Below are 72,089 nucleotides of genomic sequence, written 5' to 3'. Positions count from 1 at the left end.
GCCCCCGCCCACGCTCCCCAGTTGGAGTGTGGGAGGGGGGCAAGCCCCAGATCTCGCTCCCCAGCGGGAGCTCAAGGGCCGGATTTAATCAGCTTGCGGGCCAGATGTTTGCCCACCCCTGTTCTAGAGAGTATCTCAATTCCCTCTACAATAAAAAAACATTTCTGATCTGATGGATGAACAGGTCAAACTCTGAAGGGATCATCTCTGGGATTCTTCCCAACTCCATTTTCATAGATGCCAGCCTGATCTGAGTGACTGGGAAGTGTGTGCATGTACATAAAATTAAGCATTTAAAAAGTGTTTATGGTTCATTTAGCATTCCAGTTTTTCCTTCGTAAATATCCAGTGAAGGTTTCCCCTGAACTAATTTCTTTTTGTTATCTCATAGAGTTTTAATGATGTTTTGTTTGTGCAACCCGTGCTGTTTTGTCTGAATAGAAACAAACAGGATTATCACTCTAAAATTGTATTTAACAGGATAAAACAAATTATTTGCATGGGGAAAGTCATATTACTATACATATGTTTGTTTTGTTTTAGCAGCTTTGCAAACTGAAATTATTATCCTGATTTAGTATGTTGGTCAGTCTGTGGAACTCTTTTGCCAGAGGATGGTGTGAAGGCCAAGACTATCACAGGTTTCAAAAAAGAACTAGATAAGTTCATGAAGGATAGGTCCATCAATGGCTGTTAGCCAGGGTGGGCAGGGATGGTGTCTCTAACCTCCGTTTGCCAGAAGCTGGGAATGGGTGATAGGGGATTGATCACTTGATGATTATCTGTACTGTTCATTCCCTCTGGGGTACCTGTCATTAGCCACTGTCGGAAGACAGGATACTGGGCTAGGTGGACCTTTGGTCTGACCCAGTATGGCCGCTCTAGTGTTATGTTTTACATATTTTGAAAACGTTGAATTAAGAGCAGAAGTTTATATATTTTTTTAACATTACATACATAGCATCTCGAAGGCACTTAAAACTGTAGCTTGATGTCTTGCTAAGTTTGGTCTCACAGACAAGCTGTGCAGTATTGTGTTCCAAAAAGGGTCTACTTTGTGAAATGGAAAAGGAATGGGGAAGGAAAGTGATTAGAAGATTTGGGGCAATACTGTCCTTTTTAATGATCTGTGAAAAGTCTGTGCATTACAGTTCATTCAGAAGGCCCATAAAGAGGTCTTCAGTTTAGTTTTTTATTTAAGAATTGGTATGCCAATCAATTGTCTACTGTACTGTATATGGAACACTGGCAGGGTGACAGGCAAATGTGTCTGGTTTAACTTTAACTTTTCCCCCCTTATCACATTACATTATTGTGTGTTCATCCTGTGTCTATTTGCTGTTTTCCTCCTCTGAGTAGCTACTGGGCCTCATATATAAAACACAGACAAACAAAAAAACTTCAAGCACTTTAGTATTTTTTTTTTTTAATGTAGTAACTTAGGAAATCTCTGCCTGAATTCATGGTGGTTTCTCTTTGCATTGGCAAATTAGGGTTCAGTATCGAAGTTGAACAAGACCCTTCATTGCAATGAAATGAAGTCTGCTGATCCAATTTGTGTTTCTTGGTCTGCCTTGCTTATGACTGGGTTACATTACTGAGTCATAAATATCCAAAGCAATACACAAGACACATCTGCTGTTAACTACCTTGATGCTAAAGTGGGTAGTGTTTTTTGGTCCTAGAAGAATCAGCAAGAATAAACTACTGAGGACAATAATTATTTGTGATTGTCTTCAGTTCAGAAATGCTGAAATAATTCAATCTTGTGCTACATATTGTAATGAAGATATTTGAATTTCACATTCTGTATGGTAATGCTGAAGTACTGCTCATGGTGCTTTGCAAACATTCAAGTCCCTGAAGTGAAGATCTGGCAAGAACCTTACCATCTGACTACATTTTGAATATATTACCCTGTTAATGTGAGCATATATACAAAACTGCTTACAAAATAAATGTTGTAAGAATGTATAATTCTACCCATAAAACTAGTCATAATTCCTTTGCGCCCCCCCCCTTTTTAAAGTGCCTTTAAGCCATATTGTCTAAAACTTAAATGCTGGGTAATGAATAGAGCCTTATGAACCACTGTATAGAGAAGCATTATACAGAAGTAAAAGGGCTCACCAGGCTACCCTTTTTTCAACACAGATCATTGGCACCAAGCAACAAATTATATAGCACAGTTAAGCTAGTATGCTGTAATGAAACCTATTGCTATGCCATACTACTGCTTCAATAATTGTATACAAAACTCATTTTACAGTATCATGGAAACATTTAAAAAAATTATCTGGTGTCATTTGGCTTTCACGGCTATTTTGTTTGCAACAGTTTTTCTCATTAATTGGTTGCATAATCGTAGGTAACTTCTCCAGTTTGAAGAGTTCCTGAGATAAAAGCCAGTTGGTTGTGTTAAGATTGTCCAGCTATGATGGAGGTGATGCTGATTGGCACAAGGAATATTTTGAAAATCTGGCAAATTCTATTTATTGTTCCCTCAGTTGAAGGCATTTGCTGGACTATTGAAAAAGTGTTTCTTAAGGCTTGCCTACCATACTAGTATAATTATATTGCTGTAGTTATACCAGTATAGCTCCCCATGTGGATGATCTTGTTTGGAATAACATTGATCTTTTTTTAGTTTAACTTAAACTGCTTCCAAAGCATCATAAGATTTAAAAAAAAAAAAAAAAAAGGCCAGTGTTATTCCAAATAACAATGTCCACATGGGAAGATACACCAATACAGTAGTCTGTAAATGTGCCAGTTGCCACTGTGTATAAATTCCAGCATCAACCACAGTGTATAGGAGACAAATAAAGATTGTTTCAGAGAGTATTTGTTTATTAAATAGCAACAAACAACACGCAGAAAATGCATTATTGAAAGGAACAGAACACTGAGAAGGGCACTCTCCTGATAGAGGCTCATAGCTGTGTGTAACTCCAGCTCTCATTTGCAAAGTGGTGGAGTGAATGGGGCACTGCAATGGGCCTGGAAGATGCAAGGAATGTGTGGGAGAAGTTTGGAGAAGACATGGCAAGCAGTTCTGCATGGGCTGCAGCAGGGGCAAGCATGCATGTGTTATGCCTGCAACGCGATTAGAGACTTCAGCATCTCCATTTGCTCCTCCATCACTTTTATCATCCACTCCTGTTCCTCACGCCTATCTATTTTTAAATGTTCATTAAGTGTCTTTCTCTATGCTCTGTGCTCTTGCAGCGTTAGAGGATTGGAGCAACTCCTAAAACATGTTCTCCTTGCTCCTCCTCAGTAGCTTCCTTATCTGGTGGAGGTGTTGCACATTTAGGGGGATCCCCTGAAGGCCACATCTGCAGAAGCACAGGAAACAATAAACAGATGCATGATTGTTAGTGCACTAACATCATCAAATAATAATAGTAAAATACACCTCTTTCTCACTGTCCCTTGGCAAGCACACAGCTCGGTGAACACCCTAAACATGGTAAATTGGGGTGAAGGATGGTGTTCAGGATGGGGTAAAGGCTCTTGGTGATTTTTTTTAAGGGGATCACTGCGAGCGAATAGGGACAATATTGTAAATTCCACCACCGTTTTCCAGAGGCAGGATTCATTGAAGCAGATATCTCACTCCTGAGGGTATGCAAGGGTGCATCTCCTGCATGCATGCAGCTTCAGACCTGCTCCCTATGCTGCTCACCTGTGTGCTGCTTTGGTTCCTGCACAAATGATTGCCAGTTGGCATGGGAAAGTTTCCTACAACGGGGGAAGGAACAAAGCAGCTCTGCCAAGGAACCTTCAGCAGAGGATTGAATTCCTCTAGGAAGGCTTCCTAGAGATCTCTCTGAAGGATTCCCATGAAATCTCTATTTGCATTAACACACTGTTCAGCAGGGCCCCCACTGCATAGCTACACAGGGGAATGTGATGCAGATGCAAATACAGCTAGTCTTTCTATGTTTCTATCCCTCAATCCGCCTCTGGCATATAACAAAGCAAAGGACAGCTCTACCTCATGTAACCGAGCAGTATCGACTCAAAATGAGCACTTCCCAGAGCACCCTTCTCCTGCGTCGTATGCACCAGAGACTGAGTTTTGGGACTGGCTGAAACCCTCTGGGGTGGAGAAAGGGTCCTGGCTCGTCATGGTACAGATGACCCTGTTGCCTGTCCCACCTCATCGTCCAGCTCCACTACCTTGTCCACTAATTCATCCTCGGTGTTGAGTCTGCTGGCTCCAGCCTGCACCCCTCTCCCCCCACCCCCAGGAGTATCCATGGGGCTTGTGGAGGTGGGGTTGCCACCAAGGATGGTGTCCAGCTCCTTATATAGAAGTGGCAGGTCTTTGCTGCAGCACCTTGCCTTCTGGTACGCTTGCCTCAGCTCCTTTATCTTCGCACGGCATTGCTGCATGTCTTGTTCTGAGCCCTTATCCAACATGCCAGAAGTGATCTCACCATAGGTATCGAAGTTCCTTTGGCTGGAGTGGAGCTGGCACTGCACAGCCTCCTCTCTCCACAGACCCAGCAGATCCAACAACTTTGGTGCACTCCAAGCAGGGGTCCTTAAAATTGCCAAATCAGTATGACAGACCCCCTCTTCTACTGCGCCTACCTCCAAGAAGGTGGAAAAGAAGTACTACATCCCTGCAAAGGGATTTGAATACCTGTACACTCACACTCCAGCAGAATCCTTGGCCGTGTCTGCCATCAATGAAAGGGACAGGCAGGGCCAGCCGAGTGGCACACCAAAAAATAGACACCAAGAGGCTGGACTTGTTTGGCAGGAAAATTTATTTGACATCCAGCCTGCAATTTTGGGTGTCTAACCATCAGGTCCTACTAGGCAGGTACAACTTCAACCTGTAGGACTCCATCAGCAAGTTCAAGGAGGCCATTCCACAGAACCGAGCCCAAGAATTCGCCACCTTAATAGAGGAAGGCAGAGCGGTAGCGAGAGGTGCCCTCCAGATGGCCTGGGATGTTACGGACTCGGCAGCCAGGGTAGTCGCCTCTGCGCTGGTCATGGGATGCAGCTCCTGGCTGTCCCCAGCGATGCAAACCAGTCTGCAAGACCTCCCATTTGAGGGAACAGGGCTCTTCCCTGAGCTTACTGATGCATGGCTCCACGGCCTTAAAGAGTCCCGTGCCACCTTCCTTTCCTTGGGCCTGCACACTCCTCAGCAGGGTAGGAAGCTGTTCCATTCCTCCACCTCCTCAGCTGAGTTCCTGGGGAGTCCCAGGAACTCAGCTGAGGAGGTGGAGGAATGGAACAGCTTCCTACCCTGGAAAAAGGGCAAAAACAGCTTCCTACCCTGGAAAAAGGACAAAGACAAGGGGTTTAAGCGGCAGTGCCCTTTGTCTTCCTGTTCCTCTGCCCATCTGGTTCTTCCAGAAGCCAAGGAAGCCAGAAGCAGGCATTTTGAGAGTGTGCCCTAGAATGGCACCCTGTTCACTTCTCAGGATCCACCCTCCTACTCTTTCCTCAACTGCCTGTGCTCCTTCCGGTCGCCCTGGTCGTGGCTGACCTCAGACTGTTGGGTGCTTGACATAGTATCTTCGGGCTACACCTTGGCCGACCCTCCCACCCAACTCCCTTCCCTGTCCCTCTTTAGGGACCCTTCTCACAAGCAACTCCTCTTTCAAGAGGTCGAGAACCTTCTGCACCTGAGGGCAATGGAGGAGGTCCCTTGGGACGTGAAAGGGAAAGAGTTCTACTCCCGCTACTTCCTAATCTCAAAAGCAAAGGGAGGCCTCAGACCCATTCTGGACCTGCACCACCTCAACAAGTCTCTCAAGGAGTTGAAATTTTGCATGGTCTCCCTGGCCTCCATTATCCTCTCCCTGGATCCAGGATACTGGTACAGCGCCCTCGACTTTAAGGACACATATTTCCATTTTCCTTGGGCACAGGCGTTTCCTCTGTTTTACGTTGGACCACCATCATTTTCAGTTCTCGGTGCTGCCCTTCGGTCTCTCGTCAGCTGTGAGAGTGTTCGCAAGGTGCATCGCGCCAGTGGCTGCTTACCTGAGGCACCGAGGTGTACAAATTTATCCATACCTCGACAATTGGTTAATAAAAGGCTGATCCCGGAATCGGGTATGGTTTGCTCCATCTGCCACAACCTGGGGCTGGTAATAAAACGAGAAAAAGTCAACCTTAGCTCCAGCGCAGCACATAGAGTTCATTGGAGCAGCCCTTGACTCTACTCAGGTCAGGGCCTTCCTCCCCGAGACCCAGTTCCGAGCCATGCCGGACCTTCTCTTGTGCGTGCAAGCCCACCCTCTCACCACTGCTCTCACTTGCCTGCGGTTCATGGACCACATGGCAGCCTGTACTTACATGGTCCGGCACGCACAACTCCACCTCAGGCCGCTACAAGCGTGGCTGGCGTAAGTCTACATCCCAAAGAGAGACAGCATGAGCTGTGTAGTCAAGATCCTGGACGACGTCCTCGTGTCACTTGCCTGGTGGAAAAATCCTGCGTTGGTGTTGAAGGGAGTTCTATTCGCGGCTCCACTCCCGTTGGTTGGCCTCGTTTCCGATGCTTCGGACCTGGGGTGGGGAGCCCACCTGGGCGATCTCAGCACGCAAGGTCATTAGTTGAGTGTCTATTTGCTCCCTACGCATCAGGGAGCTCAGAGTGGTTTGCCTGGCCTGCCACGCCTTCCTTTCTCACATAAAAAGCAGGGTGATCCAGGTCTTGACAGACAATACAGTGGCGATTGTTCTATATGAACAAACAAGGCGGAGCCAGATCGTCTGCCCTTTACCAAGAAGCCCTCCGGCTATGGGACTTCTGCGTACAACACGACATCCATCTCATAACTGCACACCTTCCCAGGGCCAGCAATTCTTTGGCAGATTGCCTCCGCAGGACCTTCTTGACTCACCACTAGTGGTCCCTCTATCTGGAGGTGGTCAGCATCATCTTCCAAAGGTGGGGGACTCCCCAGGTGGACCTGTTCGTGGTCCAGGCAGAAAAGGAAGTGCCACATTTTCTGTTCCATTCAGGGGCTCGACAGAGGCTCCCTGTCGGATGCTTTCCTACTCCAGTGGTCGGGGGCTCTGATGTATGCCTTCCCTCTAGTTCTGTTGATCCACAGCATCCTCATGAAGATCAAGCAGGACAAGGACGAAGGTGATCCTCATAGCGCCGGCCTGCCTGCACCAACAATGGTTCGGCACACTGCTGGACCTCTCGGTGGCTGCTCCATTTCAGCTACCGCTCCGGACGGACCTGCTGTCCCAAAACCACGGCAGTCTGCTGCACCCGAACCTGGCAACGCTGCACCTTATGGCTTGGCAGCTGCTGCATGGTTGCACGCGAAGGAGCAGGAGTGCTTGGTCGACGTCCAACAGATTCTGTTGGGCAGGAGAAAGCCCTCCAAGGGCAGGTTGGTTTTCACCCAAGAGATGACTAACAGGTTTCTCAAGGGCCTCAAGCACCTCTACCAGCACATCAGGGACCCTGTCCCTCCGTGGGACCTGAATCTTGTGTTGTCCCGACTCACAGGATCCCCTTCGAGCCTCTGGCTTTCTGCTCCCTTCTCCTCCTTTCCTGGAAGATCATGTTCTTGGCTGCAATAACTTCAGCTTGCAGGGTCTCTGAGATTAGGGTGCTTACCTCAGAACCGCCCTATACAGTCTTGTACAAGGACAAGGTCGAGCTGCAGCCACACCCGGCCTTCCTGCCCAAGATGGTCTCAGTTTCATATGGGCCAAGACACACATTTACCTGTCTTTTTTCTAAAGCTGTGTAAGTCGCAGGAGGAGCATCAGCTGCATTCCCTAGACATCAGAAGGGCGCTAGCCTTCTACATGGAAAGGACAAAGCCATTCCGTAAGTCAATGCAATTGTTCATCGCGGTGGCTGACCGGTATATCTCCATATATTATAACCTTTCATCCTATCTCATAGAGCTGGAAGGGACCCTGAAAGGTCATTGAGTCTAGCCCCCTGCCTTCACTAGCAGGACCAAGTACTGATTTTTGCCCCAGATCCCTAAGTGGCCCCCTCAAGGATTGAACTCACAACCCTGGGTTTAGCAGGCCAATGCTCAAACCACTGAGCTATCCCTCAGTGGTTGTCCAGTGTCTGCTCAAATAATTTTCTTCTTGGATCACTGCCTACATTCGCTGCTGCTAAGATCAGGCAGAGGTGCCACCTCAGGCAATCGTAACCGCCCATTGAACCAGGGCGCAAGCCTCTTCAGAAGCTTTCTTAGCCCAAGTGCTGATCCAGGACATCTGTAGGGCAGCCACCTGGTCCATCTGTCCATATGTTCATGTCCTATTATGCGCTTATCCAGCAGGCCCGGGATGATGCTGGCTGTAGCAGAGCAGTGTTACGAGCCAGAAGACTGTTAACTCTGAGCCCACCTCAGAGGATACTGTTTGAGGCCTTGGCTACACTGGCAATTCACAGCGCTGCACTTGCTGCGCTCAGGGGTGTGAAAAAACACCCCCCCTGAGCGCAGCGAGTGCAGCGCTGTAAAGCGCCAGTGTAATCAGCGCCTGCAGCGCTGCACGCTCCCTCGCAGCGCTGCAAGCTATTCCCCTCGGAGAGGTGGAGTACTTGCAGCGCTGCGAGAGAGCTCTCGCAGCGCTGGCGGCGCGACTACACTCGCGCTTCACAGCGCTATGAATCCGCGAGTGTAGCCAAGGCCTGAGTCACCTAGAATGGAATCAACATGAGCAAGCATTCGAAGAAAAAACGGCTATCTACCTTTTCATAACTCTTGTTCTTTGAGATATGTTGTTCATGTCCATTCCATTACCCGCCCTCTTGCCCCTCTGTCAGAGTTGCTAGCAAGAAGGAACTGAGAGGGCGCAGGGCCGGCAGCACCTAACATACCGACGCATGAGCGCGGCACTGAAGGGGGCACCAAAGCCGACCCTACGGATACTGCTAAGGCAAAAATCTGACAACAGTTTAATTTTCTCCCTCTCCACCATAACGCTGTTTGTTGTTTGGATGAGAAGAACAAACTGTGAAGATAAAGTTGTATGCTGAGCAGGCATTGTCTTTGTTTCCTTTTAATGTATTCATGGAGTCAATTGACTGTTTTAAATCTGTCGATGTTGTTGTTATAGCAAGGTGTCACCAGTAAATCTGATTAATCAAACTGCACAAACTACAGAGTTTAAACGAAATTAATTTAGTCTGAACTTTGCTGATATTAAATTGGGTAATTGAAATAATTACATTCTTTTAAGTTTACCTTCATTATATACCATTATATGAACAATTGGGCAAATTCATCCCTGATGTAGCTTGACTGACTTCAGTGTAGTTATATCAAGGATTTATTTGGCTCATGACAGAAACCTGGATTTCAGGCAACTTGTATTTTCTCCCAAAAAAAAACAAAATGAAGAAAAAAAAAAAAAGTATGAAAAAAGATGTGCTATGGAAGATATCTGAAACATCTCTGGTATGTCTCCCACACCAATTTTCACATTTCTGTTGAGAGATCTAGCTTTGAATGTCTCTAGTAACACTATGATGTACATGTTGACAGTGAAGGGGAGATTGATTTAGTATTTGCCTATGAAATACTTATTTGAGATTGAGTCACATTTGTACAGTGAGTATTTCAATCTTATCATGCTAGAATTAGTTTCCACTGCGTACAGTATGGGCACAATAAGAATGGTCTAAATTTTTGCCCTATTATCAGATAGAGGCAAGGTTAGTTTATCTGTCATTGGAAACCGAACCATTCTTACCCATACTTGTCAATTTATCAAGAAGATGAGGGTGATGTATAGCATAGCATCCAAAGAGGGTGGTTATGGGGAGGAGGCCTTCAGTCTTCACTCTTCTCCCAGTATCCTCTTTTCCCACCACTTTGTTCTTATGCTGGTTTCTGTAGCGAGCAAGAAAGAAACTATAGGAGAAAGGAGAACAATATGGCAAAGATTTGCTTCATTCACAGACTTGCGCCTGCGGGAGGAGGCAGCACTGCCACCTTAGAATTTTGTGTATTACTTCTGCTGCAGGAAATATTAATGCCATCGGAGAGTCAGCAAGCCCCAATTCAAGTTGGTAAAGACAGCTGGAGTATCTGCAATTTGGGATGCAAGAACAATAGTCAGGACTTTTTGTAGGTCTGTGAAAAAAGAAAGTGGCCAGACCCTGTCCTCCTTGGACAGAAGACTTAATTTGGAGCATGGATGTATTCAGGTCATCCTTTAAAAAAAATAAAAAATAAAAATAAAAAAAAAATTCCAAAACACTTTAAAATGGAGGATGAGTAAAGTGTGAATGGTAAGTGAGTGGAAGACTGAACTTGCCTGAGGAGGTTGTGAAGGCTAGGACTATAACAGGGTTTAAAAGAGAACTAGATAAATTCATGGAGCTTAAGTCCATTAATGGCTAATAGGCAGGATGTAAGGAATGGTGACACTAGCCTCTGTTTGTCAGAGGGTGGAGATGGATGGCAGGAGAGAGATCACTTGATCATTACCTGTTAGGTTCACTCCCTCTGGGACACCTGGCATTGGTCACTGTCGGCAGACAGGATACTGGGCTGGATGGACCTTTGGTCTGACCATGGCCATTCTTAACTTGTTGGCATTTTCTACAAAATATGAGTTGACAGATCTACTCAATCTGTTCTTGAAGAATAATAAAACTGGTTTGTTCCAAAGTTCTGTTGCAGTGGAGTATCAGATGTCTGTTCCTGTCACTGAACTGGCTTAGCACTCTGCTGTCATTTTTGTATTTCTTCACTAGCATACTTGGACATTTTTCTTCTAGCTGAGATTACCAGTAACTGGCTTTCTTGAGAACTAACACCTTTGCCAGTCTCTTACTCTGTATGAATGATTAATAATCCCCATCACCAGCTAACTTGATTTGAAGTTCCCCTTAACATTTAATGTAGATATAGTCAAATCATATTAGCTAACTCTAATTTTAAATAGCACTTTTTCTGGTCATGTAGAGAGACCTTACATGGCAATTTTAAATGCAAAATTAAATCAAAACATCTAACTTTTAATCTATTGTCTGCATCTGCTGAGCTCCAGCAAGAGTGAAATAAGGAACTCTACCTTTCTATCTTCCTTGTTGCTTAGACAATGGTGTGTTTTGAGGTCCATATAAAAAGATAGGCTTTGTGTGTTCCGTGAATATGCTCTTTTAGTTGAACGCATTTTTTACAAAAAAGTGTTCATCATACCTTGTGGTGATTCTTCTTTCCGTGAACACCATTTTTCTTCTCTCCTCTTCTTTGCCTGTTTCTCTCTTCTTGTATTTGTCCTTAATGTCTCTTGGCTCTCATCTAACATTTTCCCTGCATTCACCATCATATTCAGCAAGAAATGAAACCAGTTTTTGTAATGCCACTTCACCATGCCTCCTAACTGCATTCAAGACCATTATCCATGTCCTTCATATTGCAGTCAAAAAAGATTCGCCCCTCCACTCCCATAATAGCGTTATGGGGGGGGGGGGGAGTTGTCTATTGTTTTCATTCATATTGAGATGTCACAGATGTGTATGCTCTTCTGAATTCTTTTCTCTCTTCAAGCTATTATGGCCATTGCTCCTTTGATTCCCTTCTCAGACAAGCTGCAGTAGGCTACACAAAAAGGAATTAGGTCACAAATAACTTAAGTGTATTCTACTTGAGCTAGAGGAGGAAAGCTGGCTGATTTTTTTTTTTTAATTCATTAAATGTATTAAAAATATGGCAAAATAAATGGAAACAAATATATTTGTTCTATACAAATTATGATAGGCTTGACTCTACAACAATAGCAATATAAATTTTTAGTCTGTAGAAGCAGAAGTGTGCAGTTGATAAAGTGATAGGTATAGCTTTAATACTTTAACTAAACCTGTAGAGTAAAAGTTGGCTGGTTGTTTTTCTATCTACCTGCGCCAGTAATATACCACCAATGTATCAAGAATGCCTCATAAAGTTTGAGTTTAAAAAAAAAAAAATCCTTTTATTTTCAGTAGTTTTTCTCATTTTAAGATAGGTAAATATTGAAATATTGTGTTTACTATATAAAATAGATCTGAAAACACTTTAATGATACAGAATATTACGACAATATTTCTCATTCTCTGTTTTATCTAAGATGCATCTCTAGGTGTTTTGGTATCCTGTACATAAAGTGTACACACAAGACATGTCCTCATGCTACCTCTTTAAAGAGCAAGAAGGTTTAGAAAGTTTAGACTGCACTTTAAACATACAGGTATTTATGGCAGGAACATTTATTTTGGCACTGTATCTTCTTCAAGATGGATATTTTTCAAGAGAAAATTTCAGATAACACAGGAACTAGTGGAAATTCAGAGAAATATATCAATTGACTACTACGTAATTACATTTTTGTAGTAAGGTGAAAAAATAAATAGTCACACATGCATGTGTATGTGTGAGTAGAAAAAGTACTCTTGTATTCTGAAACATTTTCTATTAAAAAAAACAACCCTTTAATATCAAATATCAACAGTTTCTTAATTACACACACATTGGACAGGCCATTTAAGTGTAGAAAGATCAGACATCTACAAAAACTGGAAGCTATTTTGTGTGCCCTCCCTTAGCAGCCCTGAACTGTATCATACATACCCTTTTATGGATGTCTACTGGGTTTTCCAGTTAAAGCTAATGTGGCATGTAAAATATACTTGAGGGTCACACACTTCGTTGCTTATGTAGGCTCAGCTCTGTGTGCTATCCAACTTTTTAAGTGCAAATGGCTTTTCAGTTTTTTTCCAAAAAGAACATGTATAGTGAGATTCTGTGGATGGATTTTAACCTGTAGCAATTTTACAGGACATAGCCATTAAACCTAAATTGTCATCTAAGATGCTCCTTTTCGTCATTATTTCAGTTTAATTTTTTTTATATTTTGTTTTGGTTGGTAATTGAATCTAGGATCATACATAGTCCCCTTAAATGTTTGAGCCCGTTGAAATTAACAACTTTTAATCACGTGAGACCCTGCGATTTAGGAATAGTCACAGCTCAAGACAAAATCAAAAGAAATTGCCTACTAGAGCAAGCTACATATCCTGTCTTCCGGCACCTGGTAGTTTGTGGTATGGGTACTATATTTTCTAAAGGCCTGTGTATTTATGAAATAATACACAAACTACTGCAGGCATCTCTTCCAGTGATTTATGCCCTGGCCACTTGTTCATACACTTTGCTGGTCATTGTGCGAAAAGTGCTATTGACTAGTCCTCTTCCTGCGCACAGATTTGTTTTCACCATACAGCTTAGCTTCTAGTCCTTCTACTGTGTTAGTCTCCTTTAGCAGCACCTGTGTTGTTGTTTTGCAGGTACTTGTGCAGGATGACTCTCTAGAGACTGCAATTTTTCAAGGTTAAGATCAGAAACTATTTTGTTACTTATGTAAGCCAAACTGTACACCCAGTGAGAGAGAGAGCAGACTATTAAGCTGCTGCCTGCAATATGTGTAGACAGTAACATTCCTATGCCTGCAGCACCAAATGGGTGTGCCTGATTCTCCTCTCACACCAGTGGAAACTAGGTTTTACAATTTTCAATAGAGTCAATAGGATTCTGTCCATTGATGCCTAGAATAGTCCCTGAAATTTTGGAATTGATCAAATATGATGCTCAAAAGTTATCACATTACAGAAAGACAGACAGAGAAATGCCATCGGGTTGAGTATGAGACTTGCTTTGCTCAGGCAGTTAGGGTGAAATTGGTTTCTCCAGACATCAGCAACAATAACAAAATTTAAATCCTTAAGATAAATTTACAGAATCCCCACCAGAGAATTATATATGGTGGAAGTAAGAATACTGTGCACTTCTCCTGTGCATTTCATTTGAGAATATGAAAGAGCTTTACCAATATTAGTGTCAGAACACCATGGAATAGTATTGGTTACTTTTATACATAGGGAAATGAGACACACAGGATAGGTGATTTGAGTATTCTGTACAAACACAGCTCTTTGCTGGAGTTTGCCACCGTTTCCAGCTGATAACACTATATATCAGGGGTTGGCAACCTATGGCATGCAAGCTGATTTTCAGTGGCGCTCACACTGCCCGGGTCCTGGCCACCGATCGGGGGGGCTCTGCGTTTTGTTTTAATTTTAAATGACGCTTCTTAAACATTTAAAAAACCTTATTTACTTTACATACAACAATAGTTTAATTAAATATTATAGACTTATAGAAAGAGACCTTCTAAAAACGTTAACATGTATTACTGGCACGTGAAACCTTAAATTAGAATGAATAAATGAAGACTCGGCACACCACTTGTGAAAGGTTGCTGACCCCTGCTATATATGTTTATAATGTGATTATTCAAGCACTAGGGAGGGGAGGAGGAAGTGATGAGTCTGATGTCCTGGTTGCATGGGATGATTGAGCTGTTGCAAGAGATATGTGCCTTCATCAGTTAGATCTCAGCTTTTGAGAACTGATGGCAAAAGTAGAATGGAGAGACAAAGCTGTGACCAAGGTATATGGGTCACTGTTGTAAAAAGGCTAGGTTTCCTATATGTTGATTGAAAGAGACTCACTTTTTTTAAAATAGTGGGTATATCAGGTGCCGGCTTTCTCTGGACCCTGGGGGTGCTCAACCCCCTGCTCCACCCCCTGCTCCACCCCCACCTGACCCCTTCCCTCAAGGTCCCACCCCTGCTCCACCCCTTCCAGCCCAGTTCCGCCCCCTCCCCTGAGTTTGCTCCATCTGCACTCCTCTCCCTCCCCCCCAGCACCTCCTGCATGCCGCGGAATGGCTGATTGCGGCAGGTGGGAGGGAGGCACTGGGAGGGTGGGGAAGGAGTTGATGGGGGGGGGGCACCAGTAGATGGGAGCCAGTGGGGAGAGGGGAGCAGGTGGCTGCCGATGAGTGCTAAGCACCCACTAATTTTTTTTCCCATGGGTGCTCCAGGCACAGAGTCGGTGCCTATGGTGGGTATGCTATTCCTGGGGGAATTCTACACCAAAAAATTAAAAATTCTGCACACAATACTTTGAAATTCTGCATATTTTATTTGTCAGAATAATACAAATATGAAAAAGATTCAGGAAATGTTTTTTGACAAATAGATTCCTTGCTAAGCATATTAATACAGAACTTTGAGTAATTCATTTAAACTACAATAAAGAAACATATTTCCTGCACCCCCCGGAAGTAGTGTGAAGGTTTGGGGGAGTTAAGGGTAAGGGAGGAGCTGAGGGAGGGGGCAGTAATTCTGGGATGGAGCCTCGGAGTGAGCTTGGAGGGTTGTTGGGTGTGAGTTGGAGAAGTATGGAATAAGGTTTTTTTGTGTGGGGGAGGGGAGAGACTTTGTTAGGGAGTTGGGGAGCCTCCCCCAACCAGACCCTTAGCCTCTCCCATTTAGTCAGGGACATCTGCCACTGTTCCAAGTGTCCCTACACCCCTCCACTCCCCTGGCCCCATGTGCCCCTGCACCCCCCACTCAGCCTCCCCTTCCTTGTGTCCCCAGGTGGCCCTGCACCCAAACTCAGCCACCCCTCCTTGCCCTATCCCCATGTGGCCCTGTCCCCATGTCACCATGCACCCCCATTTCCATTCAGCCCCTGCCCCAGTCTGTCCCTCCACTAGCCCTTCTGAATCCCAGTCTGTGACCCCCATGTGCCCACTCTGTCCTCCCTCCCCCCCCTTCCACCCTATATCTTGTGCCTCTTTACCTGGCCCCATGGGAGAGGTGCTGTGAGGAACATAGCTCTCCCTTTCCCTGTCCACGGCAGGCTGAGACAGTTGCCCTCTCTTCTGGTGCCACAGTAGCCCCTGTGGGTGGGTGAAAGGTGTAACCTCTGTGCCTTCCTGGCAGAATGTATTTTATGTATTTGGGGGTGGGGGAGAAATCTGTGGGGGATGTGAATTCTGCATGTGCGCAGTGGCGCAGAATTCCCCCAGGAGTAGTATCCCTGAGATATAGATTTTTAATTACAAAACATTTCTGCCTTTTCAGCCTGACATTTGTAACGGTTTCTGTTTTTAATAAAACAACCAACCAAACTGTTGCTTAAATGCCAATCTCCATATCTTGAAGTGTGGGGGAGCTTCAGGCTGGAAAGGGACATATTGGTAGTTCCTAGTATCGGGCAGCTGGTGCCCATTGCTTTGTGCATCCTGCAAGTGGCTGGCACCTATGCATCCTCATGAGGAATGGCTGTCCCATCTCCCCACCACAGCAGTTGGCTAATGATCTCTTGCCCCTACCTGAGCCTGGTATCTCCTCCGGAGACCCATGGTGGCTGGATGGTAGGACTGGGCTAGGCTTGGAAGTCCTATTTGCTCCCTAGCGGCTGGCTCAATCTTCTGTGCCATGGCAGTAAATCCAGTCCCTCCTCTGGGTCCTGCTTTTGTCTGTCTACATAGCTGGCTCCCACTTCTTGCCTCTGAGAGCAGTCGGGGCAGAAACATAGATTTGCATCCCCCAAATATTTCCATTGCAAGGGCACTAGCCCTCTCCCACACCCCCCCCACCCATCCATTCCATTGCCCCTAATTGTACATAAATTCTGAGATTTAATTGATACAAAGCTTAAACTAAAGTTAAAAGATTTATTTGATATTATGTTTTTGAACATCCTGACTTTTGGTGACATTACATGCAGAAAATGGAATGCCTATCATTTGAACATATATTTCTTGCAATGTTTTTTCTGAAAGCTATTTTTGGACAAGTTTAAAAGCTAGCTTGAAAATTTGTTGCCTATTTAACACAGATCACGTGTGTAGAGTAAGTTTCATTTTGAGCATAGCAGTCAGTTTTCCCCCAAGACCTCTGTTGCAGGTTGGTTGGTTGGTTTGTTCTAAAACGGGTGCTAAATGCAGCTCTTGGGGGGAGGGGTGTTTTTTGTTTTTTTAATCACTGATTCTAAACATGTGGGTGACATGCTTTTTAAAACATTTCTTAAATTTTGCCTGTTTTATAATCCTTACCAAAATGGAAAACTTAGAATGAGATCAGTTCAAAATCTAAACACGTATTTATATAATGCTGTAGTCTGCATTTAATGAGTCCATTTGGCATCTTCAACTGATTCAATTATAACAATGCAGTAGGACTGGAAGGAGTTAATGCTAATTATAATGCTGGTAATGCTGAACCTGCCATTCTCAGGAGATCTGAGAAGCAATCTATCAGGGTATGTTGGATCCTAGCTTCCTTAGGTCCCTCGAGACATTTGGCGGAGTGGAATTGCAGAGCAAAAATATACATTCTGATATCTTCAGAGTTTCAGGAAGGGGAATGGACTTGCTGATGACTGGGCAGGGATCACGTGTATTTAGTGAGACAAACTGATGAGTTTAGTTGATTATATTTCCTGTTTTCACCATGAACTTGAGTGCTCTCAGTTTTTATAAGTGTTAGATGGTATGTTGCTGCCTCCAAGAAGAAAGTGATAATGGTTGCTGCTGAAAACTGGCAGACTGAGCTCTAACTGTACTGAAACTGTATATTTGGAAGATTGCCTCCTCCCTTTTAAGGGAAAAATATTTCCCTAGCTGATTGGTTGAAAGGTAAGAGCTCTCATATCTGTATCAGCTTGCATGTAGAAAAATGTCTCTGTCAAGAACAATGTCTTACTGGAACTAATGGATTGTATGAGAAGATAATGAAAATATGGTAATCACTTAATTTGCATCAGCTTTCATTAATGGAGCAGTATTAAGGTTTTTGTGTTTATTGTATGCCTATTCTGATATTAAACATATTTTGTCAGGAATGTACAAATGAATAAAATTACATTGTTTTAAATATATAGTTATCAAAATTTCAGGAATAAGAACAAAGCATCTGCTGTGCATAATGACAGTAATCTTCATTGTTTGTCTTCCCCTAAACTTCAATTTTAGAAGATTTGGGAACTTTCTGCTTTAGTAAAAGGAAAAAAATGAAAACTTGTGAAGACTGAATTATTAAAATTAATCCCCAGGTATATCTTTAATGTTTTTAATTCAAACTTTAAAATGTTCCATCATTTGGCATACATTTGCATACTAATGTAAATGGTGTCTTTATCCACATTAAAGTTATGAAAAGAAATGGTAGATGATTCTGTTGGGTTTTTTTTTTTTTAAACAATTCAGTTGGCTATTTGAAAGCAAGAACAAATTATTAATATCAGTATCAAATATTAAAGTAAAACTTGTACAACTGAGGGTGGGGGATCTAGAATCCACTTTTACCATTTATTCTTTTCCCTCAAAAATCCCCATCAGGCCCATATGTGCAATTTGGACAAAGACTGTTGTCTCGGCAGAGCTTCCAACCTTTTGTCAGCTCAGGATCCCAACTCTAATTCCCATGTGGGAGTGAAATGCAAGTAAACATTTAGAATGTAAATCACAGATTAATCATATATTTCTAGAAAATAAGTGTTTCAAAGCTCTTATATATTCTTTATGTCCAGAATTGTCAAATCTGAAAATTATATATTAAAACTTTTTTTTTCTTACATGGAATAACATTTTTAACACAAGTCATTTCTATTACAATAACTACATACAGGATAATTTGTTTTTAAGTAAATAAGCAATCATGTAAATGTAATTTCTGTCTTGTTTTGACCACCCTGGTCTAACGGGACTTATGCTGTAGTAAATACTGTTGTCATGTCTTCTGTGTCAGTCTACAACAGTGTTAATGACGTACTAGTGACATAATCGTATAATACGGTCCAATTTTGTCTATAATGTCCAAGTACTTACTTTGGACATCTAGTTGGGTAGCATGAAAGCCAATAGATTCCACTGTAGTAGGAAGAAATGTCAGTGCATTGAAACTTATGATGGTGGTAAAAGAAAAATGACTTCCTTTTAAAAGTTTGCTTTTTTTTTTTTTTTTAAAATACAAAGGTAACATGGTTAAACTTTACCTCAGCTCTTTTAATGAGACTTCATTCATTTTGAAGCTTGATATAATTTACTGTGTCCTTTAACTTAAAATTATAATCATCCCTCATATAAGTTGACATTCCACTGTGGTGCCATGTATCCTATCTAGTATGTGTTAATATTCTTTATCACCCTTCAGATGCAGCTAAAGTGATGGTCACTTAATTTGTGTGACTGGTCCTTAGAGCTAGTAATCTGAACTAGGACTTGTTCTGTGTAATGTGACAGTGACTACAGCATACATTGTGAAAGACATCAAATCACTGCAAAGGCTAGGGCTGTGGTCATGGTTGGCATGAAGATGGATGTCTTAAAAATTCCAAAGGTATAAAATGAACCTTCTTATGAACCGAGTTGGGTATGTCTAGTTAAATAAAAACAGAGCTAGAAGTAATTAAAAGTAATAAACATTTAACTAATGAAACAAAACACAAGTCATATGGCAGTATTTTCAGGTTTTGAATTTAAATCTGTACCAGCATAAATAATTGTTTTTGTGCTCTGGCATACTAATTGTTACGTTCTTCTGAATTTTATATCCATATTGCAGCTAGGATTAATGACATGAAGTTATACTTTCGGGCTTGTGTGCATCCCTATTATGAGTTGTACTAAGTTATGTGATTTAGTAATATTTATTATGTTGAGTGTATTATGTAGATGTGTACTACTGAGCCTGTATTCTTTCTTGCTACACTGGCTTATGAAGCAATGTGTGTCAAATGGTCAGAGAACATTGTATTTAAGTGTATTTATAGTAAAAAAAAGTGACTGTAAAAATGACATCTTGTTTCATCTTTAAGCTACGTTAGTGACTTTTGTATAGCATGTGCTCAGTTTACAAACCAGAATGTGCAAGTTTTGAGTCATATTGTGGTTGGGACTGCACTGAGGAAGCTTACACTGCCTGTAGTTACGATGTTGTATCAAAGTTAATTCAACAATAATCATCACTATTTCTCAGTGTGAGATGAAGGGAGGTGCTCCTTCTGTAGACTCTTATTAGACACTGATGTAGTAGTATCTGAGCAGGAGGCCTGACATGCTGCAGTCTATTACTGTCTTTTCTGAGGTTAGATGCTGGTGTTGAACTATCTGGACTGATATAAAAGGATGTTGGTGAGCAGTGGTTTCTTACCAGTTAATTTGGTTTATCAAGTCCCTTTATACTGGCCTAGACAGCACATTCTGTATTTTGGTGTTTAAAGTAGGAAAGTTTTATTGAAAAATGGGTATTTTTTAAAAAGAATTATTCATTTCACTGTCCAGGAAGCCTAACGCTTGAATGCTCAAAAAGAGTTAGGTGTCGAAGTCCAAGTTTTGGAACCACTGTGATGCATAAAACTCCCACTTAAGCCTGTCGGCACCTAAACTTACTTGGCTCCCAAGATTTTGCAGTAAAAGTTCCCTGGGCACCTAAGTTTCTGCCTCTGAGCATGCACATTCCTTCCTTCTTCTAAGCACCTGGGTACCTAAGCCCCAGAGTGATTCACAAAGCAGAGGAAGCTGCCTAAAGTTGTGTGTGAGACTGATCTGGTAGGCATGCTCAGAGGCTGCCTACTGGATCGAGCCTCACAGGTAAGTTCACACAAAACAGCTGGGGGTGGGGTGGGGATGGAAGAGGACTTCCCTCATAACTTTTAGCTCAGTGTTTTGGATACTCGGGATCTGGGTGGTCCCCCCTCCACTGAAGGGATCTGAATTGGGATTTGTCACCTGTTAGGTGAATGTTCTAACCATTGGACTGTGGGATATTCTGTTGTGGGGCTCCCTCAGTCTCTCTATTGTCAAAGCTGTTGCACTCTGGATAAATAATTATTCATTGAAGCAGGGTGACTGGATCCTGGGTCTCCCACCTCCCAGGTGAGCGCTCTAACCACCAGGTTAGAGTCATTCTCATGCACACGTATGCACAGACACACACTGTGGAAAGAGAGAAAGAAGCTTCCAGAAATAGGGCACACAAATGACACATTAGGGGAAGGGGAGAAATATTCAAAACATTGTAATGCATACAGTTTTTTAATACTGTCCTGTCATTTTAATATATGCAAAGTGAACAAGAAGCGAGTTAATTGTCATATCTGAAAAATAGCAGCCTCATGTGCATAGTGTTTACTAAACATTGCTGGGAAATTGGTAAATGGAGCCTGACAAGACCAGTACAAAATCCATTGTCTCCCTAAGACGGGATGCGTCATAATAGAATAAGAATGTGTGTTGGGTTAGGAGTATTTAACATGTTGCAACAAGGAGTACATTGCTGGAGTTCAAGATTCTAAAACCTCTGTGCACATTATTTTTAGTGACAGCCCCGTTTCAGTGAATTGTATTACCAGGCTTCTCCTCCCCCTATATATTTTGAAAGAGTCTTGTAGGGTGACCAGATAGCAAATGTGAAAAATCGGGACGGGGTGGGGTGGGGTGGGGGGTGCCTATATAAGAAAAAGTCCCAAATATCGGGACTGTCCCTATAAAATCAGGACATCTGGTCACCCTAGAGTCTTATGTTAAAGAATTACTTTATTGACTGATGTGCAAGAAAATTAGGATAATGCTGTGTAGGTACAACTGGCAAAATGTATTGTTTCTCCCCTTGAGACGCAAGGACAGATGAATTAGTCTCAAACGATATATTGCGCCTTTCTGGTACAAAACAGTTTGTTATATTGCACCAAAGTGCTCTATTAAAGCCCATAGTAATTACCTATTTTCTGTTACCTATTTGCATAGCTTTGACATAGTATACTGTCATATCCACAAAGCTATAGTTAAGGCTTCAGTGGTAGTTTCACTGTATGCTCCCTTTCCCCCCCCCCCCCCCCCCAGGGATTTAGAACTAAGCTGTTCTAATTTACATTGGTCTAAAGATTAGCACTTATCTTGTATTTTATTGTCTTCTTAAATGCCTTATTAGCTATCTTTAAAGCAAGAAATGAAAAGGGTTTTATGCATTTTTGCCGATCAATATAATTACAAAAAAAATCGGTAGCTAATTTGGATTTAACATACATGGGTTCATTTGCTATGAATTTTTTTTTAAATTTCAAAAACAATCCATTTCTAGTCGCATTTCGTATAGCTGCTGTCTGTGCCATGAGCAATACTGTAGCTGATTAATAGGCTTACCTGTTCTATTAAAACTGTATCTAAGTTGGTAACCTCTCAATTTTTATCTCATCCCTAAGACTGATGTGGCTGAAGTTTATCCTTCAGCTGCTACCACCATTTCTGCTCCAGATTCATGACCAACTTTCTTCTTCCACGACTATATATTGCTGTAGTCGTGACCATTTCCCCATTTCTTTGAAATTGGCTACTCACTTCCCACATATGTTGAATATGATGATTACATCACACCTGTCAGGTGATGTGATCCTGGAGGTAACTTTTACATTAATCATTTGGTTTCATTTTATTTATCTGAGCTCACATAAGTACTCCAGCAAGGTTGTCTTCTGTTGTTTATGAATTCTGAGACCAGGCTTTATATTATGTCATCCTCATTTAACCATTCCATCTTTAGCTCTCAAGAAAGTTTCTTTTCTTTAGCATTTTAAAAAAGTTTCTTATCTTATGACTGAAAACTGACTGTGGTCTTACATTTGATAATTGAGATATATAAACTGAGGTTTATAGGTAATGGATAGGACTTGTTACTGTAGGGTATAAATTCATTATTTCTGTAGCTAAAGAAGGGTAATCTACTGAATATAAGTATGTCAAGAAGTGTAATTAAATGAAAGCATACATAAAGATCTTCCTATATAAGTTGAATACCAGACTGTGTAAACAGTCTTGCTTTACTGTTGAACACAGATACTTTGTAGACAGGAAATGGAAGGAGGCTTATATGATGAAAGTGCTACTGGTGTTGTCAGACTTGGCAGAGACATTGATTGTAGAGACTCAGGTACCAAGTTTTGAGAACTGGGGTTGTGCTGGGATTGAGTTCTCTGTTCTGCCTTGTGACCAGGCCAGGTGCCTCCTGTGTGCCTCTTTCAGTAGCTTACGGTCACGCTCAGTGCTTAATTTGTAATGAAAGAGGTGCCGGGACTCAAGCATTTATTTTTTTTAAATTAATAATGGTTGCAGCAAGCCCTGAGGTGCTGGGACTATGAACTGCAAAGCCTAGAGGTGCCAGGGCTCAGTCCTGGCAAGCTCTGGCACAAATTAAGCACTGGTCACGCTACCAGCAATCAACCTCAGTTTCTCTTTTTGGAGTATTCAAATAAAACTTCACCAAGGCTTTTTTTGGGTCAAAAATACACCTCCTTGCAGGCTAGGTTTATTAATATAAAATAAACTGCAAATAAAACTCAAAATCCCCAAACCAATCTGTTCCTAAGTCCACACAACACAACGTTTCTCTTCTTCCTCCCAGACTTCCAGCTTGGGGAGCTTTGCAATCCCTCCCTTGCATGGTCAGGATCTCTCCCAGGCATAGGCGCTGACTCCACAGGTTCTCTGCGGCTGCAGCACCCACAGGGAAAAAATGATGGGTGCAGAGCTCCCACCGGCAGCCCCCTATCAGCGCCCCTTCACCCCCCCCAGCACCTCCCTCCTGCCAGCGGGCCTTGCAGATCAGCACCTCCCCGCACCTCCCACCTGCCGCGATCAGCTGTTTTGCAGCGAGTGGGAGGCTGAGGAGGTAGGGAGCAGAATTGGACAGGAAGAGGCGGGGCAGGGGTGGGGCCTTGGAGGAAGGGGTGGAGTGGGGGCAGGGCCTGGGGCAGAGCCGGGGGTTGAGCACCCCCCGGCACTTTGGAAAGTCAGTGCCTGTGCTCCCAGGCCTCTCTGCTTGGAGAACTTTCCTCACTTTCGCAGACCCTTCCACAGCTTACTGAGCTTCCCCTGTCCCCACTCCCTTTCTCTTCACTGTGGTCTCCTGCTGCTCTTTATAGGACAATAATCCTGATCTCTCCCATTTGTGGCTCATTCTGTAACCAGGGGCGAGCCACCCTGTTACATGTGGTAATTAGCTTAGTTTTATAGTGCCTGTAATAAAGCACAATAATACACTAGATGATCATCAAGTTTGAAATAAACTTGCAACTTTTCAGATGGTGCACAATGCAATGGCCTTGCTCTGATCAGAAGAGGAAGCTTCTGGTTTTAGGATAGGAATAATGGAATTACACCTTGCAAGATGTGACAGTGTAGGTTTTCAATAGCATGAGAATAGCCAGGTTTTAGTGAAAGGAAAGGTATGTGTTTCAGTGAAAAGTCTGAAATGATGAAGTCAATATTTAATAGCTTTATTACATCAGCTAAAAATATTTCACATAAACATAGAGTAATACTGACCTGAGTTATGTGCTCGCTCCCTTTTGATGTGGTAATATTTTACCATATTCAGTTTGATTATATATTGGTTTCGTTTATCAACCAAAATTTCCATTTCTGTTTGTTTTTTACATTACTCTAGCTCTTATCCATGGAGTAGGACTTACAGTGCCTTAGTTAACATTAGTAAAGACCATTCCAAGTTGTCATTCCAGGAAGGTGGTCCTGTAAGATTTATGGTCAGAGCAAATTAATGAAAATACTAATCTAGATAGTCTTTTTAGCCTGGAAAGACCTTCCTGTAGGATTTATCAAAAACTGTAGTTATTCTGCACCACTAGACTTCTTTCAGAAACTATATTCCATCTTCCCTTTTAGACTGGTCATGTGTTTACATTCTAGTGCGTAGTATACTTGGGCAGAATTGGAAGGCACAGACTCCTGCTACAGCCAAACGAGTCACTTACCCTCAGGCACACCGCCAAAGTTGCTGTGCCCAAAAACTTTTATATATAGGGGTTCTTTTTTTTATTGTTTTCTGTGATGCAGTGGATTTGATGTTCCATAGAGTGCACCCTCTGCCTACAAACAGGATTTATAAACCTGTTTCCCCACCAAAAAATGACAATGATTTTATCAAAATATATTTCTTTATTGTACCTAGACTTGCAACACAGTAGCGCGGAAGTCCGCTTCAGGGTCGGCTCCAGGCACCAGCTTACCAAGCAGGTGCTTGGGGCGGCCACTTCGGAGAGGGGCGGCACGTCTAGCTGTTCGGCGGCAATTCGGCGGACGGTCCCTCACTCCTGCTCGGAGGGAAGGACCTCCCGCCGAATTGCTGCTGCAGATCACGATTGCGATCACGGCTTTTGTTTTTGTTTTGTTTTGTTTGGCTGCTTGGGGCGGCCAAAACCCTGGAGCCGGCCCTGGTCAGCGTAAACCAATCTTTGGGCTATGGGACTGTTTTCTCTTTCAGCCCATCTATCAACCACGTATTTCTTCCTAGTTATCAGTTATGACAGACAGGATGGGGCATAGTCACAGAAATAGATAGCTCATAGATGACTGTGTATTAAATTCTTTTAAACTATAATTAGTGAATGAAGCATAAATGTTGCTAAATCTGTATATTCTGTCTTGAATGGCCCATATCACTAATGTTGTGAATATGCTGAAAATGGGAATGGTAGGTAGACAATGACTGAAAATTGGTTAATCTATACACAGTTTACTCTTAAACTTTTAACTTGTTTTGTGATAGCTGGGCCTGTTGCCTGAACACCATTTATGAACAAAAGTCACCAAAGCTTCAAATTTAATCTAAAATGATCTAGAATTAATTGTAAGCAATTTAAGTGTCAGTTTTCAAACTTTTTCATAGTGTGGACCACTACTTGTTCAGTTTTTCCATTTTCAATCTCATAACAGCTGTATGGTAATTGCAACAGTTGCTTAAATGGAAAATTAATATGTGCAAAGCATTTAACACTTTAGCTGTCTTAATGTGACTGAGCAGTTGAGCATTTCAAAACTATTCATTTTTTTAGAACATTTTTTGAGATCTCAAATCTCTTCCATAAGATGATGACTTCTTTTGTAAGTGACTCTGTCCACCCTGTCCAGTCCGTGTCAGTGGTTCAGATGTTTAGCGGGATTTCTTTTGGTGATTAGGCAAACTGTAACAGTACTTGCATGGATTTGCCTGCAAGAACATCAGTTATTGCAGGATTTTGGTTTTCCAAACTGATTTGAGATTGATGACTATGGTGACTTCACAATCAGTTAACAAAATCAAAATTTGACTTTATTTTACAGATTAATATTAAAATTTCTAAATATTGTTAATGATGTATTGACAACCCTATTTGGTCATCTGTAGGTAAATTGCACTTTTCATTTTCTTCATACGGTCTCTCCAGAACTTCTATAAGTGGTCTCTGTAGCCCTTTTTGGGGGTAATAATCATGCCATTGAAGATTGAATATAGTCAAGTAATGAGGCTGATTTGAGTTTTTACTGAGATGCCCATCTGAAGGGCTTCATTTTCTGTAATGTTCAAATGTAATTAAGGGTTTTTGATGGAGCATCTTGCTTAGCAGTATTATGAATTTTTTTTCCACTTTTTTTTTGGTCTTCATTCTAGTTTATGTGATTAGTGGAGGTTGATTTAGCATAAAACACTATTACAAAGGTGTTTAATTAGGAGATAATTTACTCCTAATGCTTATTCTTATGTGACCACATTGTCAATCACCCCTCTAATTGGTAAGTCTGTTCATATGAATAAAGCTATAGTCAGTATTGTCAAAGACGTGGTTAAAACAGCAGACGACTTCATACACACCCAGTTGATCTGAAAGGCTTCAGTTTAATTTCTTAAGAAATGATCTGCTTGGATAAAGCTCTTCACCTGACTACTAGTGATTATCTACTAAGTAGTCTGAGTAGAAGTATCAATTTTGAAACTCTTGATTTTGGATAGGACAATAGTGTGTACTTTTACATGTGAATGCCTCATAAATATTTCCCAAGAGCAATTTATTTTTCTAATTAGCTTGAACAGCCTCTGCTTTACATAGTGCTTCAAGCAGTTTTCAATAAATCAATTCAATCATGCAGCTGTTGTTTGAAACTTTTCCTTAAGTTACTGTAATTCTAAATAGAGACCCAGAAATGCTCACTAATTAGTACACTTAATCATACCTTGTACAATATGCACCACAAAATGGATTATTTATTCTCAGAACTTCACAGGAAAACTAGGCAGTAGGAACTTGACAATGTACACTTTTTCCTTCTGCTTTGAAAATAGTTTGCTGTTCTTGCATGATGCACAAGGCAGTGTGCTCATGTACAGGGAAGATGTGTCTGTACGCTCAGTTTTTACTTGCTGGTCATAACGTTACAAAAATTCTCATTTTGACCTGGAACTTTCCATGCTTAGTCTTGGATGTGTGTTTTGAAGAAGGAATAAAACTAAAAAACCGGCTGTAGCAATTATCTTTTCTGAATGAAGAAAAAGAAAATGTTTCAACTTTAAAAGGAATTTAATAGTTCTTTTGTACACTGATAATTCAAAAGGATGAACTTTTAAAATTACAAACTTCACAAGTGGCTAGATCTTCCTATGTACAAGAATTGAATACACTTTTAAAATGATGTAGTTGTAAACAGTTGTAACATCACTTTGTTATTTTGTGTCTCTAGTAAGTGGTAGGGTCGAAAACCTATGGAGCTATGAAGAGACTATCCCAGATGGCTTCTTTCTTTTCCTTTTAAAAAAATAAAACATAACTTATCTTAATGTACTATTAGAGATGCAACATAAACTTTGGAATTGCAAAATTAAATGTTCCAATTACAATGTGATCTTGTCCAACAATTACAGTAAAGAATAGCAACAGCTGTGAAGCAGGTTTCAAACTGGAAATCTCCAGATTAGAATAAGTAAAAGGTTTTTTAAAATTTTAAACACTTCATGTTTAACTTTAATATTAACTATAAAATAAAAAAAGCAATATTTATGCATAGTTTTTTTCCCCCAGGAGGTGATTTACAATGACTACTGGTCCTGATGGTCCACTGAAAAGTCTTCTCTGCTTGAATGTGTGTTAAGGACAAGTAAGTGACTGCTTTCAAATCCTGGCTAAATACAGCTGAAAAATTATTCCTTCTTCCTCATTTAAAGCTATGAAATTCAAGTGTATCTACAAAGACCATAAAAATTGTACTCATAAAATTTAACCACTTGACTGCTGCCAGAAAGTATCCTCCAAGTGCAATTTCCTATAGAATCTTATCCAAATAAATAGAACATCTGTATCCATTGTTATCCAAAACTATGCAAATTGTTTTCTGTTATATGAATAATGTTTTGAGTCAGTGTCATTGGAAAACTATGGTGCTATTATTTACCCATACTTGTTTTCAAAGGAAGTGGGGAGCAAGGAATGGAATTTCTTAATGGACTTCCCAATGATTCTCACTAAATTAGATTATTAAATCAAAGTTGAAAGACATGACTTATGAGATTGTGGGGTTTTTTTTTAAACAAACTGAAATCTTACAATTTAGATCTTAATGGGCTAGTCTGAGTTATATCGTTTTTTAGAGAGGTGAATTGTTTTAATATTTGTATTGAAATAAAAATTTAAAAATAAACTGGTGTTCCTAGAGATTGGATGAAAAGTATCCATTTGATTCTTCGTAATTGGCCATAACTGGAACGGTGACAGCCTTGCTGTGCCTTCTTCACTCTGAATTTTTTAAATGTTAGAACAGTCTACTTACTATAACACTATATGCTACAAATCCATATTTCTAGTAAAGTGTTTATAGATGGATAAGAATTTTAAAATTAATATTAAAGTAACAATTTTGTGTGCATAAGTAACCACTTTCCTGCACAAGTTAAACCTTTATAACAAAGCCATTTGCAATTTTTTGGTTTGAAAATATGTTCCTCAGTAGTTATTGTCAGTTGCATGACTACAGAATAAATAAATAAAGCTGAAACTACCAAGCTCAACATTTTTATACTCCTGTTAGTTGAAAACTACCATGTTGTTTTAACCTTTTAATTTCTGTGCATATCATACTGCTTTTTTTGGGGGGGGGGGCAGGTTCTGTTAATTCTATTGTAAATGTACTATGCACAAAGTTAGGGAAAGTTATCTTGTATGTTTTAGTAATATATTTAATGAAACGTTTCTTAAATCTAACACATCATAAGCCAAAAGAATGTTCAAGCGTGGTGGTTCTTTGAAAAATGCCCCAATTAAGGCAATGGGGTTGCATAGATGCAGCTGAGGGAATAATTTTCCTTGTAGAATCCTGCTGGTTAGCACTACTGAAGCACGTGCCAGAAAGAAGCTATCACGTTTTAGCTCACAGGTTGAGTTTACAGGACTGGCTGGCAGTTGCAAAGTTTATTTTACTAGTAAACTGAGGACGTTTTGATTTGTATTCAGACACACACATTTGGAACTCACAATGCCATTTTTTCAGACGCACTTTTCAAAGTAATGCCTCACTTCATTTAAAAAAAAAAAAAAGAAATTTTATTGAAGTACCTGTAGTAATTGCACCATCATATTTGATGGATAAACATCGTTATTGCTGTGTTTTTAATTTGTGATTTTTGCATTAATAACTCACTGGATAATTGGTTCTGTTGCTAAGGTCTCTTGTAGCTTGAAGAATAGTGCAGGGTAGCTATTAAGAGTTTGCATGGTAGGTTCCTATACAGCAGAAAGCAGCCTCTGTGGGCTTGCTTGGTTAAGAAGCTGCAAAGCCTTCTTAGGTGTTACATGTTTTTCCAAGCCTCCTTAAGGGTAATGGTAATATTGGTAGGGAAAGGAAAAGTCGTACATAGGCGATGTTTCAGGCTCATGTCTGGAGAAATTGCCAGAAGCTTTATGGTAAGTGATAGATATGCTATGATAGGGAGGTGGGGAGCTCTGCTTAAACAAATTCTCTGCTGTTCTTTCTTCCTCCCCCCAATAAAACCCAAGCATTGTAGCTTAAGAAAAACATCCTCCTTTTTTAAAACTACCTGAATAGACATAGTGTTACATACTCTAATTCTTTCCTCTTTAGGTTTTTCAAATAACATATAAAGTCTGTATATTTTTCTATTTAATTAAATTACTAGTTTTCATTTATAGCAACATGGGTATATGCTACTTTTAAGTAATACTGAAATCAAATGATATTTCTATTATAAATTCTAAATTGCTAAATTCAATCCTGTTCCCGTATCAACTTCTAAACTGCATCACACTGAAATTTAAAATTTTGTATCCAGGCTATGTTCAGCAATTTAAAACATTTTAAACAGTTTTGGTAGCTTGTTTAAATTAAGAAATGTGCACTGTGCTTCTGACATGTTTGTTGTGCCCACACCCTTCCTGAGCTATTCTCAACCCTTTATCTTATTTTAAGCGCTTCCTCTCTCTTTCCATAGCAGCTTCTCGCACTGCAGCAGTATGCTTCTGCCTTGGAATGCAGTTGCTGGGAGAACAGCACCAAACCTAGTGTGTATATGTGCCACCTGCTCAACGACACTTGATTCTTTCATAGCTATGTGGATTATGGACCTAGGACCTTATGAGTGCGAGTGTTGAGTGTGACCTTCAGATAACTTTAATTCTAGATTTTTGCATGATTATACTGTTTATATAAATCACTTTTTAAAAACTGAAGCTTCTTGTTTATTCAGATGAGCCGAACTAACTTCCTAACATGTTTTTTTTAATCTGCAGTTTAGCTGAAGTAAATACTACTCAGGCAGGTACTTGATGATATTCTGCCATCTAGTGGCAATTGGACAACTCATAATTTGTTTTTCTTGGGCTCATATGAGTTGTCACTGTTTTAAATTTATTCTATTTTATAAATGTACCATAAACAAACATCTGGTTGAAAAAGAATGAAGTTCCTCATGTTTGCTTTTCCACAGTCATCAAACATTGGGATTTCCCTCCACTAAAATAGGTAGCTATAAACTATTTTGAATCAGAATTTGGAGCATAAATGTTTCCTGGCTTATTGTCAGTGGAGTCTTTGGCCACATTTGTGTGTGTTAGACATCTTTTGAGAATAGTTTTATTTTGAGCTATACTATGTTTGTATTGATCTTTTTTTACTGCCCTTTAATTTTTTAAAATACTGCACTAATCTGCTATGTAGTTTTGAAGTAATTCCTTTCCAGTCAAAACGAATGCATCAATTGGTGGTGGTGTTTGTAAATATTAGTTTACTATAATATTTTATAAGTATGTTAAACAGCATGGTGGTGTTCATATTAACACATGGAGAGCTTGTGTGTAAACAGATGTGTGTGTGTTTTTATATATATATATATATATATATATATATATATATATATATATATATATATATATATATATATATATATATATATAAATAAAAACTTTACAGTAAGTTTACAGCAATCTAGAGCCTGCTCCTAGTTGGAGCCAGGTAGCTCTCTGTTCTGAGCAGCAATCCGAGATCTGCCTTGCTGTGTGAAGAATGACCTTTTGAACTCTCCATCCACAACCAACATCCTAACATAATAGCAACTGCTCCACACAATAATTTTGTTGTGTATCCCTATCCTCTCAATTTACCTAGCAAGAGCAAGAACAGATAGTGTTGTGGTTTCCCAGAAGCAAAAAGCAAAAGACAAGTCAGTCAAGGTTAGTACATCAGAAGCAATACACCTACTTTTTTTTTTTTGGTGGCCTCTTGTCCTGGAAGCATTTAGTGTAGTCTCATAAAGACTCAGTTCTTGGTTCCCATTCTATCTTTTCTCTTTCATCTCTTAAACATAAAGAAGAAATCCAGTTGCAAGAGAATAAGAAGTGTGGATGATGCCGGGGGTAGGGTATGGGGTGTGAAAAGGGAGAGGAAGGGCATCAAGGAGAAATCCCTAGCTGCAGGGACTTCACAGCTAGTCTCTCCCAGGTCTCTGTCCCCCTTCATTTCCAACAGTGTTGACTTTGCAGCCATGCCATAAACCTCCTTCAGGCCTGGAAACCTTTGTATCAGTGGCTTGCACTTGTGTGAAAACTGGACTGCTGGTGGATTGGCTCATCACAAATAGTGGTTTTTGGCAAGTGGAGTCTTCAGACCCAATTTTTTTCCAGGAGATTTGGCAGCATCTGGGCTGTGTCCCCCTCAGGAAGTGTCATTTGATTTTTTTTTTCTTTGATCTCCTTTATTCCTTTGCTCTGAAAGTGTCTCACTGGAAATGAAGTGGGGAAATTGATTTATATTCTGGCATTGATTGAGAGATCTTTACCTCCTTGGTGCTTTGAGATGGAGCCATAATGCTGACTGTAATGACTGTTTCTGGACAGGATGGGAAAAGGGAGAACTACAAGGGCATGTCTTCACTACCGAGGTAAGTCGACCTAAGTTACGCTACTCCAACTATGTGAATAATGTAGCTGGAGTCGACATAGCTTAGGTCGACCTACCCCAGTGTTTTCACTATGCTGCATGGATGGGAGATGCGCTCTGGTCGACAGGCCTTAATCTTCAGGGAGCTGGAGTACCAGGGTTGACCAGAGAGCGCTCTGCCATTGATTTAGTGGGTCAATTTCACATGGGGTGAAATCCTGATCCACTGAAGTCAATGCAAATTTTCATTCATGGTTCCTGTCTTTGAAGAACGTAGTCAAAACAAATAAGAATAAAGAACAAAATATGGGTTCTTAGGGTCTATAGTACTTGGAGCACACAGAAGTTTTAACTGTAGCAGGGCTCATGTTAGTGCTTTAAAAATAGTTGTGTAGATGGCACTGTGAAAGTTGTGGCTCACATTCTGAAGCCGGGGTGTGGGGGGATTCTGAGCCTGAGCTCCAGCCTGAGCTGTAAATTCAAAGCGCTGTCTATTTTTAGAGTGGTAGCACAAGCCTCACTAGCCTGACTCTGTCGCCCCAGGCTGGGAGGCTCACTTCCCTGGGCTGTGTAGACATATCCGTAGTGGTTTGTGTTTCTTATATGTGTGCTCTTTAACATTGCCATCCTTCTGCGTGTAAACCTTACCATTCTTCTGTGTGTATGTTGGTAGTAATGGAATTTCTTGTCATATCTTGTGCAGTGCAAATAGTGCCTATACAATGAGAATGTTTTGGCTAAATAATATGGTCATATGGGAGGAGGGCGGCGAGCCCCGGCCGGGGCTCCGCTCTCCCCCCGGCGGCCAGGGGGCAGGGCGGCAAGAGGGCGGCGAGCCCCGGCCGGGGCTCCGCTCTCCCCCCGGCGGCCAGGGGGCAGGGCGGCAAGAGGGCGGCGAGCCCCGGCCGGGGCTCCGCTCTCCCCCCGGCGGCCAGAGCGCAGGGGGCAGGGCGGCGAGCCCCGGCCGGGGCTCCGCTCTCCCCCGGCGGCCAGGGGGCAGGGCGGCGAGCCCCGGCCGGGGCTCCGCTCTCCCCCCGGCGGCCAGGGGGCAGGGCGGCGAGAGGGCGGCGAGCGCCGGGGGGGGGAGGGCGCCGGGGGGGAGGGTGGCCAGAGCGCCGGAGGGAGGGCGGCGAGCCCGGCCGTGGCCCCGCTCTCTCCGGCGGCCGGAGCGCCGGGCCGCCCCCCTCCAGGTGCCGCCCCAAGCACAAGCTTGGTGGGCTGGTGCCTGGAGCCGGCCCTGCTCCTAGGGCCCCCCTTTGAGCCTATGGCTTCCTCCTCACTATTGTTATTGTATCCGAAAACAGCTTTTCTGGTGGCAATCAATTGTGCTAGGAGGGTTTCAGAACTTCAGGCACTCCTGGGTGATCCTCCTTTCACAGTTTTCCATAAAGACAAGATTTCTTTTAGGCCACACCCTAAGTTTATGCCTGAGGTAATCCACCTGAATCAAATATTCATTTTCTGTTGTTTGTTTGTTTGTTTTTTTCCAAAACCCCATTCTTCTAAAGATGAAAAAACGCTTCAGACCTTGGATGTTTGTAGAGCTTTGGCAATCTAACTGGACAACTCTAGATTCTTCAGGACTACCCCCAGGCTTTTTGTAGTCTATGATGAGTGACCCATAATTCTATCAGTGTCATCTCAGTGAATTGCGCACTGAATTTCTGACTGCAGTAAGCGCCGCTACAATCTTGCTAAGTGTCTCTTCCACCAAGAAAAACAGCCCCGGGCTCAGTCCACTTCATTATCCTTTTCTGAGCAATGTTCCAATAGTTGATATCTGCAAAGCAGTGATTGTGTCAGCTGTACTTACTTTTTTTTCTCATTACACCATCACTTAAGCCACTCGTGATCATGCCAACTTTAGTGTTACAGTTTCTGTTCAGATGATCCAAGATCCCTCCATTATAAGGGAACTGCCGAGTCACCTGCAGTGGAATGTATATGTGCACAATCACTTGAAGGGGGAAAAAAAGTTTACCTGTCTTGTTTTTTGAGATGTGTTGTGCACATATACATTCCCTGACCCTCCCACCTTTCCCACTGTTTCAGACATCACATATAGCACTGCAAAGTAATTGAGAGGAAGGTGGCAACCACACACCTTTTTATGCTCTCAGCTGACAGCATGAGGAGAGCATGCACTGCATAGTGGTACTGGAGAGAAATGTCTCCAACTCGAGTGCTCTAGGCACACAAGCACCCGCAGTGAAATGTATATGTGCACAACACATCTCAAAGAGCAACAGTTACTGTACAGGTAAGTAAACATTTTTATAGAATATGTGATTGCGAGAATTTGTGATTTGTTGACAGACATGAGAATTGTTTTGGCAAATATTTAAAACGCGTGTTCTGTGCCTGTGGTTAGCATAGCTGTTTAATGATCCAGTGTTTTATGAGCCAAAAATTACTTTTTATCTAAAGGCACTTCTTAGTTAGCACTGAGTGTAACTTCCTTATTGCTCCCTGGAAAACGCTCATTAACTCAGATGGTGATTTAATGGCCAAAGTCAGAGGGTATGTAACAATTGTGGTAACATTTCTATCTTGACAGTGATATTTTATGCATCTGTTGCTGAAGAAGCTGTTGATTCTTATGTCCTAGATTTTTCCACCAAGTGGTACAGATCTGGGAGAGATGGTTTTTTTTTTTTAAAAAAATATGGATTGTGTATACTGCTCTGGTTATATAGTGCTTAGAAAGTATGTTGCATCTGAGCATGTGCAGTAATCTACAGTATTTTTTTCTTAGCAATAATTTGACCACATGATATTTTTTGAGCTCCTCAAGCTTTTGATCCTCCAAGTTCTTGCATCATGTAGAGCAGTAAGTGGTGATTGATAGTTAAAGCAATATATTACACATTGGTCCCAAAAATATCATGCATCCTGGGGTGACTAAAATTTTGCAAGGCTGCTATAAATTATGACTTAGTGCTTATCTGGATAGTCTCACTGTAAAATCGATAAAGAATACTGTAAAACAATTTATTTTAATTGTTTGAAATCTCTTGAGAGAGCATCATCAGTTTGTGATTTTTTTTTTTTTTAAACACTTCAGTTGCTGATGTAAACTCAGTTGGCTGTTGCTCAATCAAGATGAGTGGATTGGGAGAAAACTCCTTGGACAGCTTGACCAGTGAGTCAAGGAAACGCAAGCCATTGCCCTGTGATGCCCCAGGACCAGGGTACAGTAAACACATTTTCCTCACTGTTTTTATTAGATTTTTCATAATAAAATGATAAATAGTGCAGCGTGGTGTTTTGTTTTTAGTTTTTAATTGAAATTAATATTAAAAGAGTTTTGCTATTCATTTGTATTCAGTTGATAAAATCCTTTAAGGGACTCCCTGCAAGTCCCTCCACCCTTACCCTCATGCCAGAAGCTCTGAATGTCCCCCATAACCCCCTCTTCCATATGCCAAGGTGCTCTGTGTACCCCATGTTCTCCCCCCCCCCCATGCCATTGACCCCTATTCACCCTCTCCATGTTAGGGGCTCTTTGTGTGCCCATATCCTTCCCCTATGGCAAAGGCTCTGTGTGCACCTCCAGTCCCCCTTTTCCCCCCATGCCTGGGTCTCTGTGTTTGCCCGCATACCAAAGTCCTGCATTGCCTTCCCCATGCCGCATTCTCTGTGTGCCTCGTCCCTTCCCCTCGTGGTAGGGTTTCTGTATTTTCCCCCATGTCCTTCCCCCCCCCCCCCCAAGTCCTTAGCACACACACCCAGTCCCCATTTTCCCTTCCTCGCATCTAGGGCCCTACCAAATTCCCAGCCATGAAAAACGCACCATAGACCGTGAAATCTGGTCTCCCCTCCCTCCCTCCGAAATCTGGTCTTTTGTGTACTTTTACCCTATACTATACAGATTTCACAGGGATCAGCGTTTCTCAAACTGGGAGTCCTGACCCAAAAGGCGGTTGTGGGGGGTGTCACAAGGTTATTTTAGGGGGAATCGTGGTATTGCCAATCTTACTTCTGTGCTGCTGCCTTCAGAGCTGGGTGGCGGCTGCTGACAGAGGGCCCAGCTCTGAAGGAAGCAGTACAGAAGTAAGGGTGGCAATACCATACCATGCCATCCTTACTTCTGTGCTGCTGCTGGCAGCGGCTCTGCCTTCAGAGCTGGGGACTCCCACCCAGAAGCCTCCGCTCCCTGTCCACCCAGCTCTGAAGGCAGTGCAGAAGTAAGGGTGGCAATACCACGATCCCCTAAAATAACCTAGTGACCCTCTTCTCCCCCTCTCCCCTCCCAACATCCTCCTTTTGGATCAGGATTCGTACAATTACAACACCGTGAAATTTCAGATTTAAATATCTTAAATAATGAAATTTACAATTTAAAAAATCCTATGACCATGACATTGACCAAAATGGACCGTGAATTTGGTAGGGCCCTACTCATATCCACTCTTCCCTCTCCAGGTTGCTGACACAAACCCCCTCCCCACTGTCCCCATTTTCCACGTTTCCCTGGATCCCTGCTTTCCCCTCCCCATCTCCATTGCCCTCTAGATTCCTACTTCCACACCCAGCCGCCTAGGTCCTCCCTGCTACTTGTAAAGCTTTCTTATTTCTGTGATATTCCAAACTACAGGCTGTCCCCATGCAGCCAGTTAAGATGCTGCTTCTGGTATGTGTAGACCTCCACCAGGGGCAGCAGAGAGATTCTTCTGCCTGCAACACCAGTCACTCTGGAAGCCCTGATTTTCCTGTGAAATAAGCTTTTCTGGTGTTCTGATCTGCCTTTAAATCAACATACTTGTGCCCACTGATATCTAGAACATTTCCTGAAATTCTGGAATTGATGGGTGCAGTGTTCCAAAATTATTGTATTACTGACAGAGAAATGCCATTGAATTAGATGTAAAACTTTGTTTATAGCTTATTGGCCAAGCAGGTGCTGCAGCTTTTTCCACCTTAAAATGCCTATATAGTACAAATACATTAGTTTTGTAATAGTTGGAATTTTCATTAAATTCAATAAGAAAATAACTACAACAGTTATTCTTGGAATAATAATCTTATTTTATAATCTCTGAAGATACATTCCTTTATATGGTTCTGTAAAAACCTACAGGTGTAAATTGATGAGATGAATGTCCACTAGCTAAACTTATGTGATAAGTGGTATCTAAATGCATCAAAGATGACAGTGTGATCATAGTTCTTGTTTATGCTGAAATTTATGTACATTAAATGCTGCTTCTTGTTCCTAGTCTGATCTGCAGTGGTGAGAAACGCCGACGTGAGCAGGAAAGCAAATATATTGAGGAGCTAGCTGAGCTGATATCTGCTAATCTGAGTGACATTGACAATTTCAATGTCAAACCAGATAAATGTGCAATTTTAAAGGAAACTGTAAGACAGATCCGGCAGATAAAGGAACAAGGTAAGGATTTATCTCTCAAATTATAAGGAAGAATATTTGGTTTTCTATCAGGAGGCAGTTTCTCTCCAAAACAATACTTAGTTGCTGAGACAATACAATGGAGTTTTCATACAATAGGCCCTGATTTAGGAAAGCATTTAAGCACATGCTTAAATCCATTCCTGTTCAGGGCTTATTCCCTATTCAGCACTTAGTACATGCTTAATTTTAAGCATGTGCTTAGTGGGACTTAAGCACTTGCTTAACTTTAAGCATTATATTTAACACCCTTTATGAATAGGGAAGCTTTCCTGAATCAGGGCCTAAAGTACACCATTTCTTATTAGCGTCCTTAAACTACTAAACAAGCAATAAAAACTTAAAATAGGTCATAAAGCAGTTGTTCTTCAAAACATAGATGGACTAGTTGCCCACTGGAGTAAAGAAATCCATCTATTGCCCAGCAATTAAAGGTTCCCTGCCAACTTGGATTGTCTGAAACTAATTTATAAAAGAAGCCCAGTTCCTTATAGAGCATCCTTTCAGTGCTATGTCCTGAAATTTTAAATTATTTTTTAAAATTCATGTTACATTTTTCTGTCTTTTCTGCTCCTGTTTTGGTGTTTGAGAGCCTTTCTAGCAAGGGAAAATAACTGGGGTCCAATACAGTCAGATTGCAACTAGCTGACCATGTAACCAATTAAAAAGTGCCATTAACTGTACACCGAATGTAATCAAGTGCAGAATAAACTGAGGAAAATATAGAGGAACATCTATTTTGCTAATGTCTTAGTTACAGGATGGTTTTTAGGTTTTACTTGTAACAATAGTAGTTTTTTAAACAAATCAGACAAATATAATTGTTAAATTTGCAGTTTCCCCCTAAACCTCTGGTAATTGTGAGACATGTGCTGGTAGAAGTGACTTCAAAAAAATTAGAATAGATTGCACATCAGGTATATGCCAGTTCAGTGAGTTTCCACTCAGTAGTAAATTATGTTAGAAGCCTGCTGGAATATATCACACACTTTACTTGGAATGGTAAACTTCCAAATTCTGCTTTGTCTGCTCTGTTGGAACGTGTTTCTATTTTTTAAAGTAGCCTTAATTGCTATTTTAGAAGTTCGTTCCCGGTAGCATTATTGCCACTTCATTGTGCACTTCACTGGTTGATAATCTTCCTTTGGTACATTAAACTCCTGTTGTGGTCTGCTTAAACAGCCAGTAGGTGCCACAGTAATAGAGATTACTGCTTGTTTTCCATTACTTTACTGCATGGTTTTATTTTTATTTTTTTTCCTTGTAACAAACTTTTACTTTTTCTTCAGTATATTTTAGGTTAAAATGCTGAAAAAGTGTTTTAATTATTGGCATCAGATATGATTAAGTAATCTGCAGAAGGCCAAGTGAGAATTTGTTTCCGGTCTTGTATTTTGATTTGGATCCAAGAACACAATTAAATGAGCAAACCGTACATTCTGCATGTTAAATTGGATTACTTTCTAGGCTAAAGCTCAAATTAAGTCTTAACATGATTTAAAATGTTTATCTTCCACACGGTTGTACAGGAAGAAGGGAAGAATTAGGAAGCTTTTCATTATATTGAAAAGTTTGTGCTGGCCAGCCAAAAGTGACCAAAGGAGGACAGTCATTTCATAAAGCAATCATCTTCCCAGTGGAAGAAGTTTTGTCATGAAAACTGTTTGTGGTAGTGGTGTGGCAGAATCCAAAATTTGCTAGGTGCTTTAAAAACACACAGGAAGACAATCTCTGCCCAGAAGTTCTACCGTATAAAAAAAGTGTTTTGCTCCCTTTGTGCATATAATTGTAACATTAAATGGAATCATATAATTACAGCTTCATTGCTTATTCTCAGGCTTCTTGGAATGCAGCACATAACTTCAAAAATATATTTCTATGCTTCCAAACACAAAATGGTGCCTTTTTGAAAACTTGTCTTTTTGATGTTAGGAAAGACAGCATCCTGTGATGATGATGTACAGAAGGCTGATGTATCTTCTACAGGTCAAGGGGTTATTGATAAGGATTCATTGGGACCTCTTTTACTACAGGCAAGTGTAAATGATGCCCTGGTACAACCAAATGAGATTTGATATTGCATATTCTTAAGCAATAGGTTATGTGACAGGATTACAACACTGAGAAATGCCAGCAGTCCTACAACAAAAACTAGTGTGCAAGGGCAATGGAGAAAATTGTTTTAAAAGGACAAAAAATAAAATCCACCATTGTTTTCTCAACTCTGCTGAAGCAGTCTAGAAGGATTCAAAATCAGATGGCATTTGGGTTTGCCTTAGCATGCTGTTCTATTTTTGTAGTAGTCCCAATAAATGGCTAATAAGATTACATTGACTAGACTCCGCATTCAAGTTTTCCCCCCCCCTTTTTGCCTCAGGAAATGGCCATCAAGGACTTTGGGCCACTTTCATGGCTTGATGATGGTCTGTAAGACCGGGGGTCTGATTCTGGGAAGCAATGAACACCTGAATTCCCATTGTCTTAAGGGGAAGTTACAGGTGCAGAATGGTGCTTCTTAGGATCAATTCCAGTATGCCAGTGGTCTCCAACCTTTTTACGCCCAAAATCACTTTTTGAATCTAAGGGCAACCCAGCATCTACCCCGCCCCTTTCCCAAGACCTTGCCCCTTCCCCAAAGCCCCCCTCACCCCCTCCCAATCGCTTGCTCTCCTCCACCCCCACTCACTTTCACTGGGCTGGGGCAGGGGTTTGGGAGGGGGTGGGGGGTGCAAGCTCTACACGGGAGTTTGGGTGCAGGAGGTGGCTCCGGGCTGGGGGAGAGTATTGGGGTGTCAGGAGGGGGTCAGGGTGCGGGCTCTGGGAAGGGGTGCAGGAGAGGGTATGGGGTACTGGCTCCCGGAGGGGGTTCAGGGCTGGGGCTTGGAGTGCAGGAGGGGGTTTGGGTTGCTGGTTCTGGAAGATGGCTCAGGGTGGGGCTTGGGGTTCAGGAAGGGGTTTGGGGTGCAAGAAGGGGTATGGGGTGCTTGCTCCACGAGGGGGCTCAGCAATGGAAGTTGGGATGCGGCCTCCCACCAGGCAGCACTTACCTCCAGCAGCTCCCGGTAGGCGGTGGGCGCAGCGAGGCTAAGGCAGGCTCCCTGCCTACCCCGGCCCCACACCGCTCCGGAAGGGGCCAACGCGCCCGGGGGTGGGGGGGCTGCTGGGGGCATGTGTCTCTGCGCACTGCCCCTCTCTGCAAGCACCGTCCCCGCAGCTCTCCCAGCCAATGGGAGCTGCGGGGGCAGTGCTTGCAGGCAGGAGTAGAGCGTGGAGGGAGACCCCTGCATCCCCAGGGCCGCAGAGCTGCGCTGCGCTGGCCGCTTCCAGGAGCAGTGTGGGGTCAGGGTAGGCAGGGAGTCTGCCTTAGCAGCAGCCACACTGTACCGCCGGAGATCTTGATCGACTGGGAGATCCTCTAGGATTGACCAGTCAATCGCGATCGACCAGTTGATGACCACTGCCGTATGCAGTAGATCAGTTTGCTGCTGCCCTCATGTGTTGAGACTCCAAATTACGTAAGAATCACTTAGGTAACTTTTATTAAGAGTTCTAAAAACCAGGAAACCAGTCCTACTGCTTAGTACACAAAGTAGTTCAGTATGTTGTAGGCTGCTATTTTGAGTCAAGTTTTTGAAGTACTTTCAAAGCTAAGTGTCTTAGAGATATTCTAATGCTGTTTCTGATTTGGGAATGAGTACAGTGGTTTTTAAAAAGTGGATAGTCTCTCTCTTTTTTTTTTTTTTTTTTTTTTTTATGTTCTTCATTGGTATTGAAAATATATCCTTAAGAAGGCTATTTCCCTCACACTCCACTTCTACTTCTTAAAGGTCTTGTGGCGAATTTATAATCCTGACTTTGACTTCATTGTATTGTTAAAGAAGTTACTGAGATGTCAGACTCAGTGTCATGTTTCCAGGCTAAAAAAGTTAAAAAACAAATGTTTGATTATCACCATGTTAAGATCAATAGTGGAAGAACAAATGAACAGCGGGTTTCTGATACTCTTTAAGGAAAACTTGAAACTTTAATTCTTCTACCAGAAAAGTTAGGTGATTCTTCTCCTAAACTACAACACTTTTATCTCCCACTTACTTTTTTAAATGAACCGTTTTAGCAGGTCTGGAATTTTGTGTGTGTGTTTATAATGTATCGTTGCAATGTATTTTTAGGCATTGGATGGTTTCCTGTTTGTAGTAAAGCGAGGTGGGAACATTGTATTTGTATCAGAAAATGTCACACAATATCTGCAGTATAAACAAGAGGATTTGGTTAATACAAGTGTCTACAACATCTTGCATGAAGAGGACCAGAAGGACTTCCTTAAAAACTTACCTAAATCTGCAGGTAATAGGGTCTTCACTTAGATTCTCAGACTTCTTTTAAAAAATAAATAAAAAACTCCAAAATTGTTAACCTTACAAAACAAATCTCCTTCTTATGGTGCAACTATCACTTGTCTTGAGTTTTAGGATATGACTTTTAACATTAAATTAATAGGAATATTGCAACATTGATTATGCATTCTTTGCTGTTAGCAGACGAGCAGAAGAATGAAAACAAAATTCCATAACCAGGACTACCGTTTAAATCTATATCCTCTTGATCTAAGTATTTAAAATGTTAATTTCAAACTAGAAATTATATAAACAACTAACAGAATGTAGGTTCAGATATTCATGGTGTGTGGTTGTAGCGAACAAATGCCTAGGTTTATGGAGTTGCATGTTTCTATACTCTGATAAAGTGAAAGAGAGATGGGCATTTGAGGGTTGGCTTGCCTGTTTCTAAGGGATTCATTATACATAAGGCCTTGTCTGTCAGGGAAGTGACTGATTCTGTGATCTCTGTGACTTCTGCAGTGGCCAGAGTGACTGACCCCAGGGACAGCCGCACAGGCCGCTACTGGGGCAGTCTTGAGACCCCGCCCCCAACTCCCCCCAGCAGCAGCAATGGTCTCGGTCTGTCCCCCCCAGCACCAGCGTTGCCCCTCTCCCCCCGTATCAGCTGTGGTCCTGGGCCGCCCCCTGCCCCGGAGCACCCAAGATTTAGTCAGGGGTATATAGTACAAGTCATGGATTGGTCACAGGCCCTGAATTATTGTTTACTATCCATGACATTTACTAAAAATACCTAGGACTAAAACATAGCTTTAATTACACTGCTCTACAGGCAAAATGCTTCTGAAATAAATGTAGTCAAACTTTACTAATTCTGGGTCACTGAGAACGAAAATGATGCTTAAAATTGTTGATTGGCTCTAGTTTTCAAGATATGCTATTGGGTCAGTATATACGACCCTTGACTTGGGAATGGCGGAGGATAAGTGAGTTATAAAGGGAAGGGATCTCAATTTAAACCAGAAATGACTAAAATACATCTTTGACTGGATCTATGAATAAATCTGACTGGGTTTGGACAGTACTTGCTTTTTAGGCAAAATAATGAATGATGCAATCTGAAGCTAGTATTGCGTCATACATGATATGAATTGCATCATGTTATTCCTAGAAGTCATGGATGATGCAATCATAACGAAGCTTACATCACTCTGCTGAACAAATTGCCCTATATCAGCTCTAGAAATCATACAGTGTCGTGCTCTCTTATTTGTCAGTGTTTGATTTTGCAAAGGGACACATTTCTGTTTAGCCAAAGTGAGCAGAGATGCCTCGTACTTGTGTGAACAGTGCAGATAACTTCTGCTATGTTTGTGGTGAAGTGACTTTTGCATCACAAAAGCGCAGTATAACCACTATGATTAAGAAAGCCTATCACCTTTATTTTGGCTGCAAAATTGGAGATGAGGACAAGAGGTGGGCCCCACACATATGCTGCAACACTTGTGCAACAAATCTTCGCCAGTGGTTGAACAGGAAAAGGAAATCTATGCCTTTTGCAGTGCCAATGATTTGGAGACAGCCAACAGATCATACCAGCAATTGTTACTTCTGCATGGTGCCCCCAGTTGGGAAAGGTGTGTCAAAGAAGAAAAAGTGGACTGTGCATTATCCAAACATTCCATCAGCTATACGCCCAGTACCCCACGGAGAAGGACTGCCGGTTCCTGATGCACCAGAATCATTCTCACTTGAGTCAGACGAGGAAGAGGAAGAGGATGAAACTTCTGGTCCTGAACCATCAATGTCACAGGACCCACATTTTCTCCCATCCTCCTCCTCTGAACCACACCTCATAACACAAGGTGAACTGAATGATCTTGTCAGGGATTTGGAACTACCCAAGAGTAAGGCAGAGCTGCTGGGCTCCAGACTACAGCAGTGGAATCTCCTGGCAGGTGATGTTAGGGTTTCCATGTTCCGTGACCGTCAAAAGGATCTTGTCCCATTCTTCTTCATGGAAGGTGATCTTGTAGCCTGCAACAACATCGATGGTGTGATGGCAGCCCTCAACATCGTTCACGATCCAGATGAGTGGAGACTGTTCATTGATTCATCGAAGACGAGTCTTAAAGCTGTTTTACTGCATAATGGCAATGTTTTGCCATCAATTCCAGTTGGTCATGCAGTCCATATGAAGGAAACCTAGGACAACATGAAACAACTTTTGAGGTGCATAAACTATGACCAACATCAGTGGCAGCTTTGTGGCGATTTGAAGGTTGTTGCTCTCTTGCTTGGTCTGCAGACCGGATACACAAAGTACTGCTGTTTTCTCTGCGAATGGGATAGTCGTGCAAGAGATTCCCACTACATCAAGAAAGATTGGCCACTCTGACAGTCATTGGAGCCTGGGAGGAAAAGTGTTCAGCATCCACCACTTGTTGAATCAAGGAAGATTTTGTTACCACCCTTACACATCAAGCTGGGTCTGATGAAGAACTTTGTCAAGGCCATTGACAAAACACAAGCAGCTTTCAAGTACCTCCGTGGAAAATTTCCAAGGTTAAGTGAAGCTAAGATAAAGGAAGGTGTCTTTGTTGGTCCTCAGATTCGTGAACTTCTTCGAGATGATGCATTTGACCATGCACTGCGTGGCAAGGAGAAGACGGCATAGAAAGCCTTCCAGTTAGTGGCAATAAATTTTCTCGGAAACAACAAGGCAGACAACTACAGGTTGTTGGTGGAAAACCTCCTCAAGGCATACAAAAGCCTTGGTTGCAACATGTCACTAAAGATACATTTTTGCACTCTCATCTAGATTTTTTTCCACCGAACTGCGGAGCAGTGAGCGACGAGCACGGCGAGCGATTTCACCAGGACATTGCAACAATGGAGAAACGCTATCAGGGCAAATGGAGCCCATCAATGCTTGCAGACTATTGCTGGACAGTGACAGCAATTGTAATGAATACAAGAGACAAGCCAAGAAGCGCCGAGAAGACACTGAATAGGACTAAACTATGTACATAAATAGTTTTTTGCCTTTTGTTTCATAATAAATTTTATTTATATAACCCTTTTACTGATTTTTAAAGTGTTACATAAACAGGACAGGTGAAATATTATCATGTAAAGCAACCATAAACACATGAAAAGACCTAGGTTTACAATTTATGATTAAAACTCTACTATCTACACAATATACATAGACATAAAATGTAAAAACTTAAATATCTTAGAAACAGTAGCCAATCAGTTGTTTTAATTGTCATATTTGAATTCAACACATCAAAATACATAATATCTCTGAAGCAGACAACTTCTCAAAAATTGTAGACCAGTGTTATATATGAAAATTTATCCAGAATAAAGTGAAGTGTGACTTTAACATGGATTAACTATTCCTGAAAAACTCTGTGTGGACATGCTTATTCTGGAATAAGAGTGCTTTATTCTGAAATTGCTTAATACACTTCAAGTAAATTACTTCAGAATAAGGAGCTCTTATAATAAGAGGTTTCACTTATGGAGTTAATCAGGAATAGCTATTCCAGAATTCCTCGTGAAGATAAGCCCTAAAATAATGTTATACAAGTTCTCTCCACATCCTGATGAAGCTCTGGGAACTGTTAACAATTCAGCTTTGACGTGTCTCTCCCCATTTTGAAGCAGAATAATTAGGTTCTTTTAGTCCTTTTGTTCTTCAAGCAGAAGCTGCCATCCAGAATTGTGTAAATACTGTAGTTTTAAGCAAAAAGGTGATTGAATGGTTTCAATCAATATCTCATAACTGTGTTGCTAGACAGCTGAGATTTGAAGTCAGTGAACAAATGGGAACTACCTGCCCTTTTTTACAAGGGAATGACTTTTCCACTCCCTTTTGGTTGGGGCTGAAAGTACCTTAGAGGGGATGGTGTTCTTTCAACCAGCAGTGAAGAACACTATCCCCAAAGTATCAATATGATGACCTTTTAACAAATCTTTTAAAAATGTTATAGTATCTGAGCTTCAAAAACCAGAGATCTGGTGGGTGAGATAATATCTTACCTCACTCACTTTCTCTCTCTAATATCCTGGGACTGACACAGGTACAACACTGCATACTTCAAAAATCAGGCAATTAAGAATTAATTTTATTTTAAAATCTTTGTGAACTTTTATGATTATTTTCTTTTAGTTAATGGAGTTGCTTGGACCAATGAAACACCTAGACAGAAGAGTCATACGTTTAATTGCCGCATGATGGTAAAAACATCTCATGATCTTTTGGATGATGTGGGCAGCAACCAGGACTCGCGTCAGAGATATGAAACCATGCAGTGTTTTGCTTTATCTCAGCCAAGTGCTATGATGGAAGAAGGGGAAGGTAATTTTTCTACAGGAAAATCCTCTTACTACAGTTATTTACTACTTAATTTATGTTATGAAGCCTGGGGTTTCAGAATTCCATGTTTAGAATAATTTAGGAGTTAAATGCAAAATCCTCAAATCTCGTCTCCCATATTATGCCTTTATCTTAATATTGCAAGAGTCCTACTCCTTTATAAGAAATGTAATAGAATAAATAGGACACAGAGGAAAATAACTCTTTCATTGCAGATTTGCAGTCCTGTATGATTTGTGTGGCACGTCGCATCACTACAGTGGAAAGGGTATTTCCAACAAACCCAGAAAGCTTTATTACAAGACATGACCTTTCAGGTGAGAAATCTACTTGAGGTGAAGGTAATGGATGGCTCTTGTTTTGTTTTTGTTTTGTTTTGTTTTGTATAAAAATTGTGGCAAATAAGTTGGAATAACTAGTACTACTTATACTGTTGCCTTTCTTCCTTTAACTAGGTAATATTTCAAATTATTTACGTTACATCTTCCTCTAGAAGTATTCCTAAAGTGTTTATTAATCATATATCAAGTTAATGAAGACTCATTGAGATAATTTCTCCTTTCCTTCTGTAACATCATGAAACCTTTATAGTCTGCTGTGGTATTTAAATTTTAAATATTTAAACACATTATTGGGCAGTTTTTTGCTTTAAGATGCCAATCACCTGCAGCTCCTATTGATTTCAGGTGTAGTTCTTTATAATCTCTGCAAACCATGCCCTCGGGGTCTCCTTTCGGTTGCATAAAACCAGGGAAACCCAAATTGTTATACGCTTTTGAGAATTTTGGCATTAACCTCTGGGTGCCTCAATTTCCTTATATGTAAAAATGATATGGTAATAACTTAACTCACAGGGGTGTTCAGAATTTATGTTCATAAAGCAGCTTGAGATCTTTGCATGGGAAGCTGTGTGTAAGTGAAAAGATTAGATAGACGCTTAGAAAACAACTTCAGTGCTTAGATGCTACAGTGATGGGTACATTATAAAAACATAATATAGACAATATTTGGTGACTTTTGAAATACTATTCTGTATTTTTAATATTAGGATTATATTTAAAATGACAGGGACTCTATGATTATCTTAAATTTTTCTTTCCTGTGACAGGTAAACTCGTCAACATAGATACAAACTCATTACGGTCTTCCATGAGACCTGGCTTTGAAGATACAATCCGTCGGTGTATTCAGAGGTTTTTGTGCCATAATGATGGACAGTCCTGGTCAAACAAACGCCACTATCAAGAAGGTAGCTTAGATTGCAGTGTTCAGTATACTGTCTTTCTTGCTAGTTGCAAGTGTGTGTGTGCGTGTGCGTGTGAGAGAGAGAGAGAGAGATAAAACCACTAAGCTCTGCTATTGTACATGCTCTTCCATGTCTTGAACCAGTGGAAAACGCTCTTTCTCATATTTATAAACTGAAGGATGGTGAGATCTCTATTAAGGAGTGCCTGGTGTAGCAGCTGCCTTGTTGTTCAAGTATGTCCATTGGTGTTTGATAGGTTTTATGAAATATACCAGACAGATATTCCTGTAGATTGAATTTATCTGTTTGTCCACAAGATAGGTACAGCAGGAAAGCAGCAGATTAAGCCATGCTTCCTTAATGAACTGCTAGCATGGCTGTACATTGACTTGGAGGGGTCTGCTTTTAGCAAAAAAAAAAAAAAAAAAAAAATACAGTAGATTATTTGTTAGCTTTTGTCAAGAAGAGGGATGTGCCTATTATGAAATAGACTGTGACTTGAAGAAGAGCTCTGTGTAAGTTTGAAAGTTTGTCTCTCATCAACAGAATTTGGTCCAGTAAAAGATATTACCGCACATACTTTGTGTCTCTGCCATCAAGTCATTTTATCTAGTTCTATGAATAGCCCTTAGTTGGTAATGTCTCTTGGTCACTGATTACCTTTGTCCCATTTATATGAGAGCTACAGATGAAAGATCATATTTAAACCTTTTTCCCTCTATGCCAAATAATCTGTTTAATAGAGCATTAATTATATAAATATGTTTACCCAGCTTTGTCTGGGGAATTCTAAGAGACATAAGCAATTTTAAATAGCTAAATACTAGAGTTGGCTGAAAAAGTGGAATTTTCACCCTTCAGGAAATTCTGAGACTTTGAAATTTTGTTTCATCCCAAATTTGGGACAAAACGTCAAAATCTTGGAATTTTTCATGAGATGACCTTATAGAAACATTTTTGTTTTGATTTATATATTACATTATAATTTATAATTTACTATAAAACACAGTCAAAATTAGATGTTTCAACCTCATCAAAATGAACTGTTTAGATAATTTCCAGTTGAAAATTTCTATTAAATCAGTAAGTTTCCATGAAACATTTGAATTTCATCAGATCACCATTTTTTGATTAAAGTTGTTTTATCGGAAAATTTTTTACTACTCTGATAGATACTAATTATTGCATCACGTTTTGAGGGTGATTTGAAGATTGAAATGTCTAAACCTCTTTCTTGGAATCAAAGCAGACCATTGATAAATGCATCAGCAGCTTTAGAGTTCTGACAGATCTGTGCAGTCAGCAAAAACTATATTCAAATCGCCGACTGAGGAGATATCTGAGCCATTAGCGATTATCTTTGAAAACTCATGGAAGGCAGGAGAGATTCTAGAGGATTGGAAGTGCCAATCTATAAAAAGGGGAATAAGGATAATGTGGGGAATTACAGACCAGTCAGTTTAACTTCAGTACCCAGAAAGATAATGGAGCAATAAGCAATCAATTTGGAAACACCTAGAAGATAATAAGGTGATAAGTAACAGTCAATATGGATTTCTGAAGAACAAATCATGTCAAACCAACCTAATAGCTTTCTTTGTCAGGGTAACAAGCCCTGTGGATAGGGGAAGCGGTAGATGTGGTGTACCTTGACTTGAGTAAGGCTTTTGATACTGTCTCACGTGACCTTCTCATAAACAAACCAGGGAAATATAGCCTAGCTGGAGCTACTATAAGGAAGGTTGGAAAACCATTCCCAGAGAGTGGTTCATAGTAAAGCTGAAAGTGCATTTTGAGTGGGGTCCCTTAGGGATCGGTCCTGAGTCAGGTTCTGTTCAATATTTTCATCTATGGCTTAGATAATGACATAGAGAGTACACTTACAAAGTTTGTGAATAATACGAAGCTGGGAGGGGTTGCAAGTACTTTTGAGGGTAGGATTAAAATTCAAAATGATCTGGACAAACTGGAGAAATGGTCTAAAGTAAATAGGATGAAATTCAATAAGGACAAATGCAAAGTACTCAGTTTAGGAAGGAAAAATCAATTGCACATATCAAAATGGGAAATGACTGCTTAGGAAAGAATACTGCAGAAAGGGATCTGGGGGTTATAGTGGATCACAAGCTAAATGAGTCAACGGTGTACCACCGTGTTGCAAAAAAAGTGAACATCATTCTGGAATGTAGTAGCAGGAGAGTTGTAAGCAAGACACGTAAAGTAATTCTTCCACTCTACTCCGGGCTGTCAAGATCTCAACTGGAGTATTGTGTCCAGTTCTGGGCACCCCATTTCAGGAAAGATGCGCCAAACTGGAGAAAGTCCAGAGGAGAGCAACAAAAATGAGTAATGTCTAGAAAACATGACCTGCAAGGAAAGATTGAAAATATTGGGTTTAATTAGTTTGAAGAAGAGAAGACTGAGGGGGGCATTTTTCAGGTAAATAAAAGGTGAGGAGGAGGGTGAAAAATTGTTCTAATTAATCTCTGAGGATAGGACAAGAAACAATGGGCTTAAATTGCAGCAAGAGAGGTTTTAGGTTGGACATTAGGAAAAACTTCCTAATTCTCAGGGTAGTTAAGCACTGGAAGAAATGTCCTAGGGATATTTTGGAATCCCCATCATTGGAGATTTTAAAGAGGAGGTTAGACAAACACCTGTTAGGGATGGTCTAGATAATACTTAGTCCTGCCTTGAGTGCAGGGGATCACACTAGATCACCTGTTGAGGTCCCTTCCAGTCCTACACTTCTATGATTCTATATTTTGATTTGCTGTCTCTCCCCTTCCCCCCCATTAGTCTTTGGGAACTGTAGCAGTATGTTCCAAGTCTTTGGATACCCATCCTGTATCATGTCTGTTTTTTAATCTAGTTTTTCAGCGTATTAATCTGATGAGTATATTCAACAATTATAGTAAAGCTTACATAAATTACTTGGTCTTTGGAATCTGAAATACAAGCAGATTACCGCTGTGCAATTGTGTTTTTCCTCACAGCTTATATACAAGGCCATGCTGAAACTCCACTGTATCGGTTCTCCTTAGCAGATGGTACTATAGTGACGGCACAAACAAAGAGTAAACTGTTACGAAATCCAGGAACTAATGACCGTCATGGATTTGTCTCCACCCACTTCCTTCAAAGGTGAAATTAACAATGTTCATCTGTCAGATTTAAATATTGTAGCTTTTTAAAAACACACATTTTTATTGATATTTAATGCTATATAACAGGAGTTTGGCCACCTCTGCTATATAAAGATTTGTTTAACCAAAATAAACAACATAAAACCCCACAAAACAATATAGTAAGCACACATGAAAAATTGTCTCATACGAATAAAATTGCTGTTTTAGATCTCACCTACAATAGGTTTATATATTTAAGAAACAAAAACCAAACAAGTTTTTTAAAGCATGTCTTGTTTTACTATCATAAACCCAGTCTACTATCATAATAGCTAATTGGTAATTTTCCCTCTGGGTCACTATTTTATCCATTCACTTTCCTCTAGAATGTATATTTTTAATAATAAAGCTTGGATGGATAGAAAGACCCAATTAAACACTTTATCTTCTTTGCCACTTTCTTACTGGAGATCCATTTAAAGACCAAGAAATGAACTGGTAAAATGTATCATACATCTCTCAAGAAGTAAAAAGTCCGACTTTGCCTTAAATAGTACCTCCTGTGACTTGTCCCTGTTGATTGCAAAATTAATTGAAAGGCACTTTGGAAGTAGTCTGTGGCTGTCACTGCAGAAATGCTCCCAGCTGCTGGTCAATGAGCAGCTGAGATTGTTTATGGAAATATTAAAGTGTTTTTTCTGTGACAAGTGGAGTGGTGTCATTCATTGACTTGGAGAAGAAAGTGATACAAGAAGGGTGATGTTCAAAATGATAAATGCATAAATCTAAATAATGGCCAGAGATATAAAATGCTTTAATGGGATAAGATTGAGTTCCCCCACAAATTAAATGACTTTTACTCCTTTATAATGTGTGAATGAATGAGCAGTATGACCACTCAATGACTCAAGTTTAGTGACACCTTTGTGGATGTAGCTTATGTATTTCTTGCTACTTTTTTTAGTGATTATTTAATGTTATCAATTCTCTTTACATGGAACTTGATTCTTATAAAGTTTTAAATGTTTTTCTGTGGGGTGGGGTGGCGGGATGCTGAATTTGCAGAGAACAGAATGGATATCGTCCAAATCCCAATCCAGTGGGACAAAACATCAGAGCATCTACAGCTGGAAGCACAAATTCTGTTGGTGCTATTATGAACATGTCACCAGGTCAAAGCATGCCAATGCAGAACAGAAACTATGGCATGGGAGATCCCAGTGCGATGGGACAGATGAGCGGCATTAGATACATAGGTCCTGGTAATATTGGACCCATCAACTCTGGACCAGGAATGCAGTCCTCTCCTTATCAGAACAACAATTATGGGTTAACGATGAGTAGTCCACCACATGGTAGTCCCAGCTTGACTTCCAGCCAACAGAACTTAATGATTTCTCCTAGGAATCGTGGGAGTCCAAAAATGGGTTCACACCAGTTTTCTCCAGTTGCAGGTATTTTATTTTTGGTATAAAATTTTCTCTAGAGTTTGCTTTTTGCCCCTTTTTATCTTAATTTTTTGTTCTTTTTTATATATTATGGTCTTATAACATCTGAACTACTATACCCTAGTGTAAAATACCTAATTTTATGATGAGGATATATTTAAAGGTACAGTAATTAATGCTACAGTATTTCTTGTTTCTGCTATCTGTATTTCAATGTGCATGCTTAAATAGACTTATTCAGTATAATGGTTACCTGGCAAGTAAAATCAAATGTAGATATGATCGCTTCTCTTATGTAATAACTCTAACATAATAACTTTGATACAGGTATGCACTCGCCAATGGGATCTGCTAGCAACACTGGCAACAACAGCTTCTCTAGCAGTTCCCTTAGTGCCCTTCAAGCCATTAGCGAGGGGGTTGGAACTTCCCTTCTATCAACACTTTCCTCACCGGGTCCAAAATTGGATAATTCCCCAAATATGAATATAGCTCAGCAAAGTAAAATGGGCAACCAGGACTCAAAGAGTCCTTCTGGCTTGTATTGTGAACAAAGTCAAGTGGAGAGTTCTATGTGCCAGTCAAACAACAGGGACCTCCTTAGTGACAAAGACAGTAAAGAAGGAAATCTGGAAGGGTCTGAGAGTCAGAGGGGACCAAATGAAAGCAAAGGTCATAAAAAGCTCCTTCAGTTACTCACATGCTCCTCAGATGAGAGAGGGCATTCTACGTTGTCAAACTCACCATTGGATTCTGGTTGTAAAGAATCTTCTACCAATGTTACAAGTCCCTCAGGAGTCTCCTCTTCTACATCTGGAGGGGTCTCTTCGTCATCAAACATGCATGGGTCCCTGCTACAAGAAAAGCACAGGATTTTGCATAAATTGTTACAGAATGGTAATTCTCCAGCAGAAGTAGCAAAGATCACAGCTGAAGCTACTGGTAAAGATACCTACCATGACTCCAGCAATACAGCCCCCTGTGTAGAAGGAACTATCAAACAGGAACAACTGAGTCCTAAGAAGAAGGAAAACAATGCTCTACTCAGATACCTACTAGACAAGGATGATATAAAGGATCCACTTTCAAAAGAAATGAAACCTAAGGTAGAAGGTCTGGATAATAAAATGGGACACTGCAGTAGCTCCACTATTCCTACTTCAAGTCAAGAAAAAGAGATTAAAATAAAAACAGAACCTTCTGAAGAGGTAGAGTATTTAACCTTGTACAGGAATTTTGTTGTTGAACTCACCAATATTTTTCTTATTAGAGTTAACCACCAAAAAGGAGACCATTCAATTTTTGTGTGTGATTATTTCCAAGACAGTACTGAGTAACCACAGCATAAAAACATATGTTTAGTTTTATGATAGTTAACAAAGTACATTTAACTTGAACAACAGTATATATTGTAATAAAATGTGCTATACTGGAGTTCTTTGAATAATATTAGTATTGAGCTATCAAACAAGGCAAAGTATATTTAGTTTAGTTTATTTAAAATTAAATCTTTAAAATTGGCAATTTTTACATAGCATATATTTATTTTCATGGGTCATTTGGAAATGGAGCTGCCAGCTGACTCAATAAATTAGTTGTGGGTGCTACAGTAGGAAGTGAAAGAGAATGAACATAAGTGGAAACGATCCATTTTCTATATGCAATTCGGTTTAAAAATGTGGGGTGCTAGTTTCTCACACTGGATTTACACAGAGGTGGTTCCGATGACATTGCCGTTGATTACATTGGTGTAAATGTGAGAATAATGCCAGTGAATCCTGTAAAGAAAGTCTGTAACTGAATATATATTATGTGATTTGTGCTTTTCAGTACTTTAGATGTTTTAAAAAAAAAAAATCTTCGGGAAGTTGGAGAGGAAGTGCCATCAAACAACTTGTTACATGTACATACAGTAGCCAAAGCTGATTCTTTAAATTGTTCCGTACAGGCAGACCCCTGTGCCTGAATGGAAACCCATTTTGTCTTCAAATGTTACTTCTTATCCCAATTTAAAACACTATTTGAAAATGTTCAGCTGTGTTTAAATATATTTGAATAGATGCTTTCATAATCGAAAGTAGTTGAATTTAGGCTTGTGATCCTGCAACTGCTCTTCCTGGGCTGGCTCCTTATTGAAGTCAGTGGTGCTCTTGGTAGGCATAAAGCAACAGAGGGTCCTGTGGCACCTTTGAGACTAACAGAAGTATTGGGAGCATAAGCTTTCGTGGGTAAGAACCTCACTTCTTCAGATGCAAGATGTGAGGTTCTTACCCACAAAAGCTTATGCTCCCAATACTTCTGTTAGTCTCAAAGGTGCCACAGGACCCTCTGTTGCTTTTTACAGATTCAGACTAACACGGCTACCCCTCTGATACTTGGTAGGCATAGGGGCCTTGTAAAGTTCTTCAGGGAAGGACTGTGTATTTCTGTACAGTGCCTAGCACATTTTGGGAACTACTGCAATATAAATAATGTTGATTATTCATAGGGTGGTTTTTCAATAATCATCCGGAGTTTTCTGTACCATATAGGAAGACAATTACCAACTGCTATGTAGTTTATATATACATGTGCTCTTTAAATCTCTGAGAATTATGGAACACTTTCATGGTGAGGTTATAATCTAGCAAACTAACATAGATCTATTTTGTTCAAACTATGTGATTCAGGGACAAATTTTCAAAGAACGGTAGCCATGCAATTACCCTGCAAAAGATGTGCCTAATTTGCACATATGGTTACTGTGATTATGTGCACAAATTATCAATTAGGTGCACTGGTATTGGCATGTACAATTATAATAATTGTAACTATGAATTAAAGTCATGCCCATAGTGCTTTGCTTTACCATTCAAACTTTTGAGACTAATGCGGAGAAGTCTCTAAAATTTGAGATGCTAAAGATCTTTGCATTCAGGTTAATTTTTTGTGTAACTACTTTTTCCCTGAAGTTTTGCTTTTCCAAAACCAACAAAGCAAAATTAACCAAATAGTTGAATGATGTCTGAAGAATTCTTTGGAAGTCAGCATTAAGTCCTGAAATGTCGTAACTGAACTAAAGTGTTTGACTGCATATGTTGCTAAGGGTTGTTAAGACTTGTGAGGGGCTAAATGGAATGTTAAAGGATGAACAATGTGAGAGTAGTATTTTGTTTGTTTTTTTTCCTTTTAGATGAGTGGAGACTTGGATAATTTGGATGCAATACTGGGTGATCTGACTAGTTCTGATTTTTACAATAATGCTATGTCTACAAATGGGAATAGTCTTGGAACTAAGCAAACATTATTTCAAGGAAATGCCCCATTGGGTAAGGAAGTTCACTTAATTCCACTTTTCTGTAAAGTTAGGGGCTATTGTGTGATTTGCTTTCAATGTAATGTACATTTAACTCCTTCTTTGCTTGGTGAACGTTTTGTTTCTGATTTGCTAGGAAATCAGTCTACAGGAATAAGTGATATGTGCAGGGCTAGTTATCCATTGGTAGATTGTGTTTATATAATTAGCGTGAAGAAGTATTATGAAATATCAGAGGACATTGAAAATCCCTTTTCAGACAGCATCTGATTTTTACTAAATTTTAAAAATTGATACAGAGCTGTGTATCTGAATTGTGGGCCTTGCCAATGGCATGTCCAGACTCTAGCATTACAAAGAGCAGTCTCGAGAGCTTTGTGTGCCCTACAAATGTGGAGTACAGTTAACTTCTCTTCACTTCACATCTCATGGTTCTCCTTGCACTTCTCTAATGTTGCACTCTAGATATCCACACACCAAAGACAGTGGGAAAATATATTGTTATGAATTGGGGCAATTGCAGATTAAAAGAAGTAACTAAATCCTTGCAGCTGGCCAGGGAAAGGCTGAGGGATGAATGGCAAGCTTCTGATTTGCCACTGCTCTCCCAGGTACCGTTAGGCCTGCACCATCTAATGAATACTTCTACTTTTATTTCTAAAGGGCTGGCCATCCCTACCAGTAGAGGGAGTGGGAGGGAAGGTTAATGTTACATGTGAGATGCCATCATTACCACCATCGCTGTGTTCTACATCTGTCTCAGTGCATAGATACTATAGCGATAAGCACATTACAAAAGCTTAAAACAGATATCTCCTGGCAAGTAAGTTTACTCCTATGGCTAGTAGATGTCTAGTACGTTTTTCAAGCTCTCCTGAGGAGTGTCGGAGATAACCAAATTTCATACTGGAGGTGGACCTTGTGGGTCTTTGTTTGCTTTGAGGCAATAATTTGTGCATTTTGATGTATGTAACTGGTATATATATCAAGGGCAAACCAAAGCGTAGGAACCAGTATGGGTTTTGATAGAACAAGTTGGTTCCAGGTATTTCACAGTAGGATGATGGTGTGTTAGCAAAAGAGGTGTAACCTGAAAGTGAATAAGGCTGGAGAGCCCAATGGGATTAAGATGCTTGAGAGAATTGTAACTTTCTAAGGGTGAGGAATAGAACCTTGCTTTCAGTTAAGATTATTAAGAGAGGTGAGTTGCACACTTACTTTGGAAGGACAGTACTTTCCAGACACACACCAAGTTTTGTGAGAATATACGATGGATAAAATAAGAACTGAAGACCGACACCAATATATCAAGAGGCATGCACAGTGCTCATGAAATTGTAATACAGTATATGCCGGGAGAACGCCTAGACAAAGAATCCTAGATTGTAATTTAAAATGTTTGATCATATTACACCTAGGGTCCAAGGACTTGTTTGGCTTATCTGCAGGGACAAACACCTAAAACAAAATAGTCATTCATGGCTTGTTAAATGTGTAGTGTAATTGCTCAAAAATAGATATAACTTGTATAAATCATCAGTAGGGCATTCTATTTCTTGTTTAAAGATGTACAGTTGAAAGCATCTTTTAATTCTTTAACAGGTATGAGAAGTCCCCAATCTGTGCAGACTCCCCGTCCTCCTTTCAACAGAGCCATGTCTTTAGACAGCCCAATACCTGTGGGTTCAAGCCCTCCAGTGAGGAGTGTCAATGCATTCTCCATGTTACAAAAGCAAAACATCATGGGTGGGAGTCCAAGAATGATCGAGAACCAGGAAAATTTTGGCTCAAACATGGGTTTGTTGATGACGTACAAACAGATCTCATTATAATTGAAAATATTGTAACATTTTAATGTGCTGAAATTAGTTAAAACCCTGAATGTATAAGAATGAGTCATGTTAATCTTTAATATTTACCATCTAAATCATTAAACTGATTTTAAGTAACTATTATTATCCATAGCTGGAGTTATTAGTTTATAGCTGTATCCCAGCCATGTGTTCTACTGGGACTTTGTTTTAGCTGAATTATTAAAAAAAAACTGTTTTGAAATACTGAAGTGTCTATTTAATGTGTGGTTGACAAGATCAGTTTGTGAGAGCAGCCAGTCAAAAAAATTTGTTAATATTCTTAATTTTGGCTAAATTAATATGCTTGGAAGAAGAAATGAAGCATGCCATGGCCAGATTTAATAGGAGTTCAGTAATCTGTTCTCTGCTCATTGGCTGTTGTCACTGTAATTAGTGAGAAAATAGAAATGGTTCCAATAAAAAAAGTTATCATATGTTCTATAGGAGAAATAATCTTTTATATGCTCTTCATTGTACTAGGTGGACCCAACAGAAATATGGCTATGAATCAGCATCCAGCAGGAGACTGGGTTTTGCCAAGCTCTAAGGTTAACAGACTGGAACCTACAAATTCTGGTTCAATGGTGAGACCAGGACCAGACTATAACCTATCCCTTCCCAGACCTACAGTGGGTGGCTCCATGCCTGGTTTGCCCATCCGGTCTAATAGCATACCTGGTACAAGACCAGTGCTACAACAGCAAATGATTCATATGAGTAAGTTCTTTACATTTGTATAAACCTATTTAATAAAATGCATAATTGTTTGTTGATCAGGCATTCAGAATAGAGATCCTTTTAATTTCAGTATCTGGATTTACATCCAAAGACAGTTAATTCCTTGAGGCAAGCTCCATATTTTTCTCTTGTGCATGGAAAGTGCCAGCACACTGTAGAAAGTTCCTTAATCTTAATGATAATTAATAATTTCAGACTAAGGAATTCCATATTTAATTATTTGTCCGTATGTTTGCTTATATTTCCAATTGGAGGTGTCATTTTTCCTATCACGCCAAAAGAAAAAAAAAAGAGTATTCATATATTGATAATCTATCTCTATTCTTATTGGAGATGGCTTCTACATATTCCCGCCTGTGAAATTCAGAGTTCTAGGAACCACTCTATAGTTAGCTGCAGGTGTAGGGACTCTGTATCAGGAGTTTTAGGAAATCTAGTTTAAAAGAAAAAAAAAACTATTTTAATTAGTAATAGTTATTGGTGGTAATATTGGTTTTACTAGTATGTACATAGCTTTTTAGGTTGTCTAAGGTAGTTGTAAAACGCTTTTTAAAAAAAAATTCTGCACTATCCTGCAGTTAGATTCTTGGACCTACTATGGCTCTTTTCTGGGGTGTCATGTCTCATATAGAACCTAAAGACCTATACTAGAGAGACCGGATTTAAATGGCGATCTCATGCCCTTTTGTCATCCTAAAACTACCTGATCTAAGAAGAAATCATTTTACAGTGTTCAGAAGATGCTTCTTTAAACTTGACCCATATTGATGCTTGACCACTTGGTACCTGAACCTCTCATCACTGTTTTCCACAGGGCAGAATTGTCCTGCATTTGCATCCAGATTTTTTTTTATCAAAAGTAGTGTCTGAGTTTCATGTGAAGAAGACTATCAATGCCCTGTTCTTCTTTTTAAAACATGATGCTCATATGAGAGAAACGAAGCTTCATTCCCAAAATGTTAAGTGGGCCGTAAGTTTTAATTAAGAGAGAACTCAACCATTAAAGAAATCTTCCATGCTTTTTATGGCATTTTGGGATCAGTGTAAAGGAAATGCCATTTCCACATAGCACCTCTCAAAGTCAATTGGACTGGACCCTCAAACTTGTTATACTTCAGCGAAGGTTATGGTACCCAAGGGTCTGAGGGCTCACTTTACCAGGGCTAAGGCAGGATCAGTGGCATTTCTCTAACATTTCCATCATAGAAATCTATTGCCTGAGGTTTCTCAGCCCTACTGTCTCAACTTGGCATTGGGATGTGATGCTCAATTTGGGAAGACAGTTCTGCAGTTCTTGTTTAATTAGAACTCCTCAGCCCATCTTGCTGGAAATTGTATTGCTAGTGAATTCTTATAAGTGGAAATCTGTAGAATACTGCTGAGTTTTGGGAAAAGTAATGCTTGTTGGGACAGCACAAATGCCCCCACACTGCACTGTTTGTTTGGAGATGTTAAATGGTGATGTGATCCCCAGCCGGCTCAGTTCTTTCTGTTAAAAAACAGAATTCAATGGGAGTAGAACTTTTGGTAAGAGGGAAAGGTGAATGGATAAGGCAGAGGCAACACACTCAAATAACCAGTTGCTGATAAGTAACTTATTTTGTACTTGTCTTTAGAATGTCACATGTGTTCATGTCACTATTACAGTGCATGATTGATAGTGTCCTGACTTCACTGGCAAGAAGAGCGGGGTGGATAAAAACTGATACTTTTTTTTAAATAAAAAAACTTTTTAAATTTAAATCCGTTTTTAATTTAAATTGAATACAGGTTATTGCAATAAAATCTAGACTATTTAAAATTAAATTTGAAATTATGACAATCTATGTTAAGGCCTAAACTTTTATAATCTATTAAAATAATTTAAATTAATTATATGAGTAATATTAAGCAGTACTTGCTTGTTGCCAAATTTTAAAGAAAGTCAAACCACTTAACTGGTGGAAGTCAGTGTGGTGGAACCAGAGTTTGTTGATGTGCTAAACCAGCTTTTGACAGCAGTAGCCTCTTCTACTGGTGCAGAGAAAGTATTTTCTTAAATTCAACTAGTTCAGTTCAATATTAGCTCAAAGTTAAGAAACCAAATGGGAGTTGCAAAAGCAGGAAAGCTTGTTATACTTTTCCTCTTCCAATCTATGAATAGAATCTGGGTCTGAAAGGATGAGGTCTACTAGTTCTAAAATCTTGAAGGTCATGGTAACTAGAAACAATCAGTTTCTATAGTTACCAAGACTTCTATAATCGTTCACAGATAATACTTCCTTTGATAAATAAATCAGTTTTAAATGCCAAACATATTTTGATATACTTCTTGATAAACTTTTTTTTCTCATGTTTCAGCATATTTAAGGTAGTTTTATTTAACTAATAAAAATACCATTTTAAAATACAGGTTTTTTGCATTTTTAATTGAACTTTAATTTTCATCCAACTAGAGCTTGACACAAATCACAAATAAACAATTAATATTTTAGTAGATAAATGAATAATGTGCCATTTTCTACGATAATAAAATATAAACATTAAAAATCTGAATAAATGTAAATTAAGCTAGATAATTGCTTACATAAGTGTGCTTAAATATAGTGTATTCTCCTGGTTAGCAAAAAGTAGTACCAAATTTAGTGTAAAGGGTAGATTTAGTTGCAAATCAACATGTTTTAATGGTTACCAACCAGTGACAGTTAACATTTCTTTAGGAAAATAACTAAAAAGTATAAATGCAAAACAAGATTAAAATTGATTATTTAAAATAAGGTTTCCTGCTTGCTGATTTAAATCATGAATAAAATTGGGGATTTAAATCTCTTTGATTTAAATGAACCCACCCTGAAAAATCACTTTTGAATTATATAAGGTTACTGCATTCATATTGTTCCCATTTGAGGTGTTGTGGGACTGATACTAGACATCAAAATCATATCATGTAGAGAGCAATAGCTCTAGTCCTTCATATCGTGTGTGTGTGTGTGTGTATGTGTATGTATGTATGTATGTATGTACATGCTGTTTAAAGTATTTAGTTCTAATTAGACCGTTAACCTATTGAAGTTACCAATATAACACACAATAATCTGTAGAATCCCAAACTTTTATTTCACATGTAAAGCAGGATGTTAAATTTTACCTTTGTTTTCAAAAAAATAATAAAATTAATTTTACTTCATAGGGCCTACTGAGATTAATATGGGTATGGGAGGTAATCCTTATGGGCAAACAGGACCATCTAACCAGCCAGGATCATGGCCTGATAGCATGCTGTCCATGGAGCAAGGACCTCGAGGGTCACAAAACAGGTAGGGTTTAGAATAGGTGGTGAAAGCTGCATAGTTTGAATATGAGTGATCACTGCTATAAGAAGAGTTTAAAAATTGGAACAGTATTTGTTCTAAGATATGACTTTCTGAACCCCTTTAGTGCTTCCAGAGCCCTTTGTTCCATGAGCAGTGGGCACCAACTGACATAGAAGATTCATCAAAAAATGGGCCTGTGCCCTAACAGAACACTAACACCACCACCAATACGGCATACAGCAGATGTTAAAATAACCTGGTTTAACAGCTTTGAGGATAATTTTCAGCTTTGTTTTAATTGTTTTAAATACATTTTTATAAACACATACATGATGATATAATATGAAAATATGTGGCAGTGCTACATGAGAAGTTCCTAGAAGTGAACTTTGAAAGTTCTTTTCTAACTCTGAAAATTTCTCATCTCTCTTGCTATCATGGATTCATAAACTGGTAATAGTTGGATTTGATAGGTCTTTTCCATTTTAGTGCATGCAGTAGTGGATTTGGGAGTAAAGACTTCAGGCTTGTCTACATTAGCAGTTCATGGCAAGCTAGGATGTAAATCTACCCTGCGCTAGCTTGCCATGAACTATGTATTTGTGTAGACAAGCCCCTAGTTTCTGTTTCCAGCTCTGCTGCTGTGACATTGTCCATGTCTGTTAACCTTTATACCTTAGTTTACCCTTCTGTAATATGGGTAATACTTACCCATTTCTGTAAAGTTGTTTGCTATCTTCAGGTGATATATGCTACATGTTTTTATAATTAATGGTTTTTAACTTGTTGCTTTATAGACAATTAGTTAGAAGTTCTTTGGATGATTTATTATGTCCACCTCCTAACATGGAAGGCCAGAGTGATGAAAGGGCTCTTTTAGATCAGCTGCACACCTTGCTGAGTAACACAGATGTCACAGGACTGGAGGAAATTGACAGAGCATTAGGAATTCCTGATCTTGTAAATCAAGTAAGTAACCCAGAGGCTTTTAACCATTTATTTTCCTGCTTCCTGTATGATCTTGGCACTTGGAAAGTGAATGAAAAAAGCATAACATCTCAACCTTTTAAAATCTGCTTCAGGTGTCCCTCTTTGATGAAAAATACTAACCAGTATTCATTAAACTTTATACCAAAAGAACTTGTATTATGTTTTTCAAAAAATACGACAGGTAAGAAGGTGTCATTTTAGCATAACAGACATGGATATATTCCAATTCCTGACTTCTTATAATATTTTATTAACATAAACAATTTGATATTACTATTTATTCCTGTTAGCACTGCAGAAGTAGCACAGCTATGGGAGAGTGAACTGGATTCTTGTGATTCATGCATCCTCTACAGAGCTCAGATTGCAGAATACTTTACTGGCAATGATGTGCACGTACAAAAGAACTCAATATGGCTTTCCGATCCCAGACTGAGTTTGCATGGCTGGCTGTTAAAAATATAAAATAAAATATTTTTTAAAATCTTGTAGAATGAGCACACTTGATCTGGAAATCATTCAGAAACAGAACCCTGTACTATCCGTTTTACAAAGTCATCCTTCAAAGTAAAACTACAAAGGCACAGGCAAAGTGCTGGGGGAATGGGGGAGGTGTTCAAACCCCAGGCCTTGCCCCCACTCCACCCCTTCCCCGCCTCTTCCCGCTCAGTTCCGCCCCCTCCCCTGAGTGCACTGCATCCTCGCTCCTCCCCCTAGCCTCCTCCACACTGCAAAACAGCTGATTGCAGCGGGCAGGAGGTGTGGGGAGGCAGAGTGAGGCGCTGATCTGCAGGGCCTGCTGGCGAGTGGGAGGCACTGGGTTTGTGGGAGAGCTAATATGGGGGTTGCTGGTGGGCATTCACCCACGAAAGCTTATGCTCCAATACATCTGTTAGTCTTAAAGGTGCCACAGGACTCTCTGTTAATATTTAAAACGACACTATTCTTATTTGCAATATATTCTTTGTCTGTTAAAGGGGCAAACTTTGGAACCGAAGCAAGATTCATTTCAAGGTCAGGAATCTGCAGTTATGATTGACCAGAAGCCTCCATTATATGGTCAGCCCTATCAGGGGCAAGGGGCAGCAATGCCAGGAGGTTTTACTAACATGCAGGGACAACAGCAATCCTTTAATTCAATGATGAATCAGATGAGCCAACAGAGTAATTTTCCACTGCAAAGTATGCATCCTAGAGCAAGTCTAATGAGACCCCGAACCAATACACCAAAGCAGCTCAGAATGCAACTCCAGCAGAGGCTTCAGGGGCAGCAGGTAATCTTTGCTTTTTTGTTTACACTTTTGTCTTACTCCAAAAGATAGAAAACGTTGTTGCAGTGGAGAGAGAGGTAAAGTGAATTATATTACTTCAGAAGAATAAAGGGAACATAGAAATTGCCATACCAGTTCACATGAGGGGTGTCTAGTCAACCATCCTGTCTGACAGTGGCCAGTACCAGATGCTTTAGACTCTAGAACAGTGGTTCCCAAACTGGGGTTCACGAAATGTTACAGGGGGTTCTCGGGGAAAAAAATTCCCCCATGGTGGACAGAGCTGTCCTTAGGGATCCCTGGCAGCCCTGGACTTCCAAGAGCTAAGCAGATCAAAGCAAGCATATCTATCACATTGAGGAGACTTAAACTTCAAGACTCCTTATAAGAAATGGAAAGGGAGGTGGATATTTTTTGTTCTTTTTAAAATTAAATAGGCAGCTAGTATTGTTTTTAAAATTATGATGAACAACAAGTTTAAGCTTTGTTGTAACGTGCGTTGTTTGCCTGGACTGCTCAAGACCTGAATGCTTATGTAGGAGGAACTCTCTGAGTTGGCTTCTTAAATACCTTCATGCTCTTTCACATCTGATACTCCTTGATGAAACATAGGAGCCTTGTCTTATAACAGGCTTATTCAAAGTGATACAAGCTACAAAAGTGAGATCTTGGAAGAGTGTTGCTGTTTTCATAATGTAATAAAATACTGTAATGATAAATAATAATAAATAGTGTGTAATAAGCATGTCATAAAAACAAATTTTATATTTCCAAGATCACTGCTTTTATAATTTATACTCGGGTAAAGGAGAAAATCCCTGGAAATATTCATTTTTAGGAGGGGGTTTGTGAGAATTGACATTTTAGTGAAAGGGGTTCACAAGTTGTTAAAGTTTGGAAACCACTGCTCTAGAAGAAGGTGCAAGAACCTCAGTTTGGTCAACTATTGAATAAGTTGCCCACAGGAGATATCTCTTCCTAGAACCTCCCAGTTAGAGGCTGGTTTTGCCCTACAGTACAAAGGTTTATATTGCTTCCAAATTTTTGTTCTTTTAAAAATAATCCTGTTTAATATAATTCTGGATGATCTCATTATCCATGCAAATGTCCAGTCTTTATTCTGAGTCTTGTTAAGCGCTTGGCCCCAGTGATGTCTTCTGTCAGTGAGTTCCACAGTAAATATATCTGGCTTTTTAATAATTAAATAGCTTTTCAACTTATTTTGCAAATTAATTAATTTTTATTGTGTCAAAACAATGACTTCACAAATATCAAAATGTGCTATTATCTACCAATCACTCCCTCTCTGAATAGAGGCATTCAGATATCACTTGATTTGATTAATTGTATTAAATAAAATTTAAGTGAATAGTGGTGGTACTTTTTTTAAAGTATTGTTTGTTCTCCCTTATGAATCTGATCCATTTTAGATACCCTGATGTTATGGTGATAGGCACAATATAAGAAACAAGATAGGTTTTAACACTGTGCCGTAAAAATTTTAAAAAGGGTTATTTGTTGTCTCACTGTTTTGATTTAAATTGAAATATTCTGTTAAGAAATGTAATTTGTGTGCCACAGTAGAGTGCAACCTTTATTATCCATAAGTCATTGGGGAACACTGAATATGTTTGAATAACAAAAGTAACTGATAGCAGAGGAAATTTTTATTGTAATAAGTGTAAAGGGTTGTGAACAAATTCTGGATAACAGGGAGTGTCAGATAATAGAGGCTGGGAGAATTAATGTAGTGGCTTATACTATAAAAGAGTGTAGTATTCAGCACTTCCCATCCCATACTTTTCTTCTTGGCTGGACCAGGGCATTGAATCAGGCTATGGCTTTTTGAAGCAACTGTCATGTCTTTTTATAATAGTAGCTTTAACGGTATCCACCCTTGAAACAGAGATGAAACCTGTAGTTATATATATTTTGGAACTCGGAGTATAAGTGTTGGTCTACTATACTGTGCTTCAAATAAGTTTGGTTACAAAATATTTTATAAGAAAGTAAAGCCTTTTAATGCCAGGCCACTTAATTTGAATGTGTGAATTACAACTGTTCATGTTCAAATTTAAAGATGAATGCTTCAGCATTATGTATCTAACAAGGTAAAAACACTAATCTCTGGATTCTAGATGCAAAAAAAAAAAATAATTACATTTGCAGAAAGGTGGTTTCTTTTTCTTATTTTTCCTAAATAAAGAGTTTAGCTGCTGTTACTTGGTTTGATTGTTGTAGCCTGGTGTTTTTGAAGATTCCTATTTGAAGCAGATTAATACAGCCCACTTAGACACTGTTAATTGTCTTTCCCTAAGTTTTTGAATCAGACCCGTCAAGCACTTGAGATGAAAATGGAAAACCCAGGTACTGGTGGTGCCCCAGTCATGAGGCCAGTCATGCAGCCGCAAGTGGGGTCACAGGTGAGTAATCATCACACTCACCCTTCCAAAATAGCATGTTGTAAAATAGCAGGGAACAAACATGTCACACACAAGTCCTTATAGAATTCAGGCCTTCTCTCATGGTTCCACGGGGTATATTTATTTTCTTTGGGGGCTGAAGAATGATCCTCATTATCAAGTGGGTATATCCCCCACAGTTCTGAAATTGCAGACTTGTGGGCACTGGTACCTGTGGTCTGTTATGATATGCTACAGATGCAGAGTGTAAGTAGTAGTTTACCTATATGAAATGAGTGGTAAGAAGATAACATCCTGCATTAGCTTTTAGCATGAATAAGATAGTTTAATGCAAACTTAAACTTGATATTTTGATCATTTTAACACTGCCAACTGGCTTTCATTAATGTGAATTCCATTGCTAGCCCTGGATGTGCTGGGTCATATGGGTACAAAATATGTACATGGATTGATTCTCTGGCATGCCTTTAATTTTACTTGTTAAATATCATCCAATACATTTTTTTTGTTTGTTTGTTTGTGGGGTAGCAGCAAGGTTTTCTTAATGCTCAGATGGTGGCTCAGCGCAACAGGGAGCTAATAAGTCATCATATCAGACAGCAGAGGATGGCAATGATGATACAGCAGCAACAGCAACAACCTCAGACCTTCAGTCCACCTCCAAATGTGACTGCCTCAGGAAGCATGGACAGTTCTCTGGCAGGTCCCCCAATGGCTCAAGTTCCTTCGCAGCAATTCCCATATCCGCCTAATTATGGTACTGATGCTCACATCTCAACTCTGTCTCTCCCTCACTCCATCTTCCCTTTCTTCCCTTTATCTCATCTACCTAAATATTCCAGATCACCATGAGGCTTGGGAGAAAAAATTCTTATAAAAAAGTGGGTGGGTGGGTGTGGTTTTCAGAGATCCTGAACACACTGTGTAACCAAACATTATTAAATGGAACTCCCTCTGTCAGAGTGAGGGAGGCTATCCATTTATTTCCCATACCAGGCGTGATTTCATCAAATATACATGTAAGTCATTTCTGTTTGTGAAGATACAGTATAAACAATGAGAGCCCAAGAATTTACATTATCATTGTTTGGTTATTTTCCAATATCTATACAATTGTTATGCAAAGCTCTCTGGCTGCTGCTTCCAGAATTTGCCATATGCTGCCCATAATAAAAATGGCTTCCCCTTCCTGCAGATATATGAAAGCAAGTGAAAGTTAGAAGGAAATGCAGAGGATTAGGATGGCTAAACCTTTGTTGGTAATAGTCTAAGCACAGTGATCTCCAGTATACAGACGAGTGCAGGGGTGAGACGAGAGTGTAGGGAAAGCTGCTAACCTGTGTAGCTTGTTTCCATCCTGGGCTAAAAAATTGCTTAGAACTTTTGTTTTAGGTTTCAGCATTTATTCAGCCCAGGAAATGGTTACTACCATATAAATATGAAGCTCCCTTGGTTATCATTTAAATAGTCAAAAAATTAAAACACAGTTAAATGTGCTGCCAATGAGCTTACTGTTTGTTTACTATGTAATTAGTTTATTGATCTATTGTTTCCTGATGTAACAGATTCTATTACTCTTCTCTTCCCCCACCCCCTTTTCTGTTTTGATAACTTTCTTGCCTGGATGATTCCATACTGTCATGATTTCCATAGAACTGTTCAGTAGTTCATTTATAGAAAGCAATGAATATTTATTTGAATTCATGCAGCATCTATATGTACCTACTATCTGGCTGCCCTCAAAATCCAGTTTTGAGAGAGAAAAGTCATTATTGTGAATCCAGATACATAATCCCAAGTAAATTCTCTAACCTGTTTGCTACAGAACACTACAGCAACTTATATCTGACTAGCTTTCTGCAGCATTCTCTTAAATGCAGTCATTTTATTAGAATATGAGACATTCCTGATACAATTAAATGATTTAATTACCAAGATGGATGTTGCATATTATTTTAACTTCTTATTTGTTAGCTTCTTTGTGTTATAATTTCTCATGCACACCTGTGATGCTGTATAAATAATATCGAGGAGGAAAATATCTTCTGTTTCTTTTCACACATGAGTTACGAGGAAAATGTAAATAGCTCCTATTACGAGTATTGGAGGAAAAACTTCTGAAACACTGCTGAAAACTTAAGGAAAACTGAAAATATCTTGTTATAAATCATTTCGCTGATTATAGCCTATGTGTCTTTGCCCCTCCCTTTTGCAATATTACTGAGATTATTTGCAAAAACAGGATTTTATTGCTAAAATGTTTGTCTGCTTGTGCTACTTATTTGTAACATTAAGTTATAATTTGATATCACAACTAGTTGCTGTGGAAAGAATACGGAGTTCAGATGGGCAATAAGCTGCAGAAGCGAATGAAATTTTAAATGTGCATGTGCGCACATACAAATCCAATTTCCATGTAAGGGAAATGCAGACTAGTTTTTAAGAACAATTGTAAATCTCTGGGGGTTCAGGACTCATCACGCTTGTTAATGTGATGAGACATTTTTCATCCTCCATTGCAAGGAGATAGACTAAAAATGCTTAAAGATGACAATTAGCATCTGTTTTGTTTGTTCTTTGTCTTGTAAGGAATAAGCCAACAACCTGATCCCACGTTCAGTAGAGTAGCAAGCCCTCCCAACCCAATGATGTCATCAAGAATTAGAGCCTCTCAAAATCCCATGATGCAGCACTCTCAAACAGCAGCAATGTACCAGTCCCCTGAGATGAAAGGCTGGTCATCAGGAAACATGGCCAGGAGCAGGTGAGCAGTAAAGACTTAAATCAGTGTTTTTCAAGTGTGACCAGTGATTTTGGGTGTCCCAATTTTCAAGTGCCAAAATTAAGACATTTCAAAGGGACCTGATTTTCAGAGGGTGGGTGCTTAGCACTTTCTGAAAATCGTGGATGAAATCTTGGCTCCATTAAAATCAATGGGAGTTTTGCCAATGATTTCAGTGCAGCCAGGATGTCACCCCAGGTCTCTTTTAAACTGACTGAAGTTGGACACCAAAAATTGCTAGTTGCTTTACAAAGTCATGGCTGTATTTCTTAAATAAACACCCAGAATCTCTAAGTGTATGCTGTACAAAAAGCTAAGTAATCAAAACCTATATTCATGTTACTCAACACAATAGACATTAGTGTTTTACCTTCCATTAAAAATGTACGTGTGTGTGTATGTAGCACGCACGCCCACACATAGTAAAAATAACATTTAAGGTTCTAACCCAAAGATGCACAGGCAAGGAGATTCTGACTTAAGGTTTCCATGAATCCCTTGTCCCTTCAACGCTAAGTTTAAGGGTTTCATGGGAGTCTTTAAGGAACAGTATCTAGGCCAGTAAACTTAACTTTTTATCCTCTGTCTCATCTGCAAAGTCCTTATAGTTCTTTGGGCTTGTCTACACTTCCAAGACCGGTGATGGATGCATCGCCGGTTGATTTAGCAGATCTAGTGAAGACCCGCTAAATCACCCACAGCTTGCTCTCCTGTTGACTCCTGTACTCCACTGGATGGAGAAGAGTAGGGGGAGTTGACAGGAGAGCATTTCCCATCGACATCGCATAGTGTGGATCCTGCAGTAAGTAGATCTAAGCTACGTTGATTTGAGTTGCGCTATTCACGTAACTCAAATTGCGTAGCTTAGATCAATTTCCCCCTGTAGTGTACACAAGGCCTTAGTGTATTTGGTGGGCTTTTTACCAGAGTTTCAAAGCTTTCTTGTTTGTTGTTTTCCATGACTTAAATACAGATACACACTTCTTATTAATTAGCAGTGGACAGAAAGGAAAGATAAAGTACACGTTTCACCAGTTCACCAGTTAACATGAAATTGTCTTCTGTTTGGAATTTTGGCAATGATTCTTTCAATGTAAACCATCTAGAGGGACATCTACTGGGAATATAAATCCACTGCATGGCTGTCGATGGTCTTCCATATTCTGCTTCAACCAGCTTTGAATTCTGGGAACATGAGCTAAAAATAGCTACATGTTCTTACTTCTGCTGAACTTAATGCCTTTGCTACAGCATTTTCTTACTCACGACCGAGAAATTGTCTTCATTGCACCTGAATGTTAAATCTATGTCTTACATTTTGCAGCAGAAAAGGATTTGGGTGAAGATAAATTGAACATTTCAGTTTCTAACCAACAAATAAGAGAGATCATGTCCTTGTAGTAATTAGTGTCTGTTATGCCCTTGATCCTGCCCTGGGTAGGTATGAATAGATGACTGAATAGATTTTTCACCTAACATCCATTAGAGTTTATATCTTTATAATTAGAAATCAGATTTAGTCTAGGAATATTGACAAAATACCTTGGAAGAAATTTAATTGTGCACAACATTATTATGATGGTGGACTAATGTGATCACTGGAATCCCTAAAAGGGCTACAAGAGAGAGCTTGTTTCCGTTAATTAGTAAGAACACTTACCAGATTCCTGAAAAGTAAATTGATTTGTAAATTTCAGATAAAAATTAAAACTGATCAGAGTACTGGTATTTCTATATTGTCTATCCAATATGTAAAAGTAACAAATGGGGTACCTTCTGGTTCTGGTAATTATATAAAGATTTAGTTCTATTTCTTATCTTTCTGCCATGTCAATCACTTGTGGCCTGTATAAGGATGGCAGTGCATTAAAATACCAATCAAACTTTATGGAAAGTAACTTTATTTGTTCTTGTGTGCTCCAGTTCTTTTCCACAGCAGCAGTTCAGCCATCAAGGGAGCCCTACAACTTATAATCTGATGCATATGAATGGCAGCAGTGGTCATATTGGACAAATGAACATTAACACCATGCCTATGTCAGGGATGCCTATGGGTCCAGACCAGGTAAGATAACTGTAACAATTCACTCCACTGATAAACAGTTCTGTAGAGATTCAGAGGCTTGGTCAGCCCTAAACATCTAGGTAGTTATAAGATCCTTTTAAAGGTCTGTAGCTCCTCTTTTCCCATTGAGTACAATCGGTTCTCAAGCTGGCCGACTTCCTCTCACACACTGGTTTTCAGTTCTCGCTGTCCCCTAAGTCATTTGAGGATAAAGCTTTCATTTTGCTCCAGTAGGTTCTGTCTAGCTTTGCTGATATCCATTCTGAAGCCTGGCAGCTTGCTTCTAGGTTAGCTGTTTTTCTTCAGGTATCTCATGATTGTGGCTCAAGAGACACAATGGTCACTTAAGTATTACTGAGCTTGGGGAAATTCCAAAGACCAAAATACTTGAAAGGGGCAACTGTATCTGCTGAGATTTTGCAAGTTGTCTGCAAGACCATCTTCAATCTAAGAACAAAGGTTTCAACTAGACTAAACTGACAAATTTCACATTGGAGAGTGGGAGTAATAGAAGTACTAGTTCTTATCTTGTAGACAGAGTCCAATAAAGGCGATTCTTCTCCCTAAAAATGGATTGTCTTAATACTTTAATCTTCAAAATACACACTGGGCCAGACAGTGTGTGAAAATACCTCGATAGCTCAGTGGTTAGGGCATTCACCTGGGTGGTGGGAGACCCAGGTTCCAGTACTTTTGCTCCAATTAATATTTATCCACAACGGAGCTCCATCAGGAGACCATTGAGAGAGACCTGGCCCTAGAATACTCCACATCCCAGTGGTTAGGGCATTTTCCTGAGAAGTGGGAGAACCAAGTTCAAATCCCTGCTTCACATCAGGCAGAGGGAGGAATTGAATCTGGGTCTCCCACATCTTGGGTGAGTGCTCTAACTAATGGAATAAAAGTTATGAGAGGGGGCACCATCATCTTCTCCTTCCCTGATTTTGTGTGGGTTTAGACTTGCTTTGAGCATGCCACTGAATTGGGCCCTACAGAGTTATGTGGCAGCTAAGTAGGAGTTTTGTGAATGCCAGCAGTGACTATCTGGTGGGACATAAGTTCCTTAGTGCCCCTTGTGATTCCATCCTGGTGTTTTTCTGATAGTTGTTCTTTTTTTGTTTTCCTTTAACAGAAATACTGCTGACACCTAAAACCGTGATCTCCCAAAGTAGAATGATCTATATTAATGATGATGCACTAGTATTACAAAGAAAAGCTACATATTCTTCGTGGCAACTAGTACTGGCCTTATGGAAATAACTGATTTTTCCAGCTGATCACCAAGATGTCCCAAGTGACTTCATACAAAAAAGACTTTTTTTTAGTAGAAGCAGTCTCTGTATTACT

The 72,089-nt window shown here is 40.1% G+C and overlaps 1 protein-coding gene across 1 annotated transcript; it reads left to right on the top strand.

Moving 5' to 3' along the window:
- Nucleotides 1–35,140: 35,140 nt before the first annotated feature.
- NCOA3 (nuclear receptor coactivator 3) lies at nucleotides 35,141–71,886 on the top strand. Its single transcript, XM_065414716.1, has 21 exons — nucleotides 35,141–35,267; nucleotides 37,296–37,468; nucleotides 39,419–39,519; nucleotides 41,656–41,830; nucleotides 46,004–46,192; nucleotides 46,426–46,527; nucleotides 47,319–47,459; nucleotides 50,453–50,600; nucleotides 51,650–52,038; nucleotides 52,360–53,240; nucleotides 55,205–55,340; nucleotides 56,930–57,124; nucleotides 57,661–57,897; nucleotides 61,088–61,214; nucleotides 62,009–62,180; nucleotides 63,179–63,475; nucleotides 65,791–65,895; nucleotides 66,424–66,652; nucleotides 68,485–68,659; nucleotides 70,601–70,742; nucleotides 71,875–71,886. The coding sequence occupies exons 1-21, from the start codon at nucleotides 35,179–35,181 to the stop codon at nucleotides 71,884–71,886; spliced, it is 4,215 nt and encodes a 1,404-aa protein (XP_065270788.1). The 5' UTR covers nucleotides 35,141–35,178.
- The last annotated feature ends 203 nt before the right edge of the window (nucleotides 71,887–72,089 follow it).

This window comes from Emys orbicularis, chromosome 12 (genome assembly GCF_028017835.1).
Source record: "Emys orbicularis isolate rEmyOrb1 chromosome 12, rEmyOrb1.hap1, whole genome shotgun sequence".
NCBI lineage: Eukaryota > Metazoa > Chordata > Testudines > Emydidae > Emys > Emys orbicularis.
The sequence above is the reverse complement of the archived record's forward strand: the minus strand, read 5'-3'. Positions and strand labels throughout refer to the sequence as shown.

Bases quoted from the DNA above. Each gene is read 5' to 3' on its own strand.
- NCOA3 (XM_065414716.1), top strand. From the start codon at position 35,179: ATGAGTGGATTGGGAGAAAACTCCTTGGACAGCTTGACCAGTGAGTCA. The intron at 46,528-47,318 runs GTGAGAAATCTA...TTCCTGTGACAG, and splicing joins TACAAGACATGACCTTTCAG to GTAAACTCGTCAACATAGAT. The intron at 65,896-66,423 runs GTGAGTAATCAT...TTTGTGGGGTAG, and splicing joins AGCCGCAAGTGGGGTCACAG to CAGCAAGGTTTTCTTAATGC.